The 60,948-nt window shown below is 32.0% G+C and overlaps 2 long non-coding RNA genes across 4 annotated transcripts; both read right to left on the bottom strand.

The window, feature by feature from the left end:
• Positions 1-7,450: 7,450 nt before the first annotated feature.
• Positions 7,451-28,779, bottom strand: LOC139491964 (uncharacterized). The gene is made up of 2 exons (XR_011656680.1): positions 28,613-28,779; positions 7,451-8,526 (listed from the first exon to the last, which is right to left on the bottom strand). It is a non-coding gene; the product is annotated as an uncharacterized lncRNA (long non-coding RNA).
• A 12,743-nt stretch (positions 28,780-41,522) lies between these two features.
• LOC139491961 (uncharacterized) lies at positions 41,523-51,374 on the bottom strand. 3 transcript variants are annotated; one of them, XR_011656679.1, is made up of 3 exons: positions 51,237-51,374; positions 49,238-49,358; positions 41,523-47,417 (listed from the first exon to the last, which is right to left on the bottom strand). It is a non-coding gene; the product is annotated as an uncharacterized lncRNA (long non-coding RNA). The 3 variants fall into 3 exon arrangements; XR_011656677.1 differs by having other exon boundaries at positions 41,523-47,603; positions 49,243-49,358; XR_011656678.1 differs by having other exon boundaries at positions 49,243-49,358.
• Positions 51,375-60,948: the final 9,574 nt, after the last annotated feature.

Below are 60,948 nucleotides of genomic sequence, written 5' to 3'. Positions count from 1 at the left end.
GAAAAGTCAAATTAGGGGTACAACATTCAACAGTGTTAATCACAATAAAAACAAATAAAAACTATTAAATATTTAACAAAGAAGCACAAGAATGCATATGTCGAATTCAACAACCTGGTTCTTTGCTTTCTTCACCTATAAAGGATTGAAAAATTTTAAGTACTGGGACCAAATGGTTATATTATCATTATCTTTGACGTAGAATTGTGCGTCAGAATGTAAACGGCAAACAGGAAGATATATAATATAAAACAATTTTCTCGTTCAAAGTATGAAAAGAATATAGTCAATATTTTTTTTCTCCAGGCATATCCTCTGCAGAATATAAATATAAGTTTACTTTGCCCTTCTTTTTGCTTGTCTATATGCTTATTGAGTATTTCTTCTAAAAGAGTCACATCATTATGTATCAAATAAAAACAATAGAACATATAGACAAAGCATTGGCAAATATTAAAAACAAGAATACAAATTTGATAAAAGAACAAAAACACAAAATGTCACGCTGACAAAGCACATAAGCAAACATGTACAGTAGTTGTCGTTTGTTTATGTAATTTATACGTGTTTCACGTTTCTCGTTTTTATACAGATTAGACCGTTGGTTTTCCCGTTTAAATAGTTTCAAACTAGTAATTTTGGGGCCCTTTATAGCTTGGCAAGGCTTCGTGTTGAAGGCCGTACATCGACCTATTATGATTTATTTTTATAAATTGTTATTTAGATGGAGGATTGTACAACTCTTTTGGTTTACGGGTATGTTTCTTTGACAGAGACAAACCAACAAAGGTAGTAATTGTTCAGGGGAGTCACTATAACATCAACTTTATCTCATTTAAGAGAATTTTTTTATAAAAAAGATATGAACTATTTTGTTAACCACATACTTCGATGTTAAAATAAAATGACATAATTTTTCAATATTTTATGTTTACTGTGTAAAATACTAATTGCAAGAACTTCAAATGTATTTTCTATATAATGTATGCCACGTTTTGTTCATTACACTAGTATATAGTGAAAAAAAAAGGCCTTACTCGTCATAGTATGGACGGCATGTAAACTATAATAAGAAATACTCAAATTGCAACGCAAAATACTGCCCCTATCTTAAATGCTGTTACAGTTTAACGGTTGCTCAATTCAACCTTTATTCTCAAATATATTTAAAAAAATAAGTTGCAACTACAAGAGGAAGATAGTTCCAAATTCAGATCCACTAATAAGAAAGTTAATAGAAGAACTTGGTCAAAATGTGAATATTCCATCCGTTAAAGTTTCCTTTCTCTATCGTTTACCCTGAAACGTATACTATTTTTTATAGTATATCTTGTTTACCCGAATACTGTTTGTTTTGATTTGGTTGTTTGTCCGAAAGAACTTTCAAACAATATATGAAAATCTTTACTTGACTTTCGTAATATTTCTTAATATTGTTTTTTTAGCAAGGTAGTTAGAGCTCAGAGAGACAGGTTTAATAGCTGTGACGGAGCTTGAAAATAGCATAGAAGACGTACAGGAACACGTAGACAGCAACGGGCGCCAAGAAATGTAGGTGAAATAGTGGCTGACACGACGACCACTGTGTTGGCATTATGAAAGACTTGCGCTCACGCTACAAAGAGGAATCCAATGGTTATAAAAACTTTCTCATAGGGGACGCTGAAATGTAATGGGAGTTTTATTACTCCTTTTTTGAAAATGACACCACAAAATGAAATTTTTCACTAGATTGGTACTTGTGTTAGATAGAAATATACCTTCTCCTTTTCCCTGCTTACTTGCATATAAAGCGTACTGTTTGTGTCACATATGTGCATAAGTACGTAATCAGTATTTTTCATAGACTAAATATCCAGTAGGTTAATGGCGAAAGATAATTCCTTTTGGTGTATGGCAACAACCTGCATGTATAAAATATTGCAAAAAGAGGGCAAAGATGTCACATATATCCCCAAACTTTGGCCCAAAGTAGAATTTCAATTCCATGGAGTGATACCTTTTCTAAAATTGTTTACATATATCTATCAAGAGATTAAATAAAAAAAAATGTCTTTCGTCACATTTTTGTGTGAAATTGTGTCAAACATTTCGAATGAAATAGTAATTGACCGTAAAGTGACTTATAGTTCAACTGGTTATTAATAATTTCTGTGTCATTTGGTTTTCTATAAAGAGTCTTATTGGCAATTTTACCACATCTTTTTTTGTACTACAAACATTTCTGGACAAACGGAAAATATGAACAGTCAAACAGAAAATATCTCATAAAACATATATATAAACAAGTATAATCTTGATGTTCTTATAAACCCACTTTTAAAGATAACTCAGTCATCAGCAGTCAAAAAAATTGCTTGTACAATTACTATCATATTTGAAATATCCGCCGGCAATTTCTTTCCCTTCCGGAAAACCTGAGATCATCCCAGGTTTTGTTTAGTTACGTGTTGCTAAGTTTATAGTTTTCTACAACGTTGTGCTATGTCGACAGCTATTAGTCTTCTCGTCGGTTTACGTTTTCGCAATAGCTGTGTCGTTTTGTTTTCGACCTTGAGTTAAATTTATCCTTTGGTATATTTTGCCTCTCTTTTAAAATTTTACCTCTCCTTGTAAAAGTACAGAGGATTACTGTACATGGGGAGGAATCTTTGTACTGTTAAAAATAACGTTGTTAATATATTTTTGCAGAAACAACAGTTATGAAAGTTAATCAGATCTGCAAGCACTTTTAGAGAATCGTAGCAGTCATTTGTTCTCGTGTAAGGCCGAGTTGAGATAGAAGAATGGTCAAATGTGGTCGCTAAGGAATCGGGAGTTTGTCGAGTTGGTCTGGGATAAAATAAAAATAAAATAAAATAAAACAAGAAGCGATCGGGCATTAGTCAAGTTAATCTTGAAATGATCGGACATTAGTCTAACAACAGATGAGATGATAGGTAGACATGTTTGTATTCCGAACTCGATCTCTACACGATCCTTTCCCGTTCAATTCAACCGCTACTCGATCTCTTCTCAAATGAATGGCTTCTCGATCCTTACTCGAATGTTTTTGACATGTCAAAAATTCTCGGGTAGAAAGTCAGATGGATGACGACTAAGGTAGACCACCCGAACATTCTTGTCGATTGAGCCCGACCAGTCTCCCGATCTCTTAATTTGTCTTGTTTGGGCTTGATCGAGTTGATCTGATCGGCAGTGTAAACCTAGCATAAGCCCTAGCCCCACTAGACCACAATCGCACCACGCTTACCGCGATCTAAAATTAATTCAGATCGTGGTGAGGTCGGGGTATGAGTGACATGAAAATGTTAATTCTCGTTGTTTTTAAGATTCACGTACGTCCTCATTACGCTACTACGACGATCCCGCTACGATTATACCGCGTTCTGACCGCGCTTTTCTACGATTATCATGATCCTACTGGGCTCATCACGTTCTCAATATGACCATACCACGAGTTATCCGATTGCAACACGATCTTACCACGCTTCTATTAAGATTATAACACGTTTTTACCACGATTATACTACATTCATAGTTTACTGCGATCTTACAACTCGATCAATCCCGACCAAGACAGATTAAGTGATTGGGAGACTGATCTAACTGAATCGACAAGAAAGTTTGGGGTGGTCTACATTGGTCGTCATCGATCTGACTTTCTACCGGAGAATTTTTGACATGTCAAAAATTTTCGAGTAAGGATCGAGAAGCCAGCCATTCACGATAAGTCATGACTACAACACTATTCTCTAAAAGTGTGTGCAGATCTATCTGATCAACTCTCATAACTTTGCTTCCGCATAAATATTTTGGCAACTTCATTTTTAACTGTAAAATATTCCTCCGTGTACACTACTCGTCTGCACGTTTGCAAGGAGAGGCAAAATATACCAAGGAACAAACAAACTCAAAGGTCAAAACAAACCGACACAGCCATAGAGAAAAACATAAACGGACGAGAAGACAAACAGCAGTCTACGTAGAAAACTAAAAACTGAACAAAACGTAACCCAACACAGCATGGGATTATCTCAGGTGTTCCGAAATGGAATATTACCTCCATTTTGACCCCGGGGGATATTTTAAATATGATAGTAATTGTGCAGTAAAGTTCATTATGTGACTGCCAATGACTAAGTTATTCTTCAAAGTGGATATAAGACCATCAATCTTATAGTTTACCTGTTTTACGGGTTATTTTCCGTTTGACTGTACGTATTTTCCGTTTGTCCAGAAATAATTGTAGTATAAAAAAAAAAGAAGATGTGGTATAATTGACCATGAGACAATTCTTCACAGAACACCAAATGACACAGACATTATTAATAACAACTATAAGTCACCTTACGGTCAACATGTTTCTCTATTCAAACTTTTTGACGAAATTACACACAAAAATGAGACGAAAGATTTTTTTTTAGATCTCTTCATAGATATATGTAAACAGTTTCAGAAAAGGTATCACTTCCCGGGATTGAAATTCTGCTTTGGGCCAAATTTTGGGGATTTATGTGACATATAACATATCTGATCAGCGTCCACTATCAGGAAGTTTTTTTATCCATTGGATTATTCATTATTCCTTTTTGTTGATTTAGTGTCAGTCTCTCATACGTCTTCTTGTTCGTCTTCTATGCTATTTTCAAGCTCCGTCACAGCTATTAACCTGTCTCTCTGAGCTCTTACCACCTTGCTCACAAAACCAACTGCTTTATTCTCATTTTGTGGTGTCATTTTCAAGAAAGCAGCAATAAAACTCCTATTACATTTCAGCGTTCACTATGAGAAAGTTTTTATAACCATTGGATTACTCTTTGTAGCGTGAGTGCAAGTCTTTCATACTGCCAACACAGTGGTCGTCGTGTCAGCCGCTGTCTCACCTAGATTTCTTGACGCCCGTTGTTGTCTACATCTTCTTGTTTGTCTTCTATGCTCTCTTCAAGCTCCGTCACAGCTATTATCTTGTCTCTGAGCTCTAACCACCGTGCCCACAAATCCAACTGCTTTATTTCTATGTAGAAATTTAAAATGTATGATTTTCTCAGAACTTCTAATGAAACTCACCAAATAAACGGAGAATGTATCCATGGGATACAGATCTATAATACCTCAGCTGGTATTTAACATTATAAGGGTCATTTATCAAGAACAGCCACCCAAATACGCACTTTAACTTTGGGTTAGGGTAATAAGCATTGCGTATACGTTTAATAAAATTTGGTTTAGGCACAATTAATTACAGAAAGAAACTGATATTGTGGGGACGTAAGTACTTACGGACGGACGGACAAGGGTAACACTAGTCTTAATGCTTGGGGAATTAAAAATTCAGACGTTTTCATACTGCAATTGAGCAATCCAACCAATTCCCGGCTATCCCTACGATCCCAATATGGTCAGGTCGATTGGGTCTGGTCAAAATCAGGTTGAGATCGAGAATAGTTGATTTGGTCTAGCTAGTCGAGTAAAGATCGTGTGGAGATCGTGAATCGATCGGATTTATCGAAAAAGTATTTATTTTGTTGTCGTAATGGAGTCGTGCTGGAGTCATTAAGGAGTCGTGAATGGTCTAGTTAAAATCGTGTACAGTCGGATAGTAGTCCATAGAAGTCGTAAAGAAGCCCGATCAAGACTTTGGTTGAGTTCGGTCGTGGAAATTTGGACAATCGGTATCATCGAGTTGATCTGATCGGCAGTATGAACCTAGATTTAGAGAAAAAGTACAAGAGGTCCAAATTACATTCAGACAAACAAAACTTGGAGAACTTTTATATATTTAATGTGACAATGACAAAGAGTATGAAGGTCGTAGTATGAACTTAGTCATGTCGTAAGAAGAGCGTGATGAGGACGGCATGGGCGTGCTAGAATCATTCTATGGTCTTCACCAGCGTGGTTTAAACGTGACATAGTCGTAATGGAAGCGTAGTTTGGTCGCAGTGAGAACGTGATGGTCGTAGTCAGGTCATGGTTTGAACATGTTCGAAGTTGGCCAAGCTCATCACGATCTTGAAGACCTCCCCACGACCGTGTTACAACCTTACTGCGATCTACACGATCGCACTACCATCGTCAAAATTTGCATGTTTTTCACAGATCGTAGTGCGATCGTGACCTAGTGGAACTGCGATATCAATAAGCTCCTTTGTTTATAATGTAGAAAAGGATGACGATGACAGATCTTTTTTTTATAGTATTGTTCAATGTATTCCCATAATTTAAGACTAACCCAGGTTCAATATTTGATAAATTAAAAAAGAAATATTATATAAGAGATGCCTGTATGGTGACGACCAGGTTACTATGATTATTGATCACTTGCTCTTGATTTTTAGTTCATTTTAAAGCTTATGGTATGTACTATGATGTATTTTTTCTAGTGTTGTCAACGGTTAACCGGTTAACCGGTTAATCGGTCGAACGACCGAATACCGAATACCAAAAACGCTAACCGGTTAACCGGACTTTTTTCAATTTTGATAGTTTGATATAAATCTCTATTGAAATCATAAAAATGTCGTCGTGATAATTCATTGGACAGATCAATTGTCCAGTATATTGATTGCTATTGTTAATCCTAAAAACATAAAATTGATTAGAGTTCGGGGCAGCATCTTAAAGAAACATAATTAGTATAAATGTTTTTTTATCAGTAACTTTAAATCAGTAATGAGATTGAATTTTACTAATTACTTCATTATTTCGTTTTTGATCTAATATTGTGTAAACCTACATCTAAATGAGAAACCTCCGTAGTGGAAGGGTTAGTCTTACTTTACATTAAAAAAATGTAAAATGCAAACCAATGTGCATGTACTCAATTAATGTAGGTGTAAGTACGAATAACACGCCTAAAGAAAAAAGCAAACACAGTAAAGAAACAGGTCGTACGATGACCTATAGTTGTAAATTTCTGTGTCATTTTGGTTTCTTGTGAAGAATTGTCTTATTGGCAATCATACCACATCTTCTCTTTTTATAATTAATCATTTCAAATTGAAACACACCACATTATTTTCGGAGACAACAAGAGAAAAGGAAAGAATAATCGGTTTCAGACATATGAAAAAGTCATATTCAATTCTACGAGATTAAGATTTTTTTTTCAATCTGAACAAACGCTATAGTTGATACGGTGTATTTGATTATTAAAAGTCAAATTTCGCCAGGAATCCCCACGAACAAGCCTTATAATGCTAAAGGAAAAAACTTCAATTCTAAAAGCGTATTTATGTTTTGGATGAAAGGTTGTCAAATTGACACTCATACCACATCTTATATCTATGTGTAGGGTTCTGTTGATAAGGCTTTCAAACATCAACTTAAACTACCGGTTAACCGGTTAATCGGTCGAACGATTATCCGAGTAACCGGTTAGGCAAAAGTGTACGATTTGACAACACTAATTTTTTCTTATGATATTGACAAAAAGGAAATCTTAAACTTTGATTAACGTTGTTATAATTTTATGTAATGGTATTTCTACTATTTTGTAAAAACATGAACCCGTTGTTTTCCTTTCCCTAAGTAATGTTGATTCCAATTCGTCGTAAGGTAAGGATACCGTTTTTTACCATAACATCTATGTGCGTTAAAAGCTATAAAATCATGATTAAGATCGTAAAGTACACCGAGTACAAGCGAACCGTTGTTTTTCGTGACACACCATGCTCTAGCAACTACAATTAAATCACCCCATGGGTTTAAAGCATCTCCATACCTTCCTAATCCGGAATGTTCAATCGAACTAAATGATACTACGACATCAAATAATCCAAGAGTGTTATCCAGGTACTGGCGTCTGTATTCCGACGGAACGATTGTTGTAATGTTCTCATGTTCAGAATGAATTTTGCCATATTCAAGTGTAACAATGTTGTATGCACCCGCCTCTAGTAAACAAGCCTCAACCCAAGGTCTTTCTGAACCAATTACTAGAATACGCCCGTTTTTAACACCTGGTGCATGACGTAGTCCATCTCTTAATGCATTTGTTTCAGATATTCCATACGCACCGAATAGTTTTCCTTGCCTTGCTTGTAATAAATACTGATTAATCAATGATTTTGTCCAGACAGGTGTTCTCGCATCATTTCCGAGATATGGCTGATTGAAATAGGATGTGTGAAGTCTTATCTTACCTCCCATTGTAAAATCGTCTATAAAAATAGATGGTATATGTCTTGGAGCTTGATGAAATCCATGAGTAGAATCGACATATGCATTGCTGAATAATGCGTTGCAATTTATTTTTGCTGTTATTTTATCAAAAAAGATGCCTGGATGGCTACCACGTGATGTATTGCAGAGGTCACCACAAATATTTCGAACATTGTTGATTTCATCGATATAGGTTCGTTTTGAAAACTTTAAGTTTTCATTACTTCCCAACCATTTCTTTTTTGTAATGCTTATTAGGCAAAACAATATTATAAAAATTAAAAACGGTACAAACTTTTTATAATCCAAATTTTTAAACATGGTATGGTCTTGAATTGATGATACTCATCAGCTTAACCTCTGAAAGAATGAATAATAGAATAAATTAATTACTATAAACGACATTAATATTCTAATACGATCTGTATAATTTACCTGCACTACATTAAAGCTAAGTTACTTGTTTGACAAGAATTTGTCTTATACATGCTATCCTTACAAATAAGTATAAGTTACTACTGAACACACAAATATATTTACCAATAGGCAGTTTACGTGAAGAGTTGAGATCGCGCTATCATGTTTGATTCCGCCACATTCTGTGTGTAGAAAATGTATCGGACTGTCCCAAGTCAGAAGCCTGTTAGTCAGTGGTTGTCGTTTGTTGCTGTGTAACATATTTCTTTTTCGTTCTTTTTTGTACATTTATTGGGCTGTTAGTTTTCTCATTTGAATTGATTTACATTGCGGTATGGCTTGACTTATTGTTGAGGGCCGTACGTTGACCTATAGCTGTTAATTTCTGTGTTATTTTGTTCACTTGTGGAGTGTTGTCTAATTTGTAACCATACCACATATTCTTTTTTGATATGGTTATTCAATTATTTTTGTTATTCATATTTGGTTAAATTAAATAATGTATAACAATTATCTTTATGACACCATTCATTTTCAAATGATATTATTTATATTATTTATTATCTAAATTGTAACAGTATTGGCTATACCCTTACCGAAAAAAAGCCCTGCGGCAAATATTTGCTGCAAGTTTGCAGCAAACATTGCCGCAACCATTTTACCATGCAAATGAAGTTTGCGGCAAGCTTGCTGCAAACATAATTATGCAAATTAGATTTGCCGCAAGCTTGCGGCAATTGTTTGCTGCAAGCTTGCGGCAATTGTTTGTTGCAAGCTTGCAGCAAATTTGCAGGAACTACACATATACTAATGTCATGTGTGAAGACACATTTAATTTATCTCTTCTTTTCACTCTCCAAGCTCCGTTACCGCTATTAACCTACCTCTCTGAGCTCTTACCACCTTGCCCACAAATCCAATTGCTTTATTTTTATATAGATATCTTAAATGTATGATTTTACTCGGACCTTCTACTGAATATAACCAAATATACGGAAAATGTGTCTATGGGACACTGATAATATTCCATCTAGCATATATAACATTATAAAGGTTCATTACTCAAGAACGGCCACCCTAATTCGCATTTCAACTGTTTTATGGTAATAAGCATTGTGTATACGGCGATTTATAAAATTTGTTTGAGGCGAAAAAAAAATAATTAGAGAACGGAAACTAATATTGTAAGGACGTACGATCAGATCAACTCGATGAACCCGATTGTCCAAATTTCCACGACCAAGCTCTACCGAATTCTTGATCGGGCCTGTTTACGACTTCTACACGACTGCCATCCGACTGTACACGACCTTCACTCGACAATTCACGACCTCATTAGGACTCCATCCCGACAACACAATGAATACTTATTCGATAATTCACGATCTTTATTCGACTAGCTAGACCAAATAAACTTTTTCACGATCTCAGTCTGATCTTGACCAGATCGACTTGATCGTATATGGGTCGTAGAGATAATCGGGAATTTGTCGGGTATGCACAATTTTAGTATAAAAACGTCCGAAACTTTTATTCCCCGCCGCTTCGAAGTGGATATTACGTGTTACCCTTGTCCGTCCGTACGTATGATCGGCAGTGTGAACCTAGTTTAAGTCAAACTAGGTAGTAATATAGTATTTGAGCGATGTTTTAGGAAATTAAATTGCAGAACAAACAGCCAAAGTGGTGAAGCCTCGGTCACACATTAACGGATAGCTCGAACGGATGCCTAACGGATATTTGTTTTCAATCCGTTCATGTCCGTTAGACGTCCATTCTTAACCGTTAGACGTCCGTCCATATCCGTTGCTTGTCCGTTTAGCGTACGTTTTGTCCGTCGACGTCCGTTCTGTCCGGTGGACAATTTTGGACATGTTCAAAACTTTGAACGGACGTCCAACGGATGAAATGTCCGTTGAACGTCCGGTAGGCGTCCGTTTTGTACGGTACTCGTCCGTTTCGTTTCCGTTTTGTATCCGTTACGTGTCCGTTATACATCCGTTGGAATCCTGGAATATAAATTCACCAACGGACTTCTACCGGACGTTTAACGGATAAAACGAATGATGAGCGGATCTGAAACGGATAAATGCCAATCGAAAATTTCGCATCAAAAATGCCAAGTATTGGTATGTCAGTTTTCTTAAGGTTCATGTATTCTTATTATTCATAATCGATCTTAGAGTAAGGGCACGTCTTCACAATCAAGCAGCTCTTATTTATGCCAGACACTACCCTTTGGCGGCATTGAACAAACCAATTCCAATTACACAGAAACATTTTGAATATTTATGCGATTTACATGTATTATTATTGTCGCCTTTAATTTTTCCGTCTATCTTGTTCATCAGTTTATCCGGTACGCTTCTGTTGGGTGTCCGTTTTATGCGGTACTCGTCCTTTGGATGTACGTTCGACATCCGTTCTGTCCGGTACGTTTCCGTTTCTCGTACGTTGCGTATCTGGTGCGCGTCCGTTATGCATTCGTTACACGTCCATTTTATTCGGTCAGTACATCAACGGACAACTTTTATTTTCATCCGTTAGGCGTCCGTTTGTGCTATCCGGTAAGGTGTGACTGAGGCTTAATAAATGTACAATTAATAGATAGTCATACATCTCTATGCTAGGAATACATACTTAGTATTAAAAACCTACTTCCATTTATCTATATAAAAACAATTACCAAAAATGAAAACTTGGTATCTTTAAATATGTTTATGATTTTTTGACAATCGTTCATTATCCATTTCTTCGTCTGTTGAAACCTTTCAGATGTTCCATCTACACCGTGTTGTTTTCATAATGGACACACCATCTGTGTATTGAAATAAACCACGCCTACTAACCTTATATGGAATAGTAATGGTCTCCACGCGGTTGCTTTTAACAATTTTAGCCAATCATGTTCCTAGAAATGTATAGGAGCTAAGATAAATATGCATATACCTGTACTGTTGTTTCGCCTACAATCTCTGTAATTGTATTCTTTTAGTCATGAATAGGTATTAGATTTGTGTCATATTTTTCTTATGTTACTCCGTATGTATATATAACATGAATATTATATCTAAATAGGTTACTAAAGGTGTATTTAGGGGCGATTTCTCATTGAAAGACAAGAGTGTTTTGTTTTGGTTTCTTCAGGGAAGGAGGAATCACTAAATACCAGTACTAGTATGTCTTTGGGTTATTATTCGGAACAATAAACGCGTCCGCATATTTTTTTGTGTACATATAGATATAGGAAGATGTAGTGTGAGTGCCAATGAGACAACTCTACATCTAAATAACAATTAATAAAAGTAAACCATTATGGGTCAATGTACGGCTTTCAACACGGAGCCTTGGCTCACACCGAACAGCAAGCTATAAAGGGCCCCAAAATTACTATTGTAATAAAATTGAGAAAGGAAATGGTGAATATGTCAAAGCGACAACCACCCGACCATAGAGCAAACAACAGCCGAAGGCAACCAATGGGTCTTCAATGTAGCGAGAATTCCCGCACCCGTAGGTGTCCTTCAGCTGGCCCCTAAAATATGCATAATAGTACAGTGATAATGGACGTCATACTAAACTCCGAATTATACACAAGAAACTAAAATTTAAAATCATACAAGACTAACAAAGGCCAGAGGCTCCTGACTTGGGACAGGCGCAAAATTGCGGCGGGGTTAAACATGTTTATGAGATCTCAACCCTCCCCCTATACCATTCAAACGGTCTAATTTATATAAAAACGGGTAACGAGAAACACGTATAAATTACATAAACAAACGACAACTACAGTACATCAGATTCCTGCATATTTAAGGTAGATAGGGTGTCTTCCCCCAGCTTGGATTTTGAAATACCAGAAAACATCGGTCTAGATTTTTGTTAGAATGTGCAAATTTTGAGAGTAGTAGGTAATTCATGTGTAAAAATTTTCATTTCAGTATAGAAAATGACAATTTTTTATCATATTTATGGTTGTTAACATACTATATAGTAAAATATCTTTTCTATCGATCATCCCGCTGGGAAGTCGTCAAGAACACAGTATTATTTTATTTAGGGGGTTCACTCGATAGACGCAAATTTTTATTAGTCTTAACTTCAAGGTTAATCGAGCAAATTTATTTAATAATTGATTTTTATTTTTTCTTTACTTTACACCGAGCTCATGAAGGTCATTATATCTGATTTTATTGCTGTGTCCACAATTGTTATTCTACGTATTTCACCTGTATCGGTGTGGACAATTCCATGTTTATATCACATGACATTTCCGCTGGAAATTCTTCTATTGAGACCGTACGAAAAGATGTAAATTTGGATTAATGCATATATGTATTGTGAAATATATTGTTCTCTGTGTATATATTTTTGATGAATTGATGATCACATTTTCTACAACATAGTTAGATGTCAGGTTTGTACACATTTAGTCTCTACTCTAGTCTATATATTTAAACCTGAAGCCAGTGGGTCAGTGAAGGGATACATGTGCTGCATAAATCACATTTCAGGACATTTCAACCAACAAAAAACTATTGAATATTTTATCAGCTGACATATCTATTTTTATTTCATCTAATGTCAGTCATACTATTAAACTGACAAAATCAGCGGAAACCGTGTATTCGTGAATTCTATCACCTGCTATGGACGATTCTCTATACGATTAATATTGTATTTTAGGGGTTGTTTACATTTTGAGTCGTATGATAAATGTATGTTGGACGATTCAATATAACATTGTGTTTTAGGGGTTGTTTACATTTTGAGTTGTATGATAAACTTATGTTTGTGTGTGTTTCTAAATGAAAACAGCTCAATTTTATGATACTTTATTGATCACTGGTATTAAAGAGATAATAGTAACTGCAATTACGATTATCCCAATATGGCGACGGTAGATATAGGTAAAATCTTTACACTCGTTTTTCTTAAATGTAGCATGTTTTTGTCAATAGTTACTCAGCTGCAAGGTTTATCTATACCATTACATCATATTTGAATCGTAACGGTGCACTGGAATTGTCTAAGAGCTGTGAAAATACCCGTTGAAAAATTCGGGATGATAATCGTAACTCTATGGTATTTTTCTTCTTTGATAATCGTAATTTTCTTTATATGATAATAGTAACTGAAACATAATAAATGTGTCTTTCAGCATTTCAATGGTATTTTGTGTGTTAAAAATGTAAATGCCCAGTTAAACGATGACATTAACGTATATAAAAATAAATTAAGAAACTTACAGGTTAATATCTAGGATAAATTTACCTATATATCTCTAATTGATGAGAAAAAGGATGGATTAGCTATATCCCATATTCCAAAAGTGCAATCCTTTCAATTCATTGCTCAAAATGAAAGTCACGTATACCGCATTTTCATATGTCAAAAAAGATATATGCCTGTTTCATTGATTTCAGGAAGGCATTTGATACTATTAATAGAGATGCCCTCTTTTACAAATTGTCTTATTACAACATAGATGGTCCCTTTTTTTAGTATAATGAAAGATATGTATAAAGAGGTTTTGTACTTGGTAAAGATCTCGGAAGGTATCACTGATTTTTTTTAATTCCTCAGTTGGGGTAAAACAAGGGTGTATTTTAAGCCCTACATTATTTTCTTTATATATTAATGATTTACCATCTATTTTTGACTCAATATGTGAACCACCCAAGTTAAATGATAATGATATATCATATCTGTTATACGCTGATGATTTAGTTCTTATCAATAAATTCAGCCGTCCATATTTTTCCTTTGGAATCACTTTTTTCTATTTTATACTGATATATGATTTTAAAAATTAAATTCAAATGTTTTGATCAAATTCCCATGTATTTTAGGACGTTTCTTTAAACAGTGTGGATGGTAAAGGATCTAGAATAGTTACCAGTTTATTGTTACTTTTGTTTATTGTTACTTTTATTTTTTGTTTTTATTAGCCTTACCTATAGTCTTACGAAGCATTTGACAGACGAAAAAAAAACACAAATATGTATATTGATAAATTACATCAAAGGGCCAAACATGTAGATTATCACAGTCGGAACTGGTTTAATTACAAAGATTTTTATAGATTTAAAACAAATATTTTGTGCTTCAGAAAAATGCATGAAAATAAGGAAAGGCTAATTTATGTTTTCATTTAATAGAAAAGTACTAATTATATGGCAAGTATGCAAATACAAAAATGTTCCTTGTTTAGTACCTTCAGTATTTTTCTCTACAATATCTTCCATGCATATGTATGCAGCATACTTTTCATATACCGAGTATTTATGAATTTTTAATAAGTTTGTTTCTAATTTTGCGGAATATGCGTTATTTTATTCTCATCTTTGCAGTCATTCTTTGAATAAGTATTTCTTGTAAGAAAATTTAAAGCTACATCAATTTTATTTTTTGATTTTCGGGCTTTTGGCCAAACTATAAAAGAACACAAATCCATGTTTGTCAATGAACTCCACGTTACTTAATCTCATAATACACAAAGAATCCCATTTAGGGCCAAACGTTCTCTAGTCTTATATATAGCATTAAATGTTTTAAGGATGTCATATTATCATAATTCAAAATTGAATTTGTGTTGTTTATAGTTTATATCTGAGATACTGAAATTTCAGTGACAGTCATGAAGTAGCTAATATGAATAAGAAGATGTGGTATGTTTGCCAATGAGACAACTTTCCACAAGAGACCAACATGACTCAGAAATTAACAAATATAGGTCACCGTGCGGTCTTCAACAATGAACAAAGCCCATACCGCATAGTCAGCTATAAAAGAAATGACACTGTAAAACACTTTTCAAAGTTATCTCTTGTTCATCATAACTTTTTAAGTTGTGATATCATCCATGAAAAATGATCGAAGTGACATGAAAACTGTAGCCACTAATTTCTCGTCAAACGGTTTTTGACGAATACTAAATGTCTTTCCTACTTCGTTATGGCATAATAGGGTATGTTCTAGAATTAAATCAGCAGTGGCTTCCCGGGGGCAGAAATAGCACATATAACCACCTATAATAAAATAATTTTAACAATATTAACTATATTTACTATTTACTTCAGGATAAATTATTTTTTGTTTACTGTCTTAATCAGAAATCTGATGTAAGGTGACACATGCGTGTCGCCTGACAATTATTGTCATGTATCATAATTTCCATCGCTCATTCACATATTTTGTGGCATACCTAGTTCAATAAATTTCTGTATATTAACAAAGTTCGTGTTTTCCCATTTCCAAATTTCTTGAAGCTTGTTCACCCTTCCAATTTTATAATATACTAGTATGTAGCTGTTTTCATAAGAACAATTAATTATATATGCATAAAAAGAAATGTCATAAGATGTTGGGACGTTTCGTAAATATTTCATCGCCATAATTTCATAATATGCTATCAGATATACGTTTTTAGTGTCAATATCAATAAAACAGTTTCCAGTTACGATTATCTTTTTTATTTTTAAATACCATAATTACGATTATCTTTTTTCCGAGTTACGATTATCATCCCGAATTTTTCAACGGTTATTTTCAAAGCGCTTAGACAATTCCAGTGTACCGTTACGATTCAAATATGATGAAATGGTATAGATAAACCTTGCAGCTGAGTAACTATTGACAAAAACATGCTACATTTAAGAAAAACGAGTGTAAAGATTTTACCTATATCTACCGTCGCCATATTGGGATAATCGTAATTGCAGTTACTATTATCTCTTTAATACCAGTGTTGATGGTCATTGATTTTAAAATTTATTATACAGAAACGTGACACGCAGTTTATTTACTCTTTGAGTCTGTCTAAATGACCTACATGTACATTACAGCCATGAAAATGGTATATCCCAATTTACTCATGGCATTCACGTGGGAATTCCGCAGATACCATACTGCCATATCGAATTTACCAATAACAAAACAAAACAAATATGTACAGTCACAGAAGTTTGAAATTCTAGCAATGACGGTGTAAAGATATGACAAACTCATTATCACAGTAGAATCAGTAGAATCAAGAAATAGGGAGGTACACCCGAAGGTACACCCCCACCCCATCCTTATTTTTATCTAGAAAAGGATGGGGTGGGGGGGGGGCTTAAGGTCGTTCTACGTTGACGAATTTCATTCATATTCACATTGATAAATTACATGCGAGTATAAGTCAATGAGGACCCAACATGCCCAATGTCAGACAAAGAAAACAAAACTACATATAGGACATATAGAGGGCAAAAATCAGTCTTCAACAATGGACAAAATAAAGACGTAAAGCTTACTGTTTTGCGAGTATTATAATTTGGACTTTGTTAGATATTTTTCAACAAATTTATAGTTGGTTTTTTTGTTGTTGTGAAAATATTGACCTAGAACTGTCTTTACATCTCTCTCAGACAATCGAAGTTTCAGTTGGTATAAACATAAAATTGAGAAAGGAAATGGTGAATATGTCAAAGCGACAACCACCCGACCATAGAGCAAACAACAGCCGAAGGCAACCAATGGGTCTTCAATGTAGCGAGAATTCCCGCACCCGTAGGTGTCCCTCAGCTGGCCCCTAAAATATGCATAATAGTACAGTGATAATGGACGTCATACTTAACTCCGAATTATACACAAGAAACTAAAAATTAAAATCATACAAGACTAACAAAGGCCAGAGGCTCCTGACTTGGGACAGGCGCAAAATTGCGGCGGGGTTAAACATGTTTATGAGATCTCAACCCTCCCCCTATACCTCTAGCCAATGTAGAAAAGTAAAAGAATAACAATACGCACATTAAAATTCAGTTCAAGAGAAGTCCGAGTCTGATGTCAAAAGATGTAACAAAAGAAAATAAATAAAATGACAATAATACATAAATAACAACAGACTACTAGCAGTTAACTGACATGCCAGCTCCAGACCTCAATTAAACTGATTGAAAGATTATGTCTTCATCATATGAATATCAGGTACAATCCCTCCCGTTTGGGGTTTAGTATCATACTATCATAAAATATATGAGAAGAACATAACCCGTGTCATGCCAACAACTGTTTTTTTAGAAATAAATGTGTTTAGTTCCGATGCAAAGACCCTATCAGTGAATCAATGTTAAAGCCAAAATATGCAATCTTTAATGACCTGACAACAGTATCGTAACTATATCCCCTTTTAATAAGTCTATTTAAAGGTTTTGTTAGTTTCTGAGGAGAATACTGACATTTTTGTGCTTTATAAAGAATATTTCCATAAAATTTTGGATGTGAAATACCTGAACGTATAAGATGTCTGCATGTTGAGTTATATTTACGAATTATTTCCTTATACCGGTGATAAAATTTAGTAAATGTTTTGACCAGTTTGTGATATCGAAAACCCTGGTGTAATAATTTTTCAGTAATACATAAATTTCTCTCGCTAAAATCTAATACATTGTTACATACACGAGCGAATCGTACAAGTTGAGATATATAAACACCATAAGATGGTGACAAGGGAACGTCACCATCTAAAAATGGATAATTAACAATGTATAAATCTTTTCGGTCCCAATTTTCAGTTTTGTTCATTTGTTTTGGACATTTCCATATAATGCAGCATGTCAGGCCAAATATCTCGGCGTTTGGATCTTTGCATATGGCCATAAACCTGACGTCAATTCGAGAAGCTAAAAATTGGACGTCGATTAGAGGGGCCAAAAAATTGATGTCAAATGACCCTGAACAAAAATGTATAGATGTACCGATTCAATTCAATAGTCTGTTCTCAGATGCCTGAGATACACTTCAATATTTATTATTCATTGAAAATACAATGAATATATGTGGAATCATCTTTTAGAAAAGTTGTTCTTATGGTAATGACCCCCCCCCCCCCAAAAAAAAAAAAAAAACACACACACCCTTTATTTTAAAGCATCAAAATATTCCTCATTTTTTAGGGGGGATACTTTTCATGTCGGGACAGTTTTCCTCATATTTGAAGGCTGTATGGTTGCCTGTAATTGCAATGTCATCTGAACCTCTGTTGATACATGTAGTTGTCTCATCAGGCTCATTGGCAATCATATTAGATATTAGGCCAAAACAATATATGTCTGTCTACGGTTACCCGACCCACCCTATTTTGAGTGCCGACCCTTAGTTATTTTATCTGTCATAAAGCGAAAAATAAACTGAACTCGTGTCAAAAGTAAAGATAGTGTTGCTTATTTCAATAAGTCCCCTGACTTAAAACAGACATATATTTTTTGTTGGCCTTACTCTTTGTAATTTTTATAAGTATCCACCCTTAAGAAAAGTTGTTTGGAATGAAACGAATCCCCTCCAGATCCTCCTTAATTAGTTAAAAAGGCTTTATTTACTTCTTACCTTCTTTAGAACTTAGTTTGTTGTTGTTTTTTTTTGGGGGGGGGGGGGGGTGGTGGGGGAGAAGTTGAACCTGTTGTTAATAAGTTGTAAATCAGGCCATTACTTTTTCTCAATTTAATTGTTGCGTATTTTACATGTCTGGACTGTATTCTTTTTCTTTTTTGAAGGCTGTATAGATGCCTATATTTACTTTGTTATTTGAACCTCTGTGGATAGTCGTTTCATTGGCAATCATACCACATATATACATATATACATAAATGGGGTTTGCCACATCTCTTGAGTAGCAACTCTCAAATACTTTTTTATTTAACAAATAATGCCTGTATGACTATTTCAATAGTTTGTTTTACAATGTTATGTAAAATACTGTATGTTGTATCAATCATATATGTTATGTGTATATGCCCCCCTGGGGACCTAATTTGGAAAATAAAATTTATCTTAAATTATCTTATCTTATACTTTGTTCTATATGGATTGCAGACCTGAAGAAGATGTTTATGCTGCAAACTTCAAACTGCCTACTACAACTTTTTTTACCATGGAACAATTGATCAGAATTGAACTATACATGTATACATTAATAATTGATTTCATCCCAGTCCTCCTGTACTTGACCACTATAGCTATTAATCAACAGAACAAATGCAAATACTTATAGTTTTGATGCCATGAAAGTTTTTTTTTTTTTATAAATCTCTAATCTTTATATCAATATACATGATATATTAACTGTATCCCAATATGAACATGTTGGGCTCTTCTACAGCAGAATATATATACAGTATAACGTTTTCTCATTTGTATAGGCCTGTTTACAGGATGTAGAATGGAATACTGTTGTCAGTCTGTCTGTCCGTCCGTTGTCAATTATGTCAGACATTAACTTTAAAAGGCTTTGATAAAATTGCATAAAACTTTGGTGAATTGTTTATATCTATCGACGTGAGCTCCCTTTCTTTTTTTTCACTAATTTTAGAATTTATGTTTCCAAGTCCTAAAAAAGGGGGGATATTCCAGTTTTCAAACATTAACTCAAAAATGCTTTCAGCAGTTCTCATGAAACATTGGTGAATTGTTGATATCTAGTAAAGTAAGCTGCTGCCTTTAGGTAGAATCTTACAAATTTTACATTTCCAAGTTATGGTTGTTTAATATATTAAAAAGGGGGAATTTTCAAGTTTCTGATAATGTTATCAACAATTCTTATTAAAATTTGGTGCATTGTTTATATCTATTGATGTAAACTCCCTGTTTGATTTTCATAAATTTCTAATATGACATTGAGAAGTAACTTTATTCTTAGTACATGTGACAAGCTTATCAAGCACTCATGGCCCAGATGGTTATTGAAAGTAGAATGCCTATGGATGACTTTTAATTTCTTGCATCCATTTTATTTGAATTTTAAGGAATAGTTGTTATTTATGTAAACAAATCCCACATTGATGTATAACATGTAAAGTAATCAGACATCAACCCAAGCCAACCTGGATGTAATTGAAAGACATCTAGAGGTCAATAAACAGTTTTAAACAAAAGACAAAATAATGAAAAATATCGCAAAGTTTTCAGAAGAATTATTATGAAATGAATTAGCAATATTTAGAATATATCGTTTAAAATTTAGGTTCCACCTATCATTTTAAAACTGGTATTTCGTTGCGGCTAGTCTACCAGAGGGATATTTCATCGATATGGAATCTTATTTCAATTTATCATGAAGTCAGATTTGAACATGGACTTGGGAAATAAAGGTGGAGTAAAGCCCGAATGTCAGTTTTAGTCTTATGTATGTTTGTCAATTTTACTCTTATATACATGTATGTTTACATATATTATTGATTCAGTGGTGATGGTAAATAGAAACTTGCAAGTCTAAGATAAAATTTCATAGTTTTGAATGTTTCTTCATCAGTTAACTAAAATTAGGTGGAGATATGTTCTTATTTCCAACAGAGGGGCACTCAACCTATATCAATTTGTGCATGAAGTGATTGATAGTTGATAGATACTGAATGCTTTTACCACAAATTTGTGAAAGTTTTAACCGGTATTTATACTTTAAACATGTTAAATACAATAATAAAATTTATGTCTTTCACTTCAGGACTTCTGATCCAACCATGTATACGTAGTATGGCATGTTATTGAGATATGGTTTTGGTCGATGGATGGATATGAAGGACCTGTATATACGTAGTACAAAGTATATCACTGGATTGAGCTCTTTGTCCAAGTGTATTATGAAAGTGCTTTGCTTTGAGCTCAGTTCATTGTTATGCAAATCATTCATTGGGAAATAAAGATTTGACAGACAACTCTCATGTACAAGGAATTATCAAATTTGTATCCATTTTATGTATAATGTAAGTAATAGGGAGATAATAGCATTTTATTTAGATTTGAATCAAACATTTTTGTCCATTAGCCAAATTTATTTAAAAAACACAAATTTACCAAACAACGCTACTCTAGCTACTAGCAATATGATGCCTGTCTGATTGTTATGTTACACTTTATTTTATACATCTATACTGCCTACATGACACCTTAGTCCTGAGTGTAAATGGTCATCCAGTATGTTTAAAAAATTAAAAAAATTATAAGGCCTATTTGGCCTAATGGAATTCTAAAACTATATTTCATTGTACATGTTCAACATTTATCATTCATTTGTTTATTTCTCAATTTTTGTGAATTAACAGCAATTATCAATTACTAAAATACACTTTCATACCACAACAAAACTGCCTTACTGTATTGGTATTACCTATATTTGTATCCATATCACAAAATGAATTGAAAAGAGAATATTTTTTGCAATACTTTTTTCATATTGAATACTATAACTTTTTAGATCTTTAGACATATTAAGTAGATGTTCATATCCACTTGAAATTTTATGAGATGACTTCTGTAGCAGTTATATCTTTTTATGAGTCTTTGAATATAAAAAAGTAGATGTGGTATGATTGCCAATGAGACAACTATCCACAACAGACCAAAATGACACAGACATTAACAACTGCATGCTCACAAAGGTTCTTTTGATGATATCATTTTCATACTGGCCAATTTTTTTTTTTGATTTGACCTGCTTTGGAGGAAATACTTTCATATAATTAATATAAAATAAAACAGAAGTTTACTCTTTAGCTCATCTAGCCCCAAGCATCATGTCAGGCATTGGCATTACTAATGTTTTCTAAACTGCGTATATTAATTCCTAAAACAAGAAAATGTCTTTTAATCTGAGAAACAATTTCGACATTAAAACGAAATCTTTTACTTATGATCATGATGATCCTCCTCAAAGTAATATAAATAGAACCATACAAATAGTAAGCAAATACATGTTCTCGGATACCATCTCCCATATAAAAAAAAATCACATCATGAAAAAATGAACCCGTTATGGTTCCTCTCCTAGCTTCAAAATGTATCCAAAATCAAAGATGTGGAACATATTCTATCATAATCAATTGGCAATTAATGCAATTAGGGTCTCTTCCATGCCGGTTTTGAACATAAAAAAACTAAATATTAAATAGACAACTCTACTAATGCTCAGGTTGGTTGTCATATTGTGCAACACAGTTAATAATATGGGAAAAACATAGAACTTCTTATGTCATACAAAACACTGTAAAACATCCAAACATACTATCCACACTGATCTGTGTCCACACTTGTATTTTACAAAAAAAAACACTTTTGTTTGTTTCCTTTTTTTCAAACTTTGCCACATAAGGGGAGTCAACTCAAATGTTAGGGCAGATAATTCAAATAAAGGGACTTTTACTATAAAAAGTCTTAGGAATTTCTCTATTTTAATATGTAGCAAAAAAACGGGTCCTGTGACCTCATTTTTTTTTTCTTAACTGAAAGCATACAATTAAACCTACCTTCTCATATTTTATCTCAAAATTATATGGTGCAGTTTTCCTTTTATGGCAGAAAATTGAGTTTTCCATCGTTATTTATACAAAATTTGTCAATTTTGAACAACCTGTAGCATGAAAATAAGCCCCGTGACCCATTCTTTTTATTATTATTTTTTTAAAAGCATGATATAAATTACATTTTGGGAAATTATTAAAAAATTCTATGGATTATAATTTAGACACCCCATCTACCTTAATGGTAAAATAGTCAACCCTGTTTGTCATATTTTCATATTATTACTCGCAAGAATGAAATTTTTTCAAGAATGAGTCCCCAGTACACGGATGTTCCATCCGCACTTTCATTTTCTATGTTCACTGGACCATGAAAATAGGGGGGAAATCTATAATTTGGCATTAAAATTAGAAAGATCATAATCATAGGGAACATGTGTATAAGTTTCAAGTTGATTTGACTTCAACTTCACCAAAAACTACCTCGACCAAAAAACTTTAACCAAAACTGTAACCTGAAGCGGGATGAACGGATCGACGAACGGACGAATAAACGAACAGACGAACGAACAGACGGACGCACACACATACCAGAAAACATAATGCCCATATATAGGACATAAAAATTAAGGAATGTGCTCATATACATAATATTCGTATCAAATGAATATAAGACGCAATTACTACATAAGAAAGCCATCTACAAAAACCAATAACAACAACAACAATCGAAAATCGGAAGCAAATTAAACATTGTGTTGAGTTGCATGTAATACCAGTATAACGTTTTAGATTTTAAATGAATTGGAATCGAGCATCAATGAAAAGACAGTAATTGTCGAAATGCGTATCTTGTACAATAAAATTGGAACGTAAATGTTATTAAGAAAAGGTATCTAGAGCCTTAATATGTTTATTCTTGACGTACTTCAAGTATGCATTGAGTCTTGCAATAAATTCCTACAAGTATATTGTATTGTCGAGTTATTTTCTAAGAATCACTTTACATTGCCAATTTGAATTATCCTCGGAGCTCGGTGTTTTTGTGATATTACTTTTTGGCAACATAGAACATACAAAACTAACTATATTCATGTACCATTGTTTATAATCGATTGTAATTTGTAGTGGTTTTCCAATATCTATAAGAAAATACAAAACAGACGGTTTCAACTTCCCAACTGTGCACTTTCTATTTCTAGGTAGAATCATTCCAGAAGCGCATTCATACAGAATATATACACGGGTGTCATTCGGTTTAACGAGAGAAATTATCGTGAAAAAATATCTAACGGTGGTCAAGTATTGCAAGACGATCGTGAAAGCTCTGGTACCGGATCGTGAAAGACATTTCATGTAAATTCTAGTTCAGAAGTTGTGAAAAATTCGCTTGATTTTTAAAAACGCGGAACAAATCCGAACAAAAAAAATTCTATTAAAATGGTTCAACTTCCTCGACATAATGGTGCAATAAGATAAAGAAAACATGCAGTACTTTATGAAAAAACACAAAAGGCACAATGCATGTCTATGGAATAAATGTAAAAAAAACCCACGCTATTTGTACCTATAATGGTCATATTTTAATATATAATGATATATTTGAAATTTAATCTTTGGTGTATCTGATAGTACAGTAAAATAAAAGTATACTCTTTTCTTAAAAGCGTTAATTTGTTGATGAAAACCTTGAATTTTGTTGAATTTTCATCAAACTTGATCGTGAAAGATCAGGCAACGCACTATTTTGATCGTGAAAGATAATGCGTGACCGGACTTAATATTAGTAATCAGAAATCAATATTTCGTTTACAATTTGATATACTTACAACTGCTTGAAGCCTGTAACTATTTTTTATAAATAGCTATTATCTTTTTTAATTTAACGCTTTACCTTGAAAGTTCAAAAAAAAAAAAGAAAACCAACTCAAAACCTGTCAAAAAACTGGATTTTTTCACATACTGATCATAATGTTAAACAATTTTGACAGACAGTTTTATTTTGTTGTGAATTTGTCTGTGTAATTAATTAAATTAGATTATTTACTGACCTTTCATATGTCTTCTCGATTAAAATTCCTTCACGATCCGTTACCAGAGCTTTCACGATCGTCTCAACGTTGTGCACGATGTTCCTACAACACGACGTTACACTAAAAATGCGGCGTCAAAGAGGGTTTTTGACTTTGATTAATTTTTGCAAGTTTTATTCGTTTTTTTTATATGTTGTTGGTTGATTCTGGTTCTGTTCTTTTTGTGATATCATTTTATCATTAATTACTTCAAGTTGTGGAAATCGATTTAATAATGTTTACCTTTTAAGCTATTTCACCTAACAATGCAGTGCTTACTGTCGCAAGTAATGTAGGAAGGAAAAATTGGACGGAAGTACATGTATACGGTTTCCATAAATAATGTGAAAAACTTTTATCATACGATGTTTAACTTTCAAGGTGCATATAATCTGTTATTGTAAAATTTCTATATTTTAATTCAACCCCAATACAAATATATCTGACACTCTGCAAGTAAATCGAAACATTTTTAACCTTGATTAATTTGTCGAAATACACCCCTTCAATTCCTTGAATCTTGGCTTGAGAATTATTTTCCAAGTCTTCTAAAGTTGCTTGCTTAAATTGTTTAACTTCTGATATACATTTTAAAATAAAGTAATCTACTCTTGAATTGTCCGTAAAAACGGCTAATATAATCCCTGGTTTTATTAATTCAATGAAACGGTTTTCGTCGCTGTTTTGGATTTGTCTTTCAATTACCTCAATTTCATGCACAAGTTAATATTGACGAAAAGTTCCGGCTTCGCTAGTACATGTAGTACAGGAATAACTTTCAGTTATAACATGAATAGCAGGACAAATTGCAAGGTAAAACATTCCGTGGACTTGTATTAAGTCTTTAAATATAATTGGTGAATGCACCTTACTGAAGAGACTACTTTAAAAGATCTATTTCGAAGTCCTTCCGCAACATAAATTAAAATTCGCATTTTACATTAAGAGGATTGTCTTGGTGTTTCCAATTTGTCTTTGCAAAAGTTGAACGAAGTTCATGTAATGCGATGTAATTTCCTTTTTCACGATTCTTTTAAATAAATCGATAAAAGCTATAAACGATCAATAAAAATTGCAAAATTTAACCTGTGTCGAATTTATGTCCCGGTCGGAGTCTATACATGTAGCAACATGCACTATTCTTTTTTTTCGGCAGCCATCAACATCTTTTTCCAAATTTCACCAAACGATTTGTTTTAATTATCATGAACATTTAATTGAAACTTTAGGACGTGTAACGTCGGATATTATCGTTTTTCGGATTTTTCGACGTTTTTCGACGTTTGGACAAAATGGCTACCGTTTTGTAATGTGTTGAAAATTATTCCTTAAAGACCCAAATATGTAGTTAATAAGAAAAGAATTTTGGCATTTTGTACTCTTCGTGTATCTAACTTTTGATTTGATCAATTATAAATAACTTATTAAAATATCAGTTAAAAAATACGCGTTAATTGCTTTGAAAAATGAAATATCAACTTGGACAAAATGGCTACCGCTTGAAAAACGACTGTGTAGAGAAGATTTTATAAAATCTGCAATATTTGAACTCACGAACAATGAGGTAAATATTTGTACTTTTGGTAGATGTTGTTATTGTCTTACTCTTTTTATTCGTTTTCCGCTATATCTACTTATAAAATTCACTTTCAGTCGTTAAGTTACCGAAAAACGTCGTTGGACATTTTTCTTATTCAAGCTTAATATGCGGCCACCGAGTCAAATGAAATTTGGCAAAATAACGACTTTGAAGCCACAAAGAACCGACACATACCGTTGTTCCTGCCAAGTTTCCGGAAGATCAGAGAATAAGAAATAAAAAAAATTATGATCACTATACATAAGAGTCAAAACAGTTTTTCATAAATGTAACGTTGGACATCCGTTTTTTCACATAGCTTTGTTATTTTGGTCCTCAAATATACTAGACATTACTTAGTATATGATCAAGAGCTATAAAAACATAATTTAAAACATATATTGAATTTGTTTTATAGTGGTTCGTGTTTGCTAACATTTTTATTTTGTTTTGCGGAGGAAATTTCGAAGATTGTGTTACAAATCCTAGGGGTTGTAGGAACAGCAATACTTGACCACCGTTAGATATTCTTTCACGATCATTTCTCTCGTTAAACCGAATGACACTCGTGATATATCTTCTAATGTATACGATATTCCCGGGCTTGTTTTTTTCTATCACGAAATCCTTGATATAAAAAATGTAAGGTTGTTTCTCACAAAAATGTTATCAAACCAAGAGTTCCAAGTGGTAAAGTTGAAAGCATCCCTTCGTAAACTTTTCGGACGCCATCATGATTTGATTGACCGTTATGAAATATCCGTTGCACTGATAATAGCGGATATGTTCTGCAACTGGTAACTACAATTCCACCCCTTTCTCATGATTGTAACCTTCCAAATTAGACTTTTTGTACTAACATGATCACTACGACGGGTTTGGAGTCGGATCTACTTTCCCTTCCGGATCACCTATTTCATTTTTCGAGAAAAAAAAATACTATGAGAATTGTCAAAATAAACAGTGTCACTAAAGTTGATAGAACTGCAAAACAAGCACTGCCAAGTACTCTTTTCACATTTAAATGCTTATATATTTCAAAATAATTAACGTCAAGTTCTATAACTAGAACATATTTCCAAGACAACTCATTGTGGGTTCTGCCTAGTGGGATAATTGGACGAATGAACTGGAAATTTTGACTGTCCCTTACGAAAGTGAATATACAATTCTTGAACCAGAACAACTGCTAACTCACTAAAAAATTAAATTTTTGAATATGTCATGAATGTGCAAAAAAGTAATAAGCACCTGTTCCTTTGTGAAGTATGTTAGTTCGACTGTTCCTCTGGTTATTTTACGCCCCCTTTTTTACTATGAAAAAAATATGTCATATGGTATCCCAAAAGCAATACATTTATAGCGTATGCTACCATATTCATATTGAAAAGAATGGTTGATTATTTCTCGAGAAAATTTTTAAGACTTTCTTTCAATCCGACAAGAAACTTTGTCAATCTAATATTTCTTTGTAGATGAGCCGGGAATGTACCGTTTTTAAACACATGTTTGTGAAGCCTAGATTTTTAATACAATCAAGGTTAGTCCTCCTATTTGCTCTTCAATGTAGTGGTCATTGAAGCTTTGAAAGAATAATAATATGCAGTTCACCTTTTGCAAACTTGAATTTTTTTGGTCATAATATTAGATTTGTATGCCTATACTAGTTGTGCTAAAAAATATCTAAGGAAAAACCTCTTTTTATATTCTGTTTAGTTAAACTCTAAGCAACAAGAATAAAATTGAATCAGGAAATAACAAAAAAGGACTTACTGCAAGTAGATTGAGAGTTATCTCAAATAAATCTTGTGTATTTATCACATCTAAATTGTTTAAAGCGAATCTGCTGATCCTGCTGAAGCACATGAGATAACGCCTGGTTTTTCATAGGATTGTTTATAAATTATTGTTTGTCTTTTGGTTGCTTCTTGTGTTTTTGCAATTGCATTGTCGGTTCCTTTTCGACTTATGCGTTTGTATTTACATTCTGTATCTTATTCCTCTCTGGTTCGTTTCTGATAAATTGTTTTTTTTTTTATATTTGTTTGTCTTTGAAATTTGTAAACGACGTACATTGTTTAAATCGTTAAATAACTTACCTTAAATTTGTAACCTTTAATCATGACAATATAAGTATCTGCACATATTAACTGTTCAATTTCAACTACTTTTTCAAGCATAACCTATATTTTGAGCAAATCACACTTTTCGGCTTAAAGATACTATACGATATTATTTATTAAACTGTTCATGCATGCACTGTTAATTTAAAGTATCAAACAGAAGGTCATATTTCTACATAATTGTACATATACATAGTTGAGGATTTTTTTTTATCAACCAATCTGTTATGAATGCCCCATAATAGTCGGAAAGCCGATAAGAACATAAATGGATACTAAAAAACTACACACACTCTTTGTTAATTCTTTTTGTCTGTGTGGTTTATTTTGTCGATATTACAGTTGCTTCTTTGAAGCTTTAAGTCTACAACCCGCTAAAAGTATGGAAAAACAGTTAGCCTTTTTTCAATTTTTTTTCAGAGTAATAGTGGATTGAACCATGCACAACAGATGTAGTCTAAATTTTGACAACTTGACACATTTGGACTACAAATCTCAGACATAATTCACATTCTGTTTCATTATTGTGCTGTTCAACAGAACCCTTATGTTAAGAATTCGACTTTTTTTCTTATTCAAATGGGCGTTTCAGCAATAACAGATTAATGTCATCCTGTCATTTAATATTGTCATTTAAGTAGCATATTTAACATAACCATAAAAGCGCAGTTTGGCCAGCAATTAAACCAGGTTTCGACCCACCATTTTTCTAAAAATGTCCTCTACTAAGTCATAAAATGGCAGTTGTTATCTTATAGTTCGTTTCTGTGTGTGTTGCATTGTCATTTGGTTTTTTTTTTGTGTTTTTTTGCACTTCAGTGTTTCTATTGTGTCTTTGTTTCATGCTACAGTATTAGATACACTGATTCTAACAGATGTCATTTATGATTCATTTTTACTTTTTGTACAGGGGGTAAGAAACATACAGAGTATTTTTTTCTATTTTAATCCAATATTTAAAATACTACTGTTGCCTATTATAATTCCAGTATTTTATCTTTCCCTTTTCTCTTTCTTTGATATTGCCATGAGTTGTCAATATACATTTCGATTTTCCCGTTGAAACTGAAAAATCAAAATTTCTAATTTCAGTTTAAAAAATTGATTAGAATTGTGTACATGTGTTTTGGTAGAAAAATTGCTATTGCATATTGTATAAATCATTAAACCCCATTTAAGGAATTATCATTTATTTATATCTGTTTAATGTAGTTAATATCAATATTACAGTTAACGTTAAATGCATCATTATGTGAACGTAAATCTGTAGAAACTAGTGTGCCCGATGCTTTTTTTTTTGTTACATAATTCTTTATTTTTATAATGATAAAGTTTATACCACTATACTGACAGCTGTACTACTATTTTGACATTTTTATCTTTTAAATCTGTTTTGTTTTGTTTACACATCGTTATTAGTATAATGGAATTCTATGCGACTTCCATATAAGTGTGAGTTTATGCTAGCTATTTAATCAGGTTTTAATCGAAAATTTCTACAAAAGAAAGTGTCTGTACGAAGGAATATGAGAGTTCATGTCCATTCGTTTGATGTGTTTCAGCTTTTGATTTTGCCATTTGATTGCGGACTTTCCGTTTTGAATTTTCATATGAGTTCAGTATTTTTGTTTTCCTTGTTTAGTTTATTAATTCGTGCAAACATTTATTAGCAGATTGATTCGAATTGGCTGTGATTTTACAGTTTGGTTCATTATATAATTAACAAATGTAGACATGGTATCTAAAGATGTTAACTATTTAAATATGTAATTGAACATTACCTGTTCGTATGTCTTCGTTTTATTCGAAATAAAGTAGCATTATTATTAATGTGTTGCCATATAAAGTCATTTTTTATTAAGACTTCAATTATTTCATTTAAACCAATATGAACACGTATTAGACATAAAAATGGATTGTATATATGAATAATAGCACTATTGGTATCCAATTACTAAACATGTCGGCTAATGTAAAAAGAAAGATGCACCAGGGCCGTAACTACATTGAGGCAAATGAGGCAAATGCCTTATGTTGAAAATTTCAAAAAAAAAAATGAAACAAAAGGTTGTCTTCATATCAAATTGTTTTCATGGAAAGTGTCTTGCAAGAATCAAGTTTTTTTCACTTTGATGTTTTAGTTTTCAGAGTTGATGGTCAATTGTTGGCACGGTTAACAACATTTCCGTAAAAATGAGGATGTGATATCCCGTTTGAAATAAGTTTTCTACATGTACAACCAAACTTCAAAACCAAATCTTTCGAAAAATTTAGTAAAGGTTTTAAGTAATTTATGGTAACGATATCCCTGGTTTAATAAGTTACCAGTAATACATAGATTGCGTTCGTTAAAAACAAAAACGTCACAACAGACACGGGCATAGCGAAAAAGCTGTGAAATGATATAAACACCGTAAGATGGTGTCAAAGGAAAAATCACCATCCAAAAAAGGGACAATTAACAATAGGGAACGAAAAATCGTCCCTTTTGTCGTAAATTTTAGTTTGGAGTTTCCCGTGTAAAACCGAAATATCTAAATCCAGGAAAGGACAGTTATTACCCGTCCGTATACATTTGATTTATTTAAAGTTAGTTCCTTGGGGTAAATTTCAGCAGTATATTGAGAAAATTCTTGATTATTAAACGAAAAAATATCATCAAGATAACGGTGTTTTTGAATTTATCAATTAAATGCAATTTCCACAGGTCTTTACTGAGTTTAGTCATACACTGTGATTCGTAGCAGTATAAAAACAAGTCTGCTATTAAAGGGGCACAATTAGTGCCCATGGAGATGCCTACAACCTGTCGATAAACTTTGTTGCCGAAACGTACATAAATATGACTTTTACATTGAAGGGTTAAACTTTCATTAAGTCGTGTTCAGACCCTTTAACAGAATATAAATTGAGTAAACGTGCACGGGACCTAATCGCAGACAAGGTCAATGCATAGAAAAAATACAAATGATCACTGGTCAAAGTTTCGACTTAAGCAGTACTAGTACTTAAAGAGTATAACCGCACTGTCACTATATTTAAATCTAGACATAAAACAAATCACCAAAGTCTAAGCACAATACAAGACAAGAACAAACAGACAGACAGATCCGGTTTTAATGATTATGAGAAATACGATTTTTACAGTTTATCCTACATATCGGTCTATTAATGTTGTCCCTAAAACCTAAAAGTCTTAAATTACAATGAATCTACGTTTTTGCTTTGAGACCAGAATATTGTCGAAAAAAATAGCTAAAAATTAATTGCGTTTTAACGTAAGAAAGAGTCCGGGAAACGCTCAGAATGCACGATTTTGCGTTATTTTTCTCAGAGCTTCTGGGGTCCGCTGAAGGTCCCCAGACCCCTCGCCTATTTTTTTCGCCTCGCTACGCTCGGCGAATACATTTTGCCTCACTATTAAAAGAGGCTAGTTACGGCCCTGTGCATGTTCTGCTGAAAATACTGAGCTGCTAAGCGAGGTTCTGTAGTGCTGGTTTTATTTTCTGTCCGAGATTGTTTTACGTGTTTGTTTTTTTCTGTGGTTAGTCAGCACTTGGGGTTGACATGAATATCAATTACATGGTAATTTTTATTAATTTACTGTTTGCAAAAGTATCATGAACTATTCTAAATACTAAGGATTTTTTATCCAAGGCATAGATAACCTTAGCCGTATTTGGCACAACTTTTTTTTGAAATTTTGGATCATCAATGCTCTTCAACATTGTATGGCTTTCTTACTTTTTTATCTACAGGTCACTGATGAGACTTATGTAGACGAAACGAGCGTCTAAGTATTAAATTATAAGCCTGGTACCTTTGATAACTACTACGTGTCGAAATGTACTATTGTAACGATTTATTGTGTATTTCCCAGTCCGTAATGTTCTTGCAATTATTTATACTGTAGTCCTGTCATGTAATGTTGTCATTTTAATGTTATATTTAATTTTGTCATAAAGCGCGAGGTTTGGGTAAACAAAAAAACCAGGTTCAACCCACCATTTTCTTAAAATGTCCTGTACAAAGTCAGAAATATTGCAGTTATTATCTTATCGTTCGTTTCTATGTGTGTTGCATTGTCGTTTGTTTTTGTTGCACTTCAGTGTTTCTGTTGTTTCGTTGTTTTCCTCTTATAATTTATGCGTTTCCCTCAATTTTAGTTAGTAGCCCGGATTTGTTTTCTCTCAGTCGATTTATGACTTTCGTACAACGGAATACTACTATTCCCTTTATTTTACGTTGACAATTAAATGCAATACTCATAAAGGATTGTTGAAAATGCATGTAAGCAACACATTTAAACCGATTTTAATCTTTTAAAAATATTGAGGTAAATGAAAAACTACGAATGAGAAATGTCGTAACAGCACTAGATTTACAAAACAAATAAAATGTGAAAGACAACTTTAATCTTTTAGAAGACTTGACGTTTTTACGTTGCAAATGTTCTGATGATGATACAAATCAAAATGACCGTTCAGACAATTTTATGACTATTTCTTTTTAGGTTTTTATGAGAGTTCAAAATCTGCTTAGTATTTATTCTGTTATAAACCAATCTTAATATACAAAATACATCGATTTATCATACAAGTTCAGTATGTTTGTCAATTGATTAGAATATTGAACCTTTATAATAAATCGAAGCATTTTGTAACTCAAAATTGATTTGTAACAAATAATTAATGTCAGCAATATTGGTGTATAATTGCTAAGGTTTGTGCTCGATTAATTAAAAGAGCCACTTAATATTTCCATGCGTAAGAAGAGGTTTAATTAGTATATTACTTCATCAGGAACATTCAGAATCCAAAAAATAAAGTTTAAAATTTTTAAGATCTGTAAACACGTCCCGAGATGTTTTGCTAAATGTTCAAAAAAAGTTCGTCACTACTAGCTGTCTTGTTTTGTCCTCATAGGAATTAAAAGTCATACAAAAACTGCTTAATTACATAAAAAAATCTTTTTAGGTTCTTGTATTTCACTTTGACATATATTGATGATGTCCAGTAACTTAATAATAACCTACGTATCAGTGCGTCCTTTTTTATGTTTCACATATAATTTTAAGGGTGTAATTACCACCAGACGATCGCATTATATCTACTTGATCCCTTTTGAGTGTTGTTACTATGCTGACTTCGTATGAAAGCAGAGTACAAAATTTGCTTCAACTAAGAAAGAACGACTGAAATCGACATTTTATAAATTTCAAACTCACGGATATGTTGCATGATACAATATGCATACAATTTACTTGACTGATTACGGATTTGCTTGGTGAGTGATTGATGCAGGTCCTGTGACATTGATATTGTCAAAGTTACCGGCCTCATTTTTTTTAGAGTTTATGCTATTCTTTCAGTTTGTCCCTTCTTACTTTATTGGTAATATATGAAAAAATAATGTTCCACGAAATACATTGTGTCATGGTAGCCTTCAATAGCTTATGTAAATAAAATCATCAGACATACCAGAATTCAAATTTGCGCCAGACGCACGTTTCGTCTTCAGAAGACTCATCAGTGACGCTCGAATAAAAAATGTTAAAAAGTCAAAATAAAGTACAAAGTTGAAGAGCTTTTGGAACAAAAACTCCTTAAATTTTTTTGCCAAATACAGCTAAGGGAATCTATTTTTAAGGTAGAAAAGCCTTCGTTTTTCAAACATTCAAAGTTTTGTGAACAGTTTGAAATTATGACCATATCAGTGATAATTCATGTCAACACATAAATGCTGACTAATGGGTTGGTTATACCCTCAGGGAATGAAAACTCCATCAGCAGTGGCATCGTCAACTTTTATTTGATCACTCAGACACAATACATACGTGTAACAAGAGGAATACAATATTTACATATATATACAAACAATTCAAAACAATGGTGGGTATAACAAAGGAAAAAACATGAAAAAAATACATTTTTAAACAATCATTTTACCCAATGTTTTTAAGTTTACTGATAAAAGTGTTAGATTTTGAAATACTTTTACATTACTTAGTGACAATAAACATATCATGTTTTGATAACATGGATATCTAACAAAGTAAATAGGAATAGATATTAAAATAGAGGCGAAAGATACAAAAGGGATATCAAATATATTCAGTCGAAATAAAATTGACAAAGTAATTGAAAAAGACGATAAACAACAAAAAGACAAAACAGTTCACACAATATTTCAACACAGAGCAACATGAGCCCAATAAAAAAACTGGAAATTGTCTCAGGTGCTACACAAGAGTACAAAGACCCTTATCCACATAGGGGACTGGTTTGTTGTTCAAGGAAGTACAATCCTATAATCGATATGGAGGGATGATGGTTACGACAATTTGAACATATCTGTTGTCAGCTGGCATATCAGTAAATGGTATTGATTTTTCGAACTGTCGAAGGCACTACATGAACCTATTATTGGTTACCTCCACTTCGTTTTGGTCTGTGTGTGATTGTTATACCTTTGGCTTTATTTCACATCTCATTGTTTGTATTTTAAAAATTACGTGAATTGGGTAATCAAGGATATATTGTATCATATATATATAATCATTATTAAAATACTATGACTTAGTGTTGAAATTAACAGTGTTGCTTTCTCTAAATGAATCGCTGTGTATTAAAAAAGATAAATGTCAGTGCCATCAATTGAGTTCCATTTTTTTTGTATTAATAAATATTGGAATAGTAAAATCAATACAATTTTGTACTTAACCCAGGAGCAATTGTTTAATATCAAAAAGGCAGGGGACATTCAGAATTTACAGTTGGAGTATAAACTGACAAAGCCTTGGTACAAAACTTAAAGATGACAACAAATACAGCATATCTCTAGCATGAAACAATATACTTTCACTGTTAGGTCCTATTCTGTCCCAGTTAGATTAGGTTCACAACCTTCCAAGACTTTATGTCGAGTTTTCTCACAAACACACGCTCTTTATCATATTTTAGAGGCATTTTCTTTAAGTTGGTAATGATAATTGTTTAACCTTAAGGACTTGTGTTTATCCTACATAAATAAATAAATATTAGAGTTAAACTTGTTTAATTGTCGAAGAGAATTCTGCAGTATCCACAGAAACAAATCCAAATAACATATGTGTTTCACAAACACTGCTTGGATAAAACGTTACTGTTACCTCCAATACATTTAAAAGAGTTTCTCGTACTCCGGGTATATCCCTTTAAAACAGTGCCGATACGTTTAAACTCCCGAATGGCAGTATTGTTTTATTAGGTTTTGTATCTAGAATTGTCTATATTAGATAAATATATACCATTTTAACATTATATTTAATACAGTTTTGTATCAACTTATTAAATGGGTTGTTATCTTGTTATCTTATTGCATATAAGTTTCTGGGAAAAGAAGATAAAAAATAGTTTACATTCCAATGAATGCCAATAAGCTTGTACTATTTGTTATTTCGTTAGCTTATTTGATTTTATAAGAAATGCTGACATTCAGCTATTATTCGCTTTTTGGGAGTTTGGATGTTTTGGTTTTGATTAAAATATAGGAAAACAGAAAAGACTAAAAGGTGGTTACCTGTTACAAGTGCGTAACAAACGGAACGAAACAGATTTAAAAATTACTAAACCAAATCAAAACGAAAACATTTTTTTCGAATAAACTTAATATAATATAAACACGAGTTTAACTTGCTTGATCTACAGGATGAAAATTAGAAATATGATTCTTTAGTCGAAAATAAATTTACCTGATTTTAAGATACTCTGATTCTCTAAATAAAGATGAATTATTTGTCTGTATATTATATTTAGATGTCTCCAGAAAGAGCTTTATTACTCGCACATGTGTCATGTGCGTATCCAGAAATTTATCAATGTGAGGGGCCTAGTTACACTACATTTGGACTGATTATTGTCAAAACAGACGGACCGGGTAGTGTCAATGTTTACGACTCGGTTTCGTCCTACTTTTTCACAAAGCAGAACCCAGTTGAGTTTTTAAAACAAAAATATATTCACATAATATGGCTCGTTGCAAAACAAGTACAGCCTATTATTTATTTAAATCTGTAAACACACGAAAACGTACTTTATTTGAACAAAAAGAATTTAGATTTTGCTTTGTATGAAAACAAAAACGTTATGTGCGAAACGCAAAAAAAAGTTGTGACGTAATTGGAGATGTACGCGTACGCTATGTCATTTCTTTTTTAATAAAAATCATGTTCTTATGAATAGCCAATGTTTGGTCTTGACTGATAGAGGACGCACATTTGAATGACAGATGATTATCATTAGTTAAAAAAATTAACATATGCCTAACAACTGAAAAATCAAGCGTTGGTATTCCATAATGAGTTTATGCAAACAATTCATTACCAATACTCTAGTTTAGGGAAAGCTTGTTCGCGACCTAGAATTCTGAGTGGGTCAAGCGTTTAATTAAAATTCATGCGAGAATATGCGAGATTTGGATGAACTGGGGGCAAAGTCATATATGGTACACATCAATATTCGATGTTCATTAAGACGCCCGTCGCAGTTTACCTGTGAAATCGTTGAGTGTCATCTGTTTTTGTTTGTTATTTGTTAATTATGTTTATGTTTATAAAGTAAAATAAAAACTATTGTGAAAATTTTTGAGACCCAGAAAATTACGGGAGAAAATTAGGAAAGGAATTTGTAAGAAACTTGAAAAAAATACGGCTTGCAAATAACCAAAACGAAATGTTTCATAAAGAAGGAACGAGGGCCTTCCAGAAACATGCTGGAGTAATGGCATTAATTGCCAAAACAGTATATCATACAACAGTGACACTAAATAATTGATTTTCTTTAGCTTGTTTCGGGAAAATGTAGATAAACAATTTAAACCATATGATTGTCATGTAAAACAGAGCATTTTGAAAAGTTGTGGCTGGTCATAACGCATAGTCGATATCATGAATGATATTATGCGATGTATTCAATAAAAAATAACCATGGCTCCATATATAAATGTTATGTTTTCAATATTGTATAAATAATCTGATTGTTAAACCTTGGAACAGTATATACGTTCCTTGTTCAAACCATATGCATAATAAAATAAGTTCCCATAAAATCAAACAGCTACAGGTCGTGATATGGAATTAAACTCTTAGCAAAAAAGCCACACCCACTAATAAGATATATACTAAGTCTTTACTTTGCCGGACTGTTGCATTTTGAACAAACAAGTGAAGAGTGAAGCGCAATGTAGAACAAAACAGTTTCAACATTCATATATCATTATCATGATCTTGACCTGCATGGATATACATTTAACTTGCAACTGGACGATTAAACAAAACGGCTGTTGATGACTGCATGAAAAACTTTAACCTGAGACAAAACATGATATTAACTGTTTAGGAAAAAGGAAGTCCATCTAGTAGTAAAATACGAAAAAATGAAAATAAATATTTGCAAAATTTTGCCCTGTATGCACTTTGGACATACAGAAGCTTCTGTCTCAATTTCCCGAAATTCCATTATGTTTGACAACGATTTTGATGTCAAACCAAACTTTAACCACAGACTGAATCTAAATGCTGAAGTAGCCGGCGTATTTTTCTCCCTATTAACGTGAATTTTCTGACACAAAATAAATACACGACAGAAATGTTCATTAAAAGTATGTAATCAAATGCCAAACTATATATAGTTGTTTGAAAATTTACTTTCTGAAGATACAACAAAAAATACCCCCCCCCCCCCACCCTTTTCCTTTCAAAAATTGTCAATATCTGATGCATTTGAATTAAGCACAACAAACTTTAAGTAAATTTAATACACGCATGCAATCAGGGTTAGCATTTTGAACATATATTTAATGGTACCTAACTGTCAGAACATGATTATGATTATTCAGGGTATAATACCTGTGTCTAACTGTCGCCTGGTGAGATTAATAGTTTAAAGAAAAACTTTATGATACCATATGGCCTAGGTGTTGATTGACTTTTATTTTTTATGACCTAAGATCAGTGCCTAAGATATGGTAATGAAATAGCACCGGTACCTTCTTGAATATATAGACAATCTGCTAAGTGAACATCACATCGTGAATCTGTCCATTTTTGCGTGAAGGTAACAATCAAAGTCAGGTGACATATCAAACCGTTCCTTTTGTAATTAAGATTAATTAGCATAACGGTCAAAATAGTCTGTTTTAATATGTCAGTTTAATCTTCAGCTTTAAAAGAATGTAACAAACTTTGTATTTATAAACGATATAAACTAGTAGTTGGTTTTGAAATATACTTTTCATTGTAATGTATTTATATTAACAAAATTGCGTAGCGACGCATTTAGATTAAATGTTGAAGTTGGTCGTTATCTAAATACTCAACGAGAAAATAGAATTTGTATATGTTGCAATATGAATGATTTGGAGGACGAATATCATTTTGTCCAACTTATAGATCTGTGCGTATAGAATTTTATATTTATTCTACTGTTCTTGGCAAAATCGGACAAGTGTATTCTAAATCTCTGACAGTAAAACTATGCAATTATTTCAAATTAAAATGCAACTTGGAAAATGAGATCACATATATTGTCATAATATTATTGTATACTCTGTATCTGCTGTTCTCTGATGTCTTTTGTTTGTCATATATTGTATATATTTTCGTTTGCCATAGCATGTATATGCTTCTTGGATATAAAGTATTCATTAATCTGACTACAGTAATAACGATGCCGATCTGATAAATCAATAAACTGATAATGCCCCAAGTTCATCAAATCTCGTATCTAATCTGTCGACAACGCAAAATCACGATAGAACTTGCACATGCGCATTGTTTCCCTGAACTAGAGTATTTTGGAGCTTTTCTAATATGAATAAAATATCTATCTATTTGGATTTGCAGTTAATTAAATTTCGTCGTTATGTTTTCTTTCTTAAGATTTTCCAATTGAGTCTATAAAACATATATATTGTAAATAACATGATAATAATATATAAGGAGTATTTATAATGTTCCTTCTATTTTGATTGTCATATGGAATATAAATATTTTTTTTTAATAGATATTCGGTTCAAAAACCACCAAAAAACATATCTTTCAAAATATTATATTTACTATCAATCAGATGAATATTGTACTAACCTTACTCCTCGTTATTTGAAAAGGTCGTATCGTACACTTTTTCAGAAATCATCAAAAATTAAAAGGTGTTGGGTAATTTGAAAGGCATAACTTTATCAAAGCCACAAAATGGAAAGTTAAATTATATATTATGACTTCGAAATAAAAACCCTGTGGATCAAGTATTAACAAATAGGTATTAGCTCTCAAATCACACTAAGCAAAAGGAAATAGAAATAAAACAACGAACGCAACAAACCCCCATAACAATGAAAAAAACATTTAATAATCCACACGAGGATTTTGGGGCTTTAAAACTCAGATATGTGAAATCCAAACCTCTGGAATGATCATTTGCAACGGTAAAATACAATATAGCCCAACTTATCATTTTATTACTGGCGCCCTTGGAACCATTACCGATAAAAAAAACTAAGAGAGTTGTTAGTTAAGGTACCAACATATAAAATTCCTCAGTCCATCAACAGGAAAAGCAACTTTAGGTTACTGATGGACGCAGTTGAAGACTGTACAAGAAAAGAATGAACATGAACCAGAACTGGACACTTTGTCTGAATAGATCAAAGCTACACGATAATGCTTTCAATGACGAATTGAGCACAAGGGTTTCTTACCCATACGAGAAACCGATGGTTGTGAATGCTTTATTCTCTGTGCATGACAATTATGTCGTTGTTCCAGCATATAAAGACTTCAATATTATTGTCTTCATATGTAAACAGCATTACTTGGAATGTCTCACAAAAAAGCTTAGAATAAACAGCAATACTGGTAATCCTACATATTCTTTTATCATCACTTACAAAGGAATAAATTTGACACAAATCTTCCCTTTTTTCTTTGGTATTAACATAACAGAAAACGATGAAAACAATTTTCCGTCAATATTGGATACCAAAACTTCACAAAACTCCTTATAAAGAACGATACTTTGAAACCAGGTTTAATCCACCATTTTCTATACAGTTGTTATCTATTCGTTTGATCTGTTTGAGCTTTTCATTGGGACATTTGTTTTTGGACTTTCCGTTTTGCATGTTTCCCCGGAGTTCAGTAGGTTTTTTTTATTTAACGTTATGCATAACTGTATTATCAAGATGTTTAATGAAACATCTTTCTAGAAGAGCTTATTACTACTTTGTTTCTACAGAAAAAAGATCAGATCAGATGTTGATTTTTAAAAATTCAAATGATTTAATTTTCTTGTTATAACACATATTTTTTAAGGATTAAATGTCAAAATCTAAGCTGCTTATTTAAGAATTAAATGCTTCTTTTTGTAACTTCATTGGGGTGTAAAAGCGTTGACCGAAGTACATTTTGTAAGAAGCGCGGAAGCGCTTCATAATAAATTTGTGCGCACGGTCAACGCTTTTACAACCCTATGAAGTTACAAAAAGAAGCATTCAATACTTATAATTACATTTTTTTAGCAATGATCATGAAAACACGAATTTTATTATTGTTTTATTTAATTCACCTGTGCACTTTATTGTGGGACCACGTGTCATCATGAATGAAAAGTTTTATTGAGCAATGCAATTGCTTACGGAATAACACGTGATGTGCAGTTAGCCAATCAGAATAAAGTATCATAATGAAATATACATCTAATGTAATTATATGTAAAAAAATGTATTATTCACACTTCTTACTTCATTGCGTACAATGAGTTTATCTGGGTTTAATGTCATCAGGAATGCTTAAACACGCACATTCGAAAGTCTCCAAAATTCTCATCATCATGTTACATTTTACTAATTATTTCACATTAGGAAATATAGCTGTTTATTATTGGACTAGATGAGAGAAATAATATTTTTTACAAATTTAATATAATTTGAAATTTTCTTGTATCTGTCTTCGTCTTCGTCTTTGTCATTAAGGAATTCCATGTGCCGGCAGATGGAACTATCATGTCTTAAAATAACTCTCTGAAAATTTAGAAGCATACAACTCCCTAACTCTCAACCGTTATTTTTGGCAAATATCTCCTTTAAATATGACATATTTTGTATAAAAAATACTTAATTATTTTGACTGAAATCAGTATGTAAAGATTCTTTCCTTGAGTCGCGGATAAACGTCTGGCATCACAAAACAATATACGTTACCTGTAAGCTGGCATTATCCAGACATTAACAATTCTAAATCTGACTCTTGAAGACACAAAGAAAAAAAAGTACAATATCAGAGCGTTTATAATAAAGATAAAATGTATGTAAATACTAGTAAAAATAAGATATACATCATTAATGATAACCTCTAAGAATCTGTTTATGGAAATGTTCTTTAATTTAACATTGATCGTATTTTGATATCATAGGGACATATAAACATCAAGAGATATGATAAGAAAGTTGAGTTTTGTGTTATAAAGTATGTTAACTACAATCCTTACGAAGAATCTGAATGCAGTCAGGAAAATGGCAATTGTAATCGTATAGTTTGTTTTTTGTGTATGGTACAATGTCGTTTGTTTTTTTGTTCACTTCAATGTTTCTGATGTTTCATTGTCGAAATTTACTATATTGTATTGTTTAGTTGCGTAATTCTTTGTCCTGTATGTTCTTGCATTTATTTGTACTGATTCATGTAATGGTGTAATTTTAGTATTATATTTAACATTGCCATAAAAATGCGAGGTTTTTCTAGCCACAAAACCAGGTTCTACCCACCATTTTTTCTTAAAATGTCCTGTACCAAGTCAGGAAAATGGTCATTGTTATATTATAGTTAGTTTATGTGTGTGTTACATTTAAATGTTGTGTTTCTGTTGTGTCTAAGTTCTCCTCTTATATTTGATGGGTTTCCCTCAGTTTTAGTTTGTTACCCGGATTTGGGTTTTTTTCTCAATCGATTTATGAATTTCGAATAGTGGTATACTACTGTTGTCCTTTATTTAGCTAGGAATAGGTAACTTAAAAAAACAACGTTCCGAGGTTCTCAAAGCAGAATGTGAAAAAAGCAATACTTTATAAGCAGAATATTTTGATGGCTGTATTAACTTATCTATTTGTACTAGACAAGTCATCTTCTGAGTTAATTTCAGACATGCATTCAATCATATCATTTTGAAATGAAATGAAACACAGCCCTGTTTGAGCCATTTAGATCAGCGGAAAGTGTTGGTAAGGTGGAAACGTCTGTATTTTTTGCTACACGTGCACTCTATAAGATAGCATGTAATGCTTTCTATAGATGCAAACGAAATACTGCAAGGGAAATACATGAGGATAGAATAGAAGTCAACATTTGTTTTTCTTATAGCACGTGTTCACATATAGCACATTTCTAATTTAATTAATTTAGTTATTTTTATATGCAAAACATTACTTATTCAAAATAGAGTATGCAATGTTCTCCTGATTTAGGGGCTGTTAATCTATAGCGATAGGTGAGTTTTCTCTGAGTACACAATCACATTTTTTTTCACAAACAGACTAATGGAAGGATACAACTCCTACAATCAAACAACGGATTTACGTTCATAGAGAAAAAACAAGAGCAAGACGAACGTTGAAAATGAAAATTAGAGAAATGAAATACAATTTAATCAAATTAGAAGAAATTTTAAAAACTGCATTTAATGGATTTTTTTACATCATTTTTAACAATTCTATGCCTTATAATTGAAACGGGATTGAAACAAAAATAGTTTAGTATTATTAATTTTGGTATGCAATGCAGCATATCTATGATATGGTCATATCAATCTTATTTAATAAATAAACACGATTCCAGCAATCAGAACTTTGCTTGAAACCGGAAACTGCTTAACAACAGTAAAACATTTTTTTGTGATGAAAATATCTCTTTCTAAATTCTAATTGTTTTATAGCACTTTTAACTAGTAAAAACAACAATATCTTTAGACAATTTGCCGATAGCTTTGATGCAGAATATCTGTATTGAAAACATCAAATAAGATTTTCTTAATTTATATTTCATACAATGCAAACAAAATGTTATATTCACTATTTTCATTTTACATTAATAAATAAGGTCAAGATACCGAGTCTTATATTCGAGCAATGCGTAACAGTATTGAAAAGCAGTTTCTATGGTGCTTAAGATTGCTTTTAATATGTTTAATATGAAGTTTAGATAATTATTCAGCATGCAGTTGATTTATGTTGTGCTGGAATAATTCAAGATCTAAATGCGTACTTTTTGTATTTAAAGTCTTTAACTAGTCTTAGAAATAAGTTGTTCACTTTTACATTTTGCAAGGGGATTAGTGATTTTTTTATATAGAAATCTATGAATATGTAATTATGCAAAGTTAAGAAAAAGACAATCATAAAGCGTTTCATTGATTTTTACTTCACTATCATGTATCGAAAAATAAAACTCTTTTCTATCGATATCAGATAAAATCTAATAAACTGTGGTTTAAGATTGTTAATTTTATTACAAAATGTCAAACATAATCTTACACATTTATTCAGTTGCGTTAAGTAATTAAATAATTAAAAAAGAGTATATAAGCAATTTAAACATTCTTTATGTATTTTTTGTTCATTTTTTTTTTTATTTTCCTTAAAATCTCGTTATAAAATTCATCGAAGTTTCTCTAGAATAAATTTAATTTAGTTAAATAGTGTGTTAGTTTTTCTCCGAAATTGTTTTGTATTCAGAAGGATTGTTAACATCATTACTTCTTATATATCGTTTATACAATGATGAAACATAGTATTACAAATATATATATATTATTGGATATTCTGAAAAAGAATTAATAATTATTAAGTCTTGAACCCTATTATATATCATTTTTTTTCAAAAAATGTAAGTAATATAAAACTACTATCAGTTTGTTTGTATAAGATATCACTAATGTTATAATATTAGTCCATAGAAATATTTGTTTATTGATTTGTTTTACTTTTTTTTTTATTTGTGATTTCTTTTCATGTTGTTCTTTTTTTTCCTAATTTAGTAATGTTGTATTATTTAAAACATATTCTGAATAAAACCTAAGAATAAAGAAATAGTAGCAATAAACCAACAATTTAAAAACAAGTATACTGTATACTGTATACTGTAATAAACAAGACTACTTTGAGACTGTGCACTTTTGAATCATCATAATTTAACAAGTTTAACCCTGTTGTGTCCGTATTTTTTTCTGATTTCATTTCATGTGCCAGAAAATATGAAAACTCAATATCTTTGAAGTCTCATGCCAAACAATGACGTCATTAAAAAAAATGCCGTAATGACTGTTCCATTTTGGACCCATTGGAGGAAAATATTTCTCAAAGGTTTGTGCTATTTTCATATTTTCATATTTTCAAGAAAGGGTGTGATAATGTGTGGCATGCGATAATGGGATGTGATAAAGGGTAGACATGTAATAAAGGGGTGTGCTAAAGGGTTTGCAATAAAGATCGGCGATCCGGATTAAACAGCAGCATATTTATCAAATACTCAATACTACAGTGTTAACTACTAATTATATGATAAATGTCTACTATGAATAACAATAATAATATTGATATCGTTAATTTTATACTCTCAATTAATGATTTAATGGTTTATGGTATGATATGTAAAGTAAATAATAACAGATTGATATTAGGGTGATGATGATTTCGTTTTATTTTGACATTCTGTTAAGCTTTCTTGGCGACGGTGTGAGTGATAATTGAGAAAAGGTATCATTTCTGTCCTTATAAAAAGAGTTTTCATTCGCCCAGACAGTTTTCCTGGCGGAATGAATATACCATGTGGCCGATATCAAATACCACAGTAAATATTAAATGTGTATAGTCAATATCTCATTTTCTTAAGGATATGTACGCTTACTTTGTAGAAAATATCCATCAATATACTTTTGGTTATAGTTATGTTTTTGTACTTTCGTATTATCCCTTCTCATTAAAAACAATACCTACTGGTAATGTACTGTTTGAAATCTAATTTAATCAAAATTTCTACGTTCAACAATTAATTTTTGTTTCTTATATAAATTGATCAGAATTATATTACGTGGTTGTATGTACCTGTTTCGGTATTTAAATATAAATGCTTTTAATACTTAAGTTATTTAAGGCTAATAAACTACAACAAAATACTGCAACTAACTTTGTGTTTGTTTCAAAAATAAGCTTTGTTCCACCTAGCATGTTAATGAACAGGAATTAGTATGATTGAAGTAATAAATGAATCTAAATACCCTCCATTTTTTATAACAAATCCATTGTATACGTATATATTTCTTCGGATGTTATTCTGGTTACTTGGTAAAATTACAATATGGTATTTGATATCGGTCACACATGAGTCTTTTCAAGTGGATCTATGTATAGTTACATTTTCAACCTTTTTTATGACCAGTATTATCACTGCTTATTCATAATTCGTTTTCTGTTCACATAGACATATTGCTATACAAGGTAATTGACAACGGCAAATTGTTAAAATCAGATAAACAATCTTAAGTCGAAATTGTATCGACAAGACACATGCAAATTTAGGATAAGATCAGTTTTAAATCTACCTGACCGAACTATAGGAACAAGCACTAAACTGAAAATTATTCAAAGTTGAAACATACTGCTTTTACAGACTACACATGGAAGATTGCTAATCTTCATCTAATGTCGATCAAAATTAAGACAAATCGTTATTTAATTTGAATAGTAATAATAAACTCGCCGAAGGATCGTTTATTAGAATATTGAAATTAAATAATTCGAGTTAATACCAAGCAATATCCCATTCTCATTCGTTATAAAACCTATAAAAATCTAATCGCGAATGTTTTGGTGCCGCTGTTTTACTTAAGAAAGGTTTTCAGTATACAAAGTGTTCTCTATTGAATTATAAGATTATCTTTTTAAAATAGCATTGTATTAAGTTGCAGTTAACGTGTCAGTTGTTGGATAAATACAAAACAATGTATATCGCTAATACGTGTTCTATGTGTATACATTATTCGTACGGAATGTTTTCTTTTTAAAATGACCATAACAATTGAATTACTTATTAAGCAGTGAAATCTATGAAAATATTTATTTACAAAGAGAGAAATCATTAAAAAAAACCATTCTGTACTGATTTGACACTGAACAAAATTTGTCTAATCAAACATTCAAACGATAGGTTGATGAAATATAAGATAAGTTTGCAATTGTAATATGAAATCATTTCCTGGTCAATGGACATGTCGAAACTTGCAATCTTTAGAAAATAATATTCATTAGTTTGAACACATTATGAAATTTAGACTGTTCAGTAATTCGTTCTGAGTACCCGCAAGAGAACTGTCTGAACAATACCAACTTTACTGCAGCGAATAAGTTCGCAAACTTACTGAAATATCGAGCAATTGCTCAGGGGCTTTACGTTTGAAATTTTACTCGGAGTACGGATTTTTTTTATTTTACCTTTTACTTAATAAGGTATTATTCAGACTTAATTTGCTTCAGTCTAGCCTATTGTTTATAAATGATAATCTATTGATTAAAATGTTTTTCTGCAGTGGATTTTGTAGAAATTCAGAATGATGGAAACCGTTACGTCAACATGCGGAGCAGTAGAAGTTGCTTTCGTAAGACTCTCTCGTTATTGTCGTGTCGTTGTCACTACAGGTTGGCCTGGTCCTTGGTGGTAATTTACAGCTCTTGTTTGTCAAAACAATTGTTGCCAGGACTGAAAAAGACATCTCTGAAGTATAATTGTTTAGCATCATGACTATGAAAATTATTCCTCCCTGTAATATATATACTAATTGCCTGCATCTGAATGTTGTTTTGCTCGGTCTTCATAGTACAGAAACACAACTTTGATTTCATTTTGATATGGATTCAAAAAAATGTTATACGAAGAAAAAAATACCTGAAAAAAAAATGTATTCATCGGTTCAATAAAATGAAAAGAAATTCATGTGACCTCAATAATTTTTGTCAAAATAACTATTAGAAGTTCAATCATTGCTTACGAGTGGATTTGTAATGTTAAAAACAATAATTACATGTCTTAATAATGTCGTGGTATCAGCTGCTGCTGCAACTTCAGCTTCTGTTTTGATATGAAATCTAATAATCTTATTGATGTCCGATGTATCAGTAGTCAAATACATCGAAATCTGTTTAAAGTTTTAATTCTGTCGTTTTTTCCAAAATTGTTGTCATAAATTTGTTCAACTTTCATTTTTTTGGTGGAATTTGTAGTTATCAAGGATGCATTTATCAATTACACATAAAGTATCAAAAGTCAAAGAACAAAAATTCAACGACAACCCGGCTATCCACGGTTAAGTTTAACTATGATCCGTTTCGTGATTGGATAAGTAATTTTCTTATCTGTAATTGTTTCATTCATAAGTTCAATATTGGAAGCCTTAGGAATTACAATAGTGAATAGTCTTCGAAAGATTTTTCAACAATACAGATAATAAAAAAGTTGAAAACAAATATTATGATTAGCCATACCAGTACGGCTAAGAAGACCTTGGTGAATAAGATAACTAAATTATGATCATAAAAGTTATTGTGAACTGGTCCTGTTTTGTTTTTGAAAGCATCTATGAAAGCGTTTCAATGACTTTGTAAATATTTTATGTATATGATAGAATTAAAGGCTTGACTTATTTCTTTTAGTTTTAAGTTTACTTCATGCAGCGTCGTCAAATAGTACAGAAGGCATTGATCTAGTGCAATACCGAACAAGTTATACAGAAAAAAACAAAAGAAACGTTTAAGTGTAAAAGCCTTCAAACTAAAGGTAAGTGAATTGAATAAAAAAAACGGTTGTTTTAAAGTAATTTTTACCATAAATTCTTCAACTGTTTTGGTTGTTTTACATTCTATGCTTTCTACGCTTTCATATATTCGGGTTTGAGCGTTTCTGATGATGGTAAATTCAGAGAATCGCTTCGGACGCATGAAATTATTTAACGTGTTGTTTTCATTTTTTACAACACTTGGTCGATACCTCTGCTGGTAGCCTATCAGCCCCAGGGTAATATCAGCTCAGTAGTCAATACATTCGGTACTGACATGATTTATAACAAACCTTTCTTAAATTGTCTGTTAATAAATTTTGGAATTATGATGGGACTAAGGTTTCAACTCCAGTTGACCTTAGATGGTTTCGTCAATTTTTTTCAGGATTTTCTTTGTCATAAAGCGCTTCAACTGTTTCGGTTCTTATAATTCTAGGCTTTTAAATATTCTGCTTTGAAAGTTCCTGACTAAGGTTAATCCAGAAAACACCGCTTCGGATGCATAAAATTAACTAACGTTGTTTTCATTTTTCAAAAAACAAACGCAGTACTAGGGATAGAACATCATAATATACTATAATTTTCCTCGGAGTTCAGTATTTTTATGATTAAACTTTTTTTTGTATCAATAACTTATTTCTGAGTGACATCATATTTCCAAAATGCATTACTATCTTTGATATAAAGTTTAATAAACGTGTTCAATAATATATTATCTATAATGATTTAAGGAAGTAAATAATACTTGACTTTAAAATCCAAATCCTCACTGCAATCACGCACTAAACAACTAGTTGAGGATTAATCCTTTTGCCCAAGTGGTATGTGTTTCGTTCATAATCTGGATTACGCACATATCAAAACAACTGCAAAATATACAATCAAAAAGAAAAGCTAATAGAAAGAATAATGTATAATTTGAAAAGAGAAGTCATCCTGTTTGGTCACATTTTTGGTATTTTTGCAATTTGTTGCTAGTAGAATATGACATATTACAACAAAAATTAAACAGATGATCCTAAAAGTATCATGTACTTAAATTAAACGGTCAGATGACTGATTTATTCATGTATGTATTTCTATTTTTCTTAACAATGTTCAATATATGTAAAAGATAAGTTTGACATATGTTAATAAAAGAGGACAATGTTGTCGGGGAAAAATAACAATATTTCTGAACTCCAAGATAAATTCACAATGAGGAAGTTAATAAAACAAATTAAAACATTTACACAATCAATCCACGGAACAAGTAAAACAATTGCAGTATCACTGAATTTGGACATGTATTTTTCAAAATAACGTGGATAAAAACTGGTTTTATAGCCAGCTTAACCTCCATCTTGTAGCCAGGTTTGTCATTTTTGCTATCATACCATATTTTCTTAGTGTTGCGACACAAACAGTCGGAAATCTTTTCATTTAAGGCAGAGTGTTAGATGATACTGTTATAGTTTCTATTGATTTATATGATTAAACCAAAAAAAGGAAAGAAGGCTTTCAATAAATTGCAGCAAATAAATTGCATTCAGATTTACCAAACGACCATCTATTTAAATAGGGAAACTTTAGATTGATGATATTGTGTGTAAGTGTAATGTAACGAGTTGAAAAGTCAAAAATGTCAACAGAATCAAAGGCACGCAGTTGATCTTAAACATTCAAAGAATGTTTTACATTCAAAAAATTGTAAATGCCACTATTTGCATATATTTTATTACAAAAGTTTATGAGGTTCTTTGACAATAATAGTTAAGGAACTAGTTAAAAGCATTAAAATATCTATCGCTAATTTGTTGTCTGAATTCTTTTCATTTTTTTTTTCTTAGCTTTATTATAACATCTCGTTGGTACTTCGTGAATTATATTTCCGATTCGCAACTTTGTTTAAAGTGAATACATTTTATCTTTGAAATGTCTATCCTGTTCCTTTTTAATAGATAAAAATTTGTATACAAGGTAAATGACAATAACAATCTAAACCAAGGAGTAAACAAAGACTCATAAAATCAAAAGACATTTACATCAGCAGTTGCCAGTCTTTGTAAGAATCAGGCAATTTAGGTAAAAATTAAAACATGATTAGAAAAAACCCACCGAGCTAATCATGCTATTTAATACTAACCATCATCCTGAGTTAAAAAGTATTAGTCTTTCATTTGTGTTTGTCTGGTAATATCAAATAACTTGGTTAGAAAATTGGTTAGAATGATAGCAAATTACAGAGTTATCCCCCCTTATTTGTTAATTTCTAGTGCATTTCAACCAAATTTTATCTTCTATTACCAGAACAGAAAATGGAAATGAATGTTATTTTTGTGCATAACTACATATTATGAACTGAAATTAATGTCAAATAGGGTGGTTTTTTTTGGTAATGTTTTCACCATTGCCTGATTCTTAGGCAGACTGGCACTTAAATAGGAAACAGCACGAGCTCCACTAAAAACCGGGAGTGAAATCAGGTGCTCCGGAAGATTTCAGATTCAATTCCAAAGTCTTCCTTCGTACAATATGGTCAGTTATCTTAGTTAACTTTTATGGACGTTATTGACAGATGTTATAGATATTATCACATGAAAGTACTGAAGAAAAACTTATATAATTGAATTTAGCCTATCAAGATTTGTGTTTAACTTTCATGTTATCATCGCAAAATATCAATAGAAAAATGGAAAAATTTAAAGGTAAAACATATAATGAAAATTTCTACAGATGTAAAATATATATATATATAAGTTTACCTGCTTCTTTTCATTTCCTTTGTAGTCAAATTAAAATTATTGTGTAGCTTCTTTTGTGCAAAAGTTTGACGTGTGAAACAAAAAACAAAACAACATGTATTTACATTCAGCACGGCTTCGTTTATAAAATTAAACCAATATGGTAACAATGATATACATGAGAGATTTTTTGAAAAGTGTACAAACTGATTATTTTATCTAAATTTAAATAAACATGTGGTTGATTTTAAATTGTTGAAAGTTGCTTCATTTTTATTATCCTTTTTACTTATAGAAGTAGAAATAGAAAAATGAAACAAGACACAATAGCAGTGTATATAAAATACAAATCCAGTTTGTTCATTTTCACTGTCGTATGCGAGTATGTCTATTGTAGAATAAAGGATGTTGGGGAAAAACTGCGTATGTTTACATTTTAAAAATACAAAAAAATGATTTGAAAATATTTTTTAAGAAAATTTCATTTCAATGTAACTGTGTAGTAACAGGATTGAAGTCCAAAAAAGCGTAATGATAGCAGCAGAATCCATCATATTGATTACTAAATGCGATTTATTTTAATTATAGATGCGATGCATTATCACTGTAAGGGCAATAATCAAGATAATTTCAGACGGGGAATTTTTGGAGGTGCGATGAATTTTCATTGTTGTTTTAAATGATACTTCGACATGCGACAACTGAAAATAGTCTTTATATGAATTCAATGTCTCGAGTGGAGATGACCAATGATAATCTGTTTATCGCTATTTTACCTATGACGACGTTGTTAATTTCATGACAACGGGCATGTGCGTCATTAGTTTCTAGCGATAATTTACATATCATTCGACTCCATTGAGAAAGAAAATTATCAGTCAGCAAGATCAAAGGAAAATGTCGTAAAATAGCGATAAACTTCATATCTTGCGTATTCAAATATAGGATATAAAGTAACTTTATGACGAATTTTCATTGAAAAGCTTAAGTACTATCTTGACAAAACGGTACTAAAGAAAGCAAACAAACTTCAAAGAGAATACATCGTACAGTGCTCAAATTTTAAGTTCCATTTTTCAACTAAATGTCTGCAAAATGAAATAAAACAATGGGTTTCTCATTCGCAATATGTATTTTAAATGTACAATAAATCACAAAATACACTGTCACATTTAGTGTAAGAATGTCTGTTTGGCGATGTCTAAAAGTAATTCACAGACCTGTCTATTTGAAATATTCACAGGGTGTTCATGTAAAATAAAAAGTAAAAAATGCTGTTGGGAAAAAACTTTGTTTTATAATCATTGAATACTTAACTGAACAGGAAGTAAATAAGTCTTTGGTGAAAAATATGAACCTTATAGGATTCACAAAGTATGTATAGATAGTCAGTGTTCTGACTTTATACATTTTTTCAGAGAGTCGCCTTAATTCAGATTGTATAGCATGAAAATGATTGAATTTCATTCTGTTAAAATGCATCGCATATCAATAGAAATAAATCGCCCTACAGTGAAAATGAAAGTCAAAAATAAAATCATTATTCGACAGTTAATATAAATCGCATAACGAAAACAGCTATAGTGAAATTGCATTCAATATTAACTAAGTAACAAAACCTGTTGTAAGTTAATTGTGTTAAAAGATTCATTTTTTTCTGCAAATGTAACTTAACTGATGTTTTTTAAATCTCTTGCACGGTCCGTTTGTGAACTATTCTTAATGTTTATCTATTTGTGTATCAAAAGAGAGGCGAAAATAGAAGAGGAAAAGATAAACTCATAGATCGGATATAAACCGACCACACCATGTCTTAAAGATAATAAAAAAGACAAAGAGAAAATTAATAATACAAAAAACACAACAAAGAAAACACAAGACTACGCAACACGAACCCCACAAAAAACTAGTGGTGATCTCATGTGACCCGGAATGGTAAGCAGATCAAGCTCCACATGTGTCACCCAGCAGGTTGCTCATGGTATTACAAATCCGAAAAATAGTATAATTCGGTAAGTCACATTCGTGGTGAAACGGGAATCGAATTGTAGTTACGACATAAGGAACATATCCGATATCATCTGTGAAACGAGTTTTCCATAACAGTCAACCAACTCGTGATGGCGTCCATAAAGTTTAAGAAGGAATGATTTCAACTTCACAATTTGGAACTCTTGGGTTTAATAGCTTCCTTGTGAACAGCCACCCTCTATCAAGGAAATCATAATAGGAAATACAAGCCTGCGAATATCCTATCAATTGGGAGATTTATAGTCAATTTTACATCTGCATGGCAGTAAGTGCAATGAAAACCAATTGGCATCTCTTTCCTTCATAATGAATTTATGAAAACAGTACATATTATATATTATTCGTATTTTATTAAAAAATCATGAATTTTACGTCTGTTTATTTATCATTCTACATCTGAAATTCATAGCGGATACAATGAAAAGGGTTTTTTTCAGGATTAGCTTATTATATACACTGCGATAGAATATTTCATTATGATGCTAATACACTTACTTTTAAAACTAGATGAACGTGAATGTAGATTTTCAATATTTTACAGATTTTTCGTTTGTTATTTTGATCCTATTCATTTTTGTTTCTATAGCTTTCGTTCTTCATGATAGTGTGTTCACATAAAAAAGTTTTAAATACACGTATTAAAAAAATAAAATTAAATTAAAAAAATAATATTAACATTGAACACAGTAAAAACTAACTGTAAACAACTTCTTATCTTAAAATATCATGTCGTGTAACATGAGAAAATAATATGCTAAAACTTATATAAAAATATTGGTCGTAATGAAGGTAGACCTGTGATAAGAATCATTATTTACAATGTAGCCCATTGAAAAAGCTAAAATGGTTAACATATTGACGTCTATCAAAATTATGGTAACATTATTGAAACCTTAAAAATTCACTATGATGTCATAAACATGTCTAAATGTATGTGTGTGATCACAAATGGTAATTAAGGTCTTTCCTTTTACAAAAGGGAAAGACCTTACTGTATTTCTTCTGTTTATTATTATTATTATTCTTTTTCCGCCAAACTTTGACGAAGTTAGCCTCCGTAACCGTAAGACGTGTCGCTTTTATATTCACACTTTGTATTCGTGTCATGAATACCTATCCGGAACTCACCCTGTTAGTCGAAAAATTTTGTCGGTTCGGAGTTATCCCTCCGAAACCAAAAAACCTTGTTATCGTTCCAACACCGTAACCGTAATAGGTAGAAAAAAAACAAAGGGTGAAATTTGTTCAGGACCAGACCCCGGTTCTTCGTTACATTTGGATCGAAAAGATTCAACGACTCATTGGTAGGGTTATGCCCCTATGAAAATTAACCGGTGTCGGTTGACCACCAAAACTCAGAAACCGTAAGTCGTAGACACCTAGGATCTTCACCATTCATCATCAATTCATGTATCTTTGAAAAATATCTCAAGGTCAAATTTGTATGTTGACCTTGACCTTTGACCTATCACCTTGTTATGGGATAATCTCAGAAACCATAATACTTACAGAAGTTTTGAATAGTGGAAAATGTTTGGGTCATTACGGCGCAACTTTGTTACATTTTGACCGAAGAGATTTGACCTTTTTTTAAGGGGCATAACACCTGTTTTAGGTTTCTGGAAAGACAAAATCAGCTTTTACTATATAACCAAAGGTCCTAGACCCATGGGGTCTTCGGCAATGACATTGGGGACTGATGACCTTGACAAAGGTCAAAAGGTCAAAGGTCAAGGTCATGTCCCAGATAGCGAATTTAGTGTTTTTAACCTTATTTAAACGATTTTCAGTGTGTTTTAAAGCTTTTCAATACATTCTACGTCTATTTGAACATTTATTTTACATTACAAAAGGAAAGACCTCTCAATTGTTCAAGAACAATTGACAGTTTAATTTTACGCATATTTCTTGTCAAAATATATTTGGGTAATAGGTCTATCCAACAACATATTTCGCACATTTTTCAAAAATACAAATTGTGGCAAACAATCTTTTTACGTAAATCTGACAAGATCACAAGAGTCTTTATTGCAGTTTTTGCTGCTTTGCACCTGAAGTTTAAACCAATGTGTCAGCATGTGAGACACAAATCGAAAATGTAAATACAGATATTGTACGATATATACTGTCTCGTGGTGTTCTTTTGTTGTTTTAGTATAACATTTAATTGTTGATGTCATTGGTTGAAAATGTGGCCCTAGCATAACAGTTTTATATTATGAGAATGATGAGAAGAAGAAAAACAAAAACAATTGATTTAGAAATTATCTTATGCATATTCTTATATGAATATACAAAAAATGGGTCAGTATGATTCCCTGTATGTTTATAACGATGTCTCAGTTTTTTTCATTTAAATATTTATTTACTAGTATATGAAAACGAAATGTTAAAAGGAATTCATGTCTCATGGACACCAGTAAGTGATCAAATAAAGGTATAATTGCAATATAAGACATCTCTATTAGTATATAAGATGTTGTTCGCAATACCACTTTCACATTGATATAAATTTCATAGCTGCAAGTTTTTCATTGTTTCTTCAAACTGACAGAGCCAAGTTTGAATGTCGCCTTTGGTTACTTTTAAAGTTTGAAATACACTTACGTGAAATAAATTGGTTAGGTTAATCACAAATTAACATATTTTAACAGGGATTGTGCAAGCATGAATTTTCTTTATGTTTATAACATTATTAACAGCTAGTTCGACAACATTTGTGAAGTATGAATTATAATCTATACATGCTATATCTAACAACCAAATTGTATTTATTACTGATTATTCTTATTCGGAATTACCCAGAATAGGTTAAAATAAATGTCTGTAAAGGGAAAACAAATCGGGAGTACCAATTCCCTAAATCCTCACTTAAGATCTTATCATACATTAAGTATTTATACATCTTAATTTATACATTTTAACCTATATAAAAATATATATCGAGAAAACAAATGAATAATCTTACATGACATATATCCTGAAGGTAATACTGATGATTAAACAGAAAAAGGATTAAACGTAAACGCTTAATGAATGGTTCATGTCTTATTCTGGTGTAAGGCGCAAGGCGATAGATGGAATGACCATGGCTCACACACAAAATTGATTCCAGCCTCACATTATATATTTTAAGGGTCACAATCTTTAATATTTACGAAATATTTTTTCTTCTTTTTACAAGCTATATTTTTGCCTCTTCTAACAAGCTTATCTTTTTCCAATTTGATTTAAATTTATCCTGGTAGCTTTTGGGCGTATAAAAAAATCATTTAATCAAGCTGGTTGTATTTAATTTTAACAACGTCCGTAAATACGTCCCGAAATTCGTATCTTTGACATTTTTTTAGGACCAGGGAGTTAATATTTTCCTCTTTAAAACATATTCTGCAAGGAGAGTAAACCTTGTTTTAAGGTATGGATTAAACCCCATCCATGACCAATGTGGACAACACTCCTCAATATGCCATTATGGCAAAGTTACACTGTATTACGTAAAAGGGAATAAATAGAAAACATGAAACAATGAAATTGATCATATTACAACCGATATTACTAGGGCATATTCTAATGGTTCTTCTCAACTATCAAAAGCATGACAGAGAACGATATAATCCGACCAGGAGGTGATTTTAGCATAATAAAAGGTTGTACTGTGGATTCATTTATGTTCGTGGGTACGAATTTTCGTGGATTGAACAAAACTTGCACTTTCGTGGACATTTAATTTCGTGGTTCTGTCAAATTAGGCATACTAGCCTATGGAAAATTAATAATTCGTTGAACATTTATATTCGTGGTTCATCTGTACCAACGAGATCCACGAAAATTGGTATCTAACGAAAAATAATGAATCCACAGTAATTGATATGTAGTCTACCAATAACGGTCGAACAAGTAGGAACTTTTCGACTATTTTCAGAGGAAGTCACTCACTTTTTAAAGTGTCGACCATGACTCATAACGTAAGTATTCCTCATTTATATTGGCAACAAAACTACAATTGCAGTTATTATCTCGTGAAGTATAATGAACCAAAGAAAAGATAAGATTACTTTTATGAAATTGCAAGCTTATGAATGTTCTGTACTCCAAAGTATGTAAGCTGTAAATTTTGCAAATGTCCTATCAGAAAAATGCTTGTTTCTTTACTATAAGAAGGGGAACTGAACATAATAAACAATGTGCTTCGTTATTGCGAAGATGAGAAATACTGGACTGTATATTGTCTAGGATTAGAGAATTTAATGAGATCTTCAACAATATAGAAAGACAAATACATCATCAAAAGTCAACAAAACACGCTAGCCTAATAACGAGTCTGTGTACATATACGACAAGAAAACTCCCTGATACCTAGGTCAGGATTACACGAAAGACCAATCCAATGAGATACCAAAATCTGACTAAAATTCAACCCCAAACAAGATTGAATTCTTTCCATCCTACGAACATGTGGTAAATTATTATTGGACAAAGATAGCGAGTGTATTACATGACATGCTTTTGGTGTTGATAAGAATTTGACAAAATATAATTGGAATATCAGGGGATATTTTAAAGATATGGTATTCAATAAACTCCAGGTTTCTGATCAAAACACACAGCAGTTTGTGCGAAGAGATAATTACATGTTAAACGAAGGGTGTTTTATTTTAGAAAAGTTCAAAGTAATGACTGCTGAGATGAGTACAGATAAAATCCAAAGTTGGTCGAAATGATTGTTAGAAACAGTTATGCGGATGATATTATTTGACCTGTCGACAACACTGCTCAGGCTAGACAGATAATGAAAGATACCCAAAAGTAGTTAATGGTGAATTTGTCATTGAACATTGAATTGTTCAAAGGAACAGGTTTAACAATGATTTGGCAGCCCAGTGATCTTATATTTACCTTTCAAGCAAAATTACTTTGTCTCAGACAAGAATTGAGTTCTTCCAAAAAATAAGTTTCCTTGGTGTATTAAGGCAACTGATACAAACAAGGACCTAGTTCAGTTATGTATTTTCCGATGAAAGTAATGTAGCATATGGTACATATGATGACAGATAGGTCCTCGATAAAAAAGAATCTTGCGTCCTATGATCTTGTTTTACGATATGTATATTTTAACTTACCAGTTTGATTTCTAACAAAACAAAATTTAAATACAGATAATAATTGTTTGCATAAAAATTGCTTCCAGGATCCAGCAATACTGATATTTCTTTAAGTAAGGAAATCGAAGGAAAACGGGTAATTTTTAGCCACTGATTTTATTGAGAAAAAAATCAGCGGTCACTTTATTAAATGGATTTAATGTTAATAATTATAGGTCAAAGTACGGCCTTCAAGACGGAGCCTTGGCTCACCCCGAACAGCAATCTCAGCTTATGTTGTTCTTGCTTAAACATAGCTTCCAGGCTCAAATAATACTAATAAATATAATAATAGTACCCGTCCACGTCCACTTGTATTTTAGTCCATCTGATGAATTTTAGTCCATTTGATGAGTTAAGCCTTTTTCAACTGATTTTTATAGTTCGTTCATATGTTGTTATGTTTGACACTGTCCCAGGTTAAAAAGGGGGGATCCCGCTATCATGCTTAAACCCGCAAAATGTATGTATGTGCCTGTCCCATGTCGGCCTGTAATTCAGGGGTTGTCGTTGCATATTTGTTTTTTGTTCAATTTTTACATAAATCAGGTCGTTAGTTTTCTCATTTGAAATGTTTTACATTGTCATTTTGGGGCCTTTTATAGATGACTATGCGGTATGGGCTTTGCTTATTGCTGAAGGACGTACGGTGACCTATAACTGTTAATTTCTTTGTTATTTTTGGTCTCTTATGGAGAGTTGTCTCATTGGCAATCACACCACATCTTTTATCTATTTTATGCTTTCCTAATGTCCTGATGACTATTTTTTGGATGATACAATAACAAATGCACCGCATAGCGTTATAAAATATGAAATAAAAATATGCATATACTTTTTACATTTCCATAATTGATTGTTGTTTTGCCAGTGGGTTTCTCCTTGACAAAAAAACAACCTAGACACGCACAAGAAACTTTCACAATGCTTAACACATTTTATACCTGTTCATAAATAACATTCAAAGATACTTATAATTTCTAGTAAAAAAGTCCCAATGAATGTAACTGTTGTTTTTTTTTTGTATGACTTCATCATTCTTCAACAATAGCAAAAACAGACCGTGCATGAAAAAAACAACCTCCGCCAGTCAATTTTCTAATAAAATCAAAGCAAAAAATTTCTTAAAACTAGATTGGACACTTATCATGCTTACCTCACTAAACCTCATTACTATACTAACAAAAAAACTGATAATTATTTCAAAATACGATGGTATGAATGTTCTTCCTGGTTTTGAAAGAACGATTCTTTTTATAGACATGAACGCGGCTGTCAAAGAGAGCACCCCTTTTCCATTATTATCGTAAGTCTACGTTACGTTTACGTTACGTTTGCGATCACCTTTGTGAAACACTCGCAGGTAAAATCTTACGCTTAACGTAAGTTTAATCGTAAACGTAAGTCGTACGAATCTTTGTGAAACGATAGCATGTTACGTACATGTATGAAAAATCTGATTATATCAAAACAACATGATATCACCTACCAAGTAATTGTTCATTTCGCGATATGTTGTATTGTGTAGTGCAGTAATTGCATCAAGAATCAGAGAGCTGATAGTGAAGGTGGTTGAAAAGCGATCTGAAAATTTCCAAAAAATATATATAATGTGTTACAAAAGACCAAGACCACTTTTTCCTTGACGGCAACATAACTTTTTATATATATCATACGTCGAAAACTACTTGTTGTTAACTTTGTGCTTAGTCTATCTGCATTTTTATGATTATTCGTTGCATATTTGCGTGGCTCTATACTTATACATCCCGTCATTATGTTATTGGATTAAGGCAAATTTATTCCATTTTGATCTTCTTTGTTACCTATTTTTTTGTTTTTAAGTGATTAAGATCATAAAACAATGTTGACTGCAGTATATTTGACATTTGTACCTTTGTTTTGTTCACACATCGTTGTCAATATCATAGAATTTGACACTTCGGTGTTGACATGAGTATCAATAATAAGGTCATTTTTATAAATTTCCTGTTACAAATTAAACTTTAAATTTTCGAAAAACTAAGGATTTTCTTATCTCAGAAACAGATTACCCTAGACGTATTTGACACAACGTTTTGGAATTTTTAGTCTTCAAAGCTCTTCAACTTTGAACTGGTTTGGCTTTATAAGTATTTTAATCTGAGCTTCACTGATGAGTCTTATGTAGACGAAACGCGCGTCTGACGTATTAAATTATAATCCTGGTACCTTTGATAACTTCATACTAGTGAGAGGTTTAGCTACCTATAAAACCAGGTTCAATCCACCATTTTCTACATAAAAAAAATATCTGTACCAAGCTTTTGTTTTGCCATTTGATTAGGAACTTTCTGTTTTGAATTTCCCTCGGAGTTCATTATTTTGATGGTTTTCCTTATTTTTTGTATTACCGCAATTTGAAAAATAGACAAATTTAGATTTAAAATCAAAAGTAAAAATTACAGACAAAAAAGTTAAAAACTAGGATAAACCTGCTCCAGTATAATCTTATCACACTTTTTTCCAAACAAGAAAATTATCTTTTGAATTTGTAATTCTGATTTCAAAAATCTTTGATG

Source organism: Mytilus edulis, chromosome 1 (assembly GCF_963676685.1).
Source record: "Mytilus edulis chromosome 1, xbMytEdul2.2, whole genome shotgun sequence".
NCBI lineage: Eukaryota > Metazoa > Mollusca > Bivalvia > Mytilida > Mytilidae > Mytilus > Mytilus edulis.
This window is presented reverse-complemented; position numbering and strand designations above follow the sequence as displayed.